The 72,089-nt window shown below is 33.6% G+C and overlaps 1 protein-coding gene and 2 long non-coding RNA genes across 3 annotated transcripts; 1 reads left to right on the forward strand and 2 right to left on the reverse strand.

The window, feature by feature from the left end:
- Positions 1–13,977: 13,977 nt before the first annotated feature.
- On the reverse strand, positions 13,978–14,615 carry LOC141679225 (uncharacterized). The gene is made up of 2 exons (XR_012558078.1): positions 14,489–14,615; positions 13,978–14,374 (listed from the first exon to the last, which is right to left on the reverse strand). It is a non-coding gene; the product is annotated as an uncharacterized LOC141679225 (long non-coding RNA).
- On the reverse strand, positions 14,612–22,006 carry LOC141679220 (uncharacterized). Its single transcript, XR_012558077.1, has 4 exons — positions 21,890–22,006; positions 20,700–20,769; positions 20,514–20,595; positions 14,612–14,683 (listed from the first exon to the last, which is right to left on the reverse strand). It is a non-coding gene; the product is annotated as an uncharacterized LOC141679220 (long non-coding RNA).
- A 3,648-nt stretch (positions 22,007–25,654) lies between these two features.
- On the forward strand, positions 25,655–26,635 carry LOC141717962 (cytosolic sulfotransferase 5-like). The gene has a single exon (XM_074520273.1). It carries the CDS (start codon positions 25,655–25,657, stop codon positions 26,633–26,635), a length of 981 nt encoding a protein of 326 aa, XP_074376374.1.
- The last annotated feature ends 45,454 nt before the right edge of the window (positions 26,636–72,089 follow it).

A 72,089-nucleotide genomic window follows, 5' to 3' on the forward strand; every position in this document is an offset into this window, starting at 1 on the left:
TCATTTTACTCATTCCAAATCAGAAAATCACATGAACATATTAAAATAATTATAATAATAATAATAATAATAATTCTGAAAATACGGAATATCACATAAAACCTGGTCAGAAAGCCAAAGAAGTCTAGGAAGGTTGAGTTGTCCACTCAAATAGCCACTTATGCATCTTCTAAAAAAGATGCAGTTGTAACAAAGGGGCATGAACATACTCTAGGGCACCTTCTCAACAAGGTGTCACTATTGAACATAGCAGTCTCCCCACTACATCATGTACAAGGTCCGTACCACCTCTTGAGCACTCTTAAGAGATTGAAAGAAGTAATTTGGTTGACACATACCATGAGATCACATCTATTAAAACTCCCTCATCCCTTTTGGGGGAGTTGCCAAAAATCAATTCTAAAATTTCTACTCTTATTTCCCAAATTTCTTCTTCTTATAATGAAAGGCTTAAATCTACTTCTCAAGCATTTCCAAATTCAAGTGACATAGTTCAAGAAACTGTGATCACCACTCAGACACTACATTTAGATGGTGAGAGGCTACATGCTGAGGTAGACCTTGATGACACCATCACAAACATATGGGTATCATCAGTTTTTACTGAAGAACCTGTGCAGGTTACTTTAGCACCTTCGTGTGCACCACAGTTTTTACAGACTTCTAGGTTTTAGGGTATTCCTCTTGAGGGGGAGCTACTGAAATACTCTCCAATTTAATTGGAGGTTTCTTAATTAGGAACAACTCCACTCACAACCCTAGCTGAAATTACTTTGTCAAGTGAGACTAGGAGTCGAATTTCCAATGATCTAGTCATTGAGGAGCCAAGTATAGCACATTCAGGTGCTGATTCCTTGCAAGAGGAACAATGTTTTGAGGCCATGGTACATGATAGTAATCTGGTCAACTCCCCTTCATTTCAAATGGAGGTTCCGACTAGTAGTGAATAACACACTATCACAACCATAGCTCATACTGTCAAACTGTGACTCCTGTCGCAGGCACAGTCAACACCTTCAAACCAACCACCTCAAACACAATTGACCAACCATCCACCTTAACCATACAACATCATCCTGACCACCTAATCTCCCAATGGCTGCAAGATGTTCAAGCCCAACCTACAACAGTAAATGATCTTTTGGTTGATTAACGTGGAGGCGTAGCCAATGTAGCCCAATAATTCCTTACCATCGATATGTCCAACCAAGACTATCAAGCCATTATACTCTCATACAAGGAGGATATTGAGGAGCAACATGAGAAGATTGCTAATGAAGCAGATAGTAATGTGGATGCATGGCTCCCCAAATACTTCACAACAACAATGGAAAATGCCATAGAAAAACTTAGAGAGGAGTATGTGACCATTCTAGAAAGTGATGCTAAGGTCCCCACTCCTCAAGTTGTATATGATGTTGTGACAGAGGTGTATAAAGCTCAATTGAAGGCCTTTCATCGTATTGGAAGGGCCATGGAACACACCCTGGACAAAAATCAAGTTACAGTCTAGAAGCTGATAAATGACAAAATTGATGAATTGAGTCCTATATTCACAAATATTAAGTCAATGTTTTATAAGTTTCAGACAAGCATTAAGCTCTCTCTCTCTCTCACCAGTTGAGAAAAGTGTATCCAAGTTGAGATAATCTTTCATAGCCTTGCATGAAGTGATCCAGGAGCAGATAACTCAAAATAATGACTCCAAGGTCAAGATGGATCAATTGTACAAGGCTAATTTTGAACCTTTAGCTTTGGTCATGGAGAAGATCAAGAATGTTGTTCAGAATTCTTTTGGCACTTTAGCTGCTACAGTTCACAACCTATATCCACCTCAACCAGTCTTCAAATACAGAATCTTCAAGCTCAGGTCACAGATCTTCAAGCCTCCAACAACTCTCTCTCAGCTGAAGTATTTCAGTTAACCTCACTAGTACAAAGCCAACAATAGGACATCAAGTCTATAGTAGACCTCCGTAAATATCTATAGATGCAGAATTCAATGTCTTTTGGGAGTTTTGAAGATACCCTTTCCAGAATCACCATAATAAGGACCCAAATCCCCTACCTACAATCACTATGCCTGCTACCAAGACAAAGGGGGAGATGAAGTCTAAGCTAAAATCATCCATCCAAGCTATAATTCAAAAGAAAGATGTTGTTGATGTTGGGATGGAAAGACTTATGAAGGCAGTTGAGGGCCCTTGTTTTGACAAGGAATTTGATGAACTCTTCAAAGCTCTCAGAATCTCTCTAAACAACAATCACTTCACCTACAAGAAGGCTTTGAATAGGAACATAATTTTTTTGAGGGTGGTAATGGTGATCAATGGAAACTTCAGAGAGAAGAGGATTGTTACAAATATGAATGACTTAGGTATGGACAGGTGCATACAGGTGTCTCTCTCTTATCTCCAATCAAGAAGAGCATCTGAGCTGAACATCTTAATCAACAAATTTAACAGGGTGATTCTAGAGGACACTCTCTTTCTAAATGAACTCAAAAAGGGTCAAGTAGCTGCATTTTTAGAAGCATACCTTCAACCTAACAAGGGGGTGGCCTACCTCTATTCAACTATGAAAAGGTGCAAACAATTCATGATCCCTAAGCAATGTGTCATGGGAACTTTGAGATTAATTATGACTCTAGAGACTGATTTAAAGACCAAGAAGATCAAGACTGTTGAAGATGAAGAGATGGTCAAGATAAGATTGCAAGGCTTCTCGATTTGTAGATACGATTCATCTTCTCCAACTCCTTTAGATCATAAATGGTGTTGACACGATAGAACGCATCCAAGTGAGCATCAGAAAGATATTCATCTCCCCTAGTGTTTATCATGTCTAAAAAGGAGGAGTACCTTGAACGAATGGGGAATTGTTGGATTTCTTGGCCACGTTCATCTTTGTTAAGCGAAAAGCTTTTTTATCACCCATCTGAAAAATCTAAAAATGAAGAAGAATGAACACAAAATCCAAAAAAATATGAAGATTCTACAAATAAAACACGGAAATTATGGATGTTATACTAAAATTATGAACATGTTTAAAGATTAAACCTAGAGAATAATGTATACACTCAAAGAAATACATACATAAAGTGCACAAACTATTAGGGCATGCATGTAAAAATGCAGAAAATATGAAGATTTGAAGAAAATACTTGGAAAAATTTTAAAGGTTTGAAGGTCTTAAACTGGAAAATTGAAAATCTGGTGACCGTAAATTGCTTTTCCGTAGAACTCTAAGTGAAGAATCGCCGGAAATCTCCTAAGCTTTTCAAAAAGTTTGAGAGAAAACTTATGAAATGGGAAGTGTGAAAAAGGTTAGTCCCACTCACTCTAATATATAGGCACATTTGAGGAAGATAAATCATCAATAGCCCATTGGACCAAGGCCCAAAGCCAAAATCCCAGTTTCTAGAATGTTCTTGAAGCTTCCAAGAGGAGTGTTACAGACAATAGCAAAGTGCCCAATCCAATTAGGATTGGGAATTTAAGGCTTGTAATCCTAATTCAATTAGGATTTGAAATAAGAAACCCAATCCAATTAGGATTTTAAAATTAAGGCCCATAAGACCAACCCAATTAAAATTTGGAATCTAATACGCAATCCAACTAGGATTGAAAAGCAAGTCTAGCCCAATTAGAAAAAATAAGATATGACAATAACTTCGACCAGGATTGAGGTCGAAGTCCAGGTTATGGTTTCTAGTCAAAATTGTTCAACTAGAGGCCTAAAAAATGACCATTAATTTGACCAGGATTGAGGTCAAAGTCCATATCATGGTTTCTAGTCGAAATTATTCGACTAGAGGCCTAGAAAATGACAATTACTTCGAATAGGATTGAGGGCGGAGTCCATGTCGTGGTTTCTAGTCGAAATTATTCACCTAAAGGCCTAAAGAATGACCATTACTTCGAACAGGATTGAGGTCGAGGTCCGGGTCGTGGTTTCTAGTCAAAATTGTTCAACTAGAGGCCTAAAAAATGACCATTACTTCAACCAGGATTGAGGTCGAAGTCCAGGTCATGGTTTCTAGTCAAAATTGTTCGACTAGATGCTTAAAAATTGACCATTACTTCGACCACGATTGAGATCAAAGTTTAGGCCATTAAAAGGTATGAAGAATGAATAGATCTCGATCATGGTTGTAGTCAAAATCCATATCATGAATCCTAGTCGAAAATCTTCGACCTGAGTCCTGTAATTGGACTACGATCTCGACCAGAATTCTAGTCAAAATCCAGGTCGTGGATCTTGGTCCAAAATCTTCGACTAAGATGTAAAGACTGGACCGTTTTTCGACAAAGATCTTAGTCGAAATCCAAGTCGTGGATCCTGGTCAAAAAATAACTGAACAATTGAGAAAAGATTAGAAAAATTTTAAAAATATTCCTTGGGTCAGTAATAAATCAGGAAAATATTCTCTAGTTATCTGCGATGGTAACTGGAACGATAAGAATAACTATGTTTGGGGAGATGAATAGGTTGCGAAGCTCAAATCTGTTCCGCTAAAAGGGTCAAGGAACCCCCTCTCAAGAATCTTGACATTATTAGAAGAAAGTGTGATTCACTTTGGGAAAAATAAATATCCTTGCAAATGTCAAAATCGTTGTATATGTGTAGATCGCTCCACACTTTACGCTGAAAACGACCCTGTAAGGGCATATAGTAACTTAACTTCTACGATTTCCTAGAAGTTGGGGGGCAAATGATAGGAAATAAAAATAACCTTGATTACCTAATAAATAGCGCATTAATTGGGCTTGATTTGGTCCAAAAGTGAAATCGGGTTAATAAAGCAAGGTAATTAATATAACATTAATTGGGCTTTAAGGGCCCACAGATCAAGGATGTATCATTAAATTTGTTGGTAATAAATCTCCCAAATTGTAGCTGAGAAAATAAGTTCAAATCATACTCAAACTCTTAAAAGAGTAGTCCTCAAGCTACAAAATTCTATAAGGAATCAAATCCCTGCTTTTTAGGATTCCAAAGTACTTTCTAAATCTGAGACTTGCTCACCAAGTCTCCTAACCCTTATCTAACTCAAGGATGCCCACGCCTATAAAAGAGGTCTTACCCCACCATTCAGAACTATGTTTCTGACTTGATCGTTAGCATACAGTAATGTACGTAGACATCTTGTGAAGGCAGATTGAGTCACGAAATACGAGAGCGGTAAATAGATTCTTGAGCTCGCGAACCTATTATTAAATACACCTTAGTTTTTTTACCCAAAGTATTATTAAAAATTAAGATTCCAAAGTATTATAAAAAATTAAGATTCGAAAGCCAATAAAAAAAACTTCAACTCTAAACGTACCAAATAAAAAAAAATTAATTTATGTCAAAAGGATATTTATATATGATAAATAACATTTTGTGTATAACATTTATATCATTAGTTGCAAAAATTCAAATAAAGTTATTTAGCAAAAAAAAATTCAAATAAAGTTAAATTTTAAATAATACTAAATTAATAAATTTACAAAAAAGATCTAAAGCACGTGATAAAATCTTTTATGACTAATACAATGACTTTTTTCGCTCATTGATACCAAAAGCCTACAGGGCACCTCGTACCTAAAATATAGTTCGATATATAATGTCATGTTAAATGACAAGAGTATAAATGACAAGAGTTTAATGGAAATAATATGATTGCTTAAAAATTGAAACTTAGTTTGACTCGGTGAGCTAATAGTGTGTACATTTAGATATTATATAATAAGAAATGAATAGTGTTATAAATTACTTCGATTAAAAATTAAAAATATTTAAAGATAAATATTATGAATTAGGTTAATAGGGTGTACATGTAAATATTATATATTAAATCACATATTAACTAAAATAATAGAAGCAACACATATTACTTTGTTCAAATCAATTTTGTTATTCTAAATAACAAAAAATGTCATTAATATAATTCATCCCCGATGGTTGAAATTATATTATTGTGTTTGTTCGATTTTTTACCCATTTTTTCTAGTTTTTAGGTTATTTAATGCGAAATTCAAATTAGACCGAATTCAACATTAGATCTTGAAGTATATAGTCGACAATCAGTCTAATATTCAAAAGTTTATTAACAAGTGTATTTAGAGAAATTTTATTTGAATACTAATAAAAACGTGTATTTAATGATTAAAATAAGATATAAATACGATTTTATGGTGAATATAAATTTGAATATAAAATTCGTATCAGTCTTTTTTCCAATTTCAATATAATTTCTTCTGATATTAATTGTTAAATCATCACTAAATAAAATACTATTTAATAAGTGTTGAATGAACTATTGAAATTTGAAAAATCTATAAAGGTTGAGATTATTTTTCTTCATAAAATTCAAAAATTGTGAATTAACATATTCAAAATATTAAAAAAATTAATGTGCATTGGACCGATTATAAGCTAGCTAAGAATAATACCTTGTACATCAGTTTGAGAAAAATAACACATATGTTTCAAAGCGAGTATGTAAGAGACTCTGGGACGTGAGAGCGTATATAGACCAAGTAATTGCACTCTATAACTTAGGTCGAATATGAGTTCCTACGAGAGATTTATAAAAAATTGGACCTTCAAATAATTCACCTATGCCTGCAGACAGCTTAAATTGATTGGAAAAAGAGCTAGTCATAGCTTTGAATGATATATCAAGACTACTACAAAATTCCAGTAACTCCTTAATTAGTGAACTTTTCTATACTATTCCTTGTGGTTGATAAGTGATCTCAATTCCCGAAAAATAGTGTAACAATCCGAATTAATCCACATTTTCGTTTAATAGTTCTTGTAATTTGTTATTTGTACACCATATAATATGTCTATTGTGAGCTGTTAAAGTTAAGATCATGTAATGCTTCTTTTCTGATAGAAGATGAGAGGCAAGTGAATTACCACCTATTAAATAAATCAGTATTTGAGCACATACATGCATTTTATAGCTCAATCAAAAGACCAAAAAATATCACTCCATTAAGAGGGCTAAATCCCATCTATATCATTCAGATTTCTCATACGATTCATAATACACCCAATGTTTACTTTTATTATTACCCAGTCAAGGATAATTTTTAATAGAATCAAAGTATATTAATTATCTTATATGAATATAATGACTTCGGGTCTAAGGACCAATACATCATTATCACTGTGAGATTAACTTATGACACTATATATTAACATTTAGTATCTCACAACGGGTCAATCCGGCACTATGTATCTAATACATGTGCATGTGTTTTGAATTTTGTATCACCATACCTGTGATCGATGAGATGTGATCATCAGTCATCAAACACATTAGTCTCAATGTATTATTATCGTCCATTAACAATAATACTTGAATAGGTACCTTTAGGAATATCAATATTATTCTCATAATTTTATTTCTAAGTCACGTACGTAGAAATATAAATTTATATATCATATTTCAATGACATTTATTAATCTAATATTTTATCGCAGAAAATAAAGATATAATAAATTTTTAAAGAATAATCCGTATAATCACAATTAATAATCCAAATGTGTCATAACATAAACATAATAGTGTTGTCTCTAGGGTACACACACTAACAAAATCAGCCCAGATTGTAGCTGAAAAAATAAGTTCAAATCAGACTCAAATCTTAAAAGAGTAGTCCTCATACTACAAAATTTCATAAGGAAGCAAATCCATACTTTATAGGACTCAAAATCCATTCTAAATCTGAGACTTTCTAACCAAGTCTCCTAACCCTAATCTAACTCAAGGTTGCACACGCCTATAAAAGGGATCTTACCCCCATCATTCAGAACTACGTTTTTTACTTGATCATTAGCATAGAACAAGGTGCATAGGCATCTTGTAAAGACAGATTAAGTCACGAAATACGAGAACAAACAAAATAGAGTCTTGAGCTCGTGAATCCTAGTATTAAATACACTTTAATTTTACCCAAAATATTATCAAAAATTAAGATTCCAAATTATTATTAAAAACTAAGATTCACTACAAAAAAATGGCTAAATACAACCGTTTAAAAAAACGGTTGTATTTAGCTAAATACGACTGGAAACGGTTGTATTTAACTAAATACAACCGGTTTTTGGACCGGTTGAAAATGTTCGAGTCATACTTAGTAAATCGGTTGAATTTAGTACTAAATACAACCGACAAATATGACCGGCAAAATAAAACTGCATAAATACGACCGGATAAATACGACCGTTTCTGATCGAATTTGATTTTTCGCTACAAAATTAAAAATCCCGCCAAAACAATTAATTTTTTTGAAAAATTTTAAAAGGCCCGCCCAAAAATTAAATTCAGCCATTTATGATGGAAAATACATTTCTAAATTTGACCATATTCAGTTGAATTAACAAACACCGGTTTAGAAAAAAATATCACCGAAAACGGAAAATTTCCTGATTCTGATGCGTAGATTCCGATCAAAATTTTTGAAATAACAATTTAAAAAACAAAACCATCAAAATAAACAACAAATGCCATAATTACTATTAGTCTATAGAATTCTTATTCAAAAGTACTACACAGGCATAGAAGACCCACTAGTTAAACAACACCCAGTACATATACTAAGTCGCTTCATTCAAGTAAACAAATCGCTGCTCTGCTCCGCAGGAAAATACAAAAATAAAAACTATATACAACTCATCCCCTTCATACAAGAACTTACTTGGATGTAAAAAATACCCAAACAACCCCTAAAAACTAAGTCTGGACAACTAAGCCCAATATCCTAAAACAAACATAAATATCATCGCACCTTATACTTAAAAACTATTTCACAAATGAAAGAATCCATGGAATGCCAATTAAAAATTTCGTAACCATCGGCGATTTTGTTGCGGAGATGCTTGTATGGGATGATTCACACTTCTTCTATAATCTTCTTGTTGTTGTGGGAATCTTACTAAAAAATTAAAACAACAATTATCGTTTCAAATAGATATATAAAAATAGTTCGGGTGAGGAATGAGAAGTGGAGATTATGACTAACCGAACGGCGAGATGCAGTCGCTGGAGCCGGCGATTCTTCTTCCATGACCTAGAAACTAACCGGTGAATGTAAAGTGTTTGTTGTAAGTATGTATGTGTATAAAGTTGGGGGAATATAAAGAGGGTAGTCTAGTCGATAGAAAATAAAAAAGTGAAGAAGGAAGGGTTCAAGAGATGCAGATGCAGGCGGTGAGGCGGGTGTGTTTCTAATGATTTTATATAAGAGTACTAGGTTGTTACGGTTATCCCTTTGGGTTGGGCCTTGATTAAAGGCTAACCACTTATAAATTAATCAAGATTAAATTTAATTATACTTTTTTTATTAAAATAATTAAGATCTAATGATATAAAAAAATTCTTAAAAGCATTCATAATCACACCTACTCCCACGTAATCTCCGAAATAATCGCACCGGATAAAATCTCTCAAAATATTGTATTCAAAACCGAGATACACGTGGATCGGTCAAAACTCTGAATTCGTGGATTCTTGGACATCATTTAATTCTTAGCTGTTAATTATCCTTCGTTAACATAGAAAATTAAATATATTAATTTATTTCTAAAATTTTATTCATGTCACTAAAATATATAGATCTTAACATTTGTAAGATTGGATCTTTCATAAATATTTTTAAAAAATCGAAATAAACACTAGTAATAAGTATTGATCAAACTACTAGTAGACTATTAAAATAGCAAACCAAAGACATTTATTTTTTTAAAGAATTTTTATCACATCACTAAAATATATAGATCTCGACATCTGTAAGGTCGGATCATTCATAAATATTTTATAAAAAATGGAAACATCAGTATAGGAAACACAAGTACGAAGTACTGGTCAAACTACTAGCTGACTATTAAAATAGCAAACCAAAGATTTTTTTTTGATTTTTTTTCATATCACTAAAATATATCAATCTTGACATCTATAAGATTGGATAATTCATGACCATTTTTTAAAAGATCGAAACAGCGGTATGGGACTAAACATTTTTTTAATCCCATAATGATGTTTTGATTTTTTAAAAAATATTAATGAATGATCCCACCGTACGGATGTCAAGATCTACATATTTTAGTGATATGACAAAAAAATTAGAAAAAAATAAATATATTTTTTTTGAGAACTCACTGTTTTAAGAAAAAATTTAATTCATGATTTAGATCGATTTTATCATAAATACCACATTTATTTTTCCTAAATTTTTATCATATCACTGAAATATATAGCTATTGACATCTGTAAGGTTGGATAATTCATAAACATTTTTTAAGAAATCGAAACATCAGTATGAGACTAAACACCAATAAGAATCATTGGTCAAACTACTAGTTGACTGTTAAAATAGCGAACCAAATCTATTTATTTTTTTTCTAACAAAAATTATCACATCACTAAAATATATAGATCTTGACATCTGTAAGGTCGAATCATCCATAAGCATTTTTTTAAAAATGAAAACATTAGTATGGGACTAAACAATAGTAAGAAATACTAGTCAAACTACTAGTTGACTGTTAAAATAGCAAACCAAATATATTTATTTTTTTCTAAATTTTTTATCATATTACTAAAATATATAGATCTTCAAATCTGTAATGTTGGATGATACATAATCATTTTTTTTAAAAAATCAAAACATCAGTATGGGACTAAGCAATTGTAAGAAGTAACTACTAGTTGACTATTAAAAAAGCAAACCAAATATATTTATTTTTTTCTAAAAAAAAATTCATATCACTAAAATATATAGATCTTTACATCCTACGGTTGGATCATTCATTAATATTTTTAAAAAATCGAAACATCAATATGGGATTAAACACTAGTTAGAAGTACCGGTCAAAATACTAGTTGACTATTAAAAAAACAAATCAAATATAATTTTTTTTCTAAATTTTTTATCACATCCCTAAAATATATAGATCTTGAAATCCGTACGGTTGGATCATTCATTAATATTTTTAAAAAAATTGAAACATCAATATGTGATTAAACACTAGTTAGAAGTACCGGTCAAACTACTAGTTGACTATTAAAAAAGCAAACCAAAAATATTTATTTTTTTCTACTTTTTTTGTCATATCACTAAAATATATAGATCTTGACATCTGTACGGTTGGATCTTGACATCTCTATGGTTGGATTATAATTTTAAAACAAATACAAAATAAATTAAAACTCAAACTATAATTATTAATCGAACCATAAATATCTAACTATCATAATAATCTTTTTTGCAAGAACTAAAATATAAATTTCATGTAAATTTTATTCTATATTTTTTCCAGAAATTTTCCGCATTTTTAAAAATAATTCGACCGAAATCGGTTGAATTTAGTACAAAATTCGTTGGCGGGAAAATTCTCTCCATTTTTTGGTTGGCTAAATTCGAATGAATGCGGTTGAATTTAGGAGCACGGCTAAACTCAACCGTATACGGTTGCATATAAATACGGTTGTATTTATTCGGTTGTAATTAGTAAGGCTAAATTCGACCAAATGTGGTTCAATTTAGGAGCACGACTAAACTCAACCGTATACGGTTGCATATAAATACAGTTGTATTTATTCGGTTGTATTTAGTAATGCTAAATTCGACCGAATGTGGCTAAATTCGACCGAATGCGGTTGAATTTAGGAGTACGGCTAAACTTAACCGTATACGATTGCATATAAATACGGTTATATTTATTCGTTTGTAATTAGTAAGGCTAAATTCGACCGAATGTGGTTCAATTTAGGAGCATAACTAAACTCAACCGTATACGGTTGCATATAAATACAGTTGTATTTATTCGGTTGTATTTAGTAAGGCTAAATTCGACCGAATGCGGTTGAATTTAGGAGCACGGCAAAACTGAACCGTATACGGTTGCATATAAATACAGTTGTATTTATTCGGTTGTATTTAGTAATGCTAAATTCGACCGAATACGGTTGAATTTAGGAGTATGGCTAAACTCAAACGTATACGGTTGTATATAAATACGGTTGTATTTATTCGGCTGTAATTAGTACTAAATTCGACCGCGTAAATACGACCGTATATAAATACGACCATATGTGGTTGAATTTAACCGCGCCCTTAAATTCAACCGAAAATGGTTAAATTTAATGTCGGTTGTATTTGTGTGGTTGTATTTAGCCTTATTTTCTTGTAGTGATTCTAAAGCCAATAACAAAAACTTCAACTCTAAACGTACAAATAACAAAAAAGTTAAATTTTAAATTATGTTAAAAGGATATTTATATATTTAAAATAAATTCAAAAGTTAAAGAATACAAAATTAATAAATTTACTCAAAAAAATAAAGCACGTGATAAAATCTTCTCTGACTAATACAATGACTTTTTCGGCTGATTGATACCAAAAGCCTAGAAGGCACGTGGTACATAAAATATAGTTCGATATTTAATGTCATGCTAAATATTGACAAGAGTTTAGGGGAAATAATAAATTTGCCAAAAAATTAAAACTTAATTTGACTCGGTGAGCTAATAGTGTGTATGCAGATATTATACAACAAAAATTGAATAGTGTTCTAAATTACTTGATATAAAAATTAAAAATATTAAATAATAAATTTTATGAATTAGGTTAATAGTGTGTACATATAGGTATTATATAATAAATCACATAACAGCTGAAATAACTCAAGCAACATATATTATTTTTTTTCAAATCAATGTTATTTTTCTAAATAATGAAAAATATCATTAATATAAATCATTGCCGATGGTTGAAATAATATTATTATGTTTGTTCAGTTTTTTACCCATTTTTTCTAGTTTTTAGGTTATTCAATGTCAAATTCAAATTAGACTGAAATTAATATTAGATCCTAAGGTATATAGTTGAGAATAAGTGGGTCTAATATTTGAAAGTATATTAAAAAGTGTATTTGGTTGTTAGAGAAACTTTATCTCAATACTAAAAAAGTGTATTTTAAAGATTAAAATTTGTTATATATATAGGATTTTATACTTAATATAAATTTGAATATAAATTCGTATCAGTTTTTTATATAATTTCAATATAATTTCATTTGAATATTAATTGTTAGAATATCATTACTAAATTAAATATTATTTAGTAAGTGTTGAGTGAAATATTAAAATTAGAAAAATCTATAAAGGTTGAGATTATTTTTCTTCATAAAATACAAAAATTGTGAATTAACATATTTAAAATATTAAAAAGAAATTGGACGGTTTATAAGCTAGCTAGGAATAATACATTGTGCATCAGTTTGAGAAACATAACACAGAATATGTTTCAAAGCGAATACGTATGAGACTCTAGTACTGACACAGGTATATATGAGGTGATGTCTATTAATCATTTTCTTGTAGCACTATAACAAATCTGGCCATTTACGACGGTTTTTTTGAACTGAAATCGTCGTAATTAAGCCATTTACGACGGAAAAAAATCGTCATTTTTGGTCGAGTAGTAAGTTCGTTTTTTCGTCACAAGATAAAATTACGTCGCAGTTTAGGAAGAAGGGGCTCACATACTCAATAAAATAATAAATCTACTTACGACGGAAAATATCGTCGTATGTTATAAACTTACGAAGAATAATATCGTCGTATATTAGTCACTTACGACGGAGGAATCGTCGGATATTTTCTTATGGGTCCCATAATTGATAAAATAAAATGTAAATTTACGACGCAACTTTACGTCGTAAATTAGTAACTTCCGACAGAAAAAACTGTCGTATTTTAGGTATTCGGGCCAACTTATGACATAATATGTGATGAACAACCGTCGTAAATTTGTATTTCCAGAATTGCCAAATTTTGATTTTTCAGTTTCCAGCCATTTTTGGCTTCCATTTTAAATTCTAAACCTGCAAAGTCTAATGCAATCACAAACTCAACACAACCTCTAAGCCTTCCAAAGTCTAATTTAATTTCCGGCTACCAATCACAAACTCACAAAATCAAAATATAAAACTAATGATATAAGTCAAAATACAATAATTTACATTAGTTATATCATAAATCCGTACAAATTCACATCCAAAAGAAGAAAGAAAACTATGTGGAAGTACAAACACCGACCAAACCAAATTCAATTTACACTTAAATAAGTTAGAAATTTGTAATCAAATCATTTATTTTGGCATAATAATTTGTATACAGAGAAGTAGATATTTCGTATCCTCTCTTGCTTTCTATTCCACCACACTTCTGGCACACACTTCTGGCATATGCACGCAAGTTCTGCACCATTTCGTCAAACGCTGACTGGTCCAACTCAAAACCAATAACAGCAGCACGAAGACCTTCCACGGTAGCACCAGTTTCATGCTTTAAAAGATTCCTTATTGACTCCTATGTTTTTATTGCACCAGATTCAAGAAGCAGCTGTACTGGCTTAGACGGAGCTAATTCAAGCTTTTTATGCAAAGTGAAAAAGTTTGATAAACTTTGACAAGACACTGATACCTTTCAAGAGCAACATAAGAGAAGAAGAAGCCAAATAACTGTGGCTTCGATAGAATCCCAGGTAAGTTACCTCATACTTAGCTATTAGTTTCGATAACTTTTCATTACTAATAGAACCTGCTTGCACCTTGATATCACGACAACGTTTATCCCCAAGTTTCGAAACATCCCAATCAGCCTGCTTAATGCTTGCATCTACATTTGAGGGAAAAATATTAATGTGTGTACGTAGACATTAAACACTTATTTAGATAATGTCAAACATGCGCCTACGGACCAATAGACTTTGAGGCGGGGTATAAGATATTTAAAATTTCCACCCATCATAACATTAATCAGGTTTCTTTACCTTATTTAAAAAAGCAGCATACACCCTTAAAGCAATCCTAACTATAAGGATAGGTCTATACGCTAGAACATGGCTACAATAAACATGAACCAAAAGGCTGTATTGATTCAGCTAGAGTCTGCCTAGCAGAGGCCTGTTTGGCCTAGCCGAATCCTACCCCCATCCTACTGCTAGATAAAGTTTTCCCTAGGCGATAAGCATGACGAATTAGCTAATTAAACTTGAAGACATTTACAGGGTATACACTTTCTTATTGTATTCTCATCACCTACACAAAATATATATGTATGTGTAAATAAACCGTATTGGTAAGAGTTTTTAAAACCTACTTGGACTATTTTATAAATTTTCCAAAAGTATTACGCTGATTAACACTTTGACGTAAGCGAAATAAAACAAGAGATCTTCCACACTGAATTGATCTTATTAACCATACCACAAAAATGACTTAAGCTTATATCATTCAAAGTACAGTCATATCTCAAGGGTGATTTCTTTAACTGAAATATTCAGGTTCGTTTCATATTTCTGCTTTAATCTGTTAATATCCTTCAATCTAAATACACATCTTAAAAAGCAGCTTGAAGTTGAGGGAAATAGACGTGTACCATGAAATTCGATGGCTCGATAGATAAAATAATATTCTAACTGTCAAGGCAAATGGGACAGTCTCTTATGCAAATGGGACAGTCCCTTTACAAATGAGACAGGGTATGAGACAGTCTCAATTACACTGCAGAAAATAAATAACAGAAATAAAATGCAGAATGCTGAAAACTGAAAAGTAAAAACACCAGAAGTTTTCACTTGGTTCGGCCCCTACACCTAGTCTATGGCCTACATCCAAGTCCCCATGCCAACTAGCATAGAGAATGTATTATATCAACTTTAATAAAAGAACTTACAATCTTTTCCTTGATTACAAATATAGCACCTGAAAGAACCCCTTTCCCTAGCTACCTTGCTACCTAGCCCACTGCTATTCCTTAGCCTTCTAGCTACTTTGCTATACTTTGAAATCAAGCTTGCCACAACCCGGCACAAAGTTGATATGAATACACTATTCAGTTATAAGAATAAACAAATTGATTACAACTCAAGCTAAGCTTCTTGTTTTTCTGGATATGAATATCTCGGGTATGAAACAAGAAAATGATTTCAGATGATGAAGGATTCTCGAGAAAAATGTTAGCTACAAATCTGAAATGAAGAGTTGTATTTATAAGCAAAGTTCTAACAGAATTATTTTCAAACACAAGATAAGATTGGAAGATAAGTTTGTTTTAAAATATTTGAATGAAACTTTGAAACTAATCTGTTGATGATATAGTATTTGGATCTTCTAACGAATCTTTGTGTAAATGGTTTTCTGATTGCATGCATAAGGAATTCGATATGAGTTTGATGGGTGAATTGCAGTACTTTCTAGGTTTGCAAATTAATCAGTCTAATGCAGGAATATTTATTCACCAAGGCAAGTACATAAAGGATCTACTCAAAAGATTTGCACTTGATCATGTCACACCTAAATCAACTCCGATGAGTACTTCAGTTAAGCTTACTAAGGATGAACAAGGTACACCTGTAGATGTCACTAAATTTCGAGGTATGATTGGTTCATTGTTATATTTAACTGCCTCACGACCTGACATTATGTATAGTGTATGCTTGTGTGCTCGTTTTCAATCTCAACCTAAAGAATCTCATTTGAATGCCGTTAAACGTATTTTTAAATATTTGAAAGGTACGAGTGACTTGGGATTATTTTATCCAAGCTCCTCTTCCTTTGACTTAATCGGTTTTTCAGATGCTGACTATGCAGGGTCATAGGTTGATAGAAAAAGCACAAGTGGTGCTTGTGAATTTTTAGGAGATTGTTTAGTTGCATGGCATAGTAAAAAGCAAACTTCAGTAGCTCTTTCTACCGCTGAAGGAGAGTACATTGCAGCTGGAAGTTGCTGTGCTCAAATTTTGTGGATGCAACAAACATTGCAGGATTTTGGTATTTCTTACTCAAATATTCCTATATATTATGATAATACCTCTGCAATTAATATCTCTAAAAATCCTGTTATGCATTCTCGTACTAAGCATATTGATGTTCGTCATCATTTTCTACGAGATAATGTTTCTAAAGGTAATATTGAGCTTATTTATATTTCTACTGAGAAACAGCGTGCAGATATCTTCACTAAGCCTTTAGCTGAAGATAGATTTTATAAAATGCGTCGAGAATTAGGTATGTGTTCTCTGTAATTTATTACGTGATTTTATGTAATTTATGTGTTTAAATATGAATTATGTCATAATACTTAAATATATGTTGTGTATTTATTATTTGAGTTATTAGGTTCCTGTTTATAAATTTGTGGTTTTTTATTTTATTTGTCCGTGTGTTTATGCGTGTATATAGCATTAGATTTTGTAAATCTTTTGATTAGACTTTTCATTTCCTTGAAACTCGTGCATGTATTATTCATTCAATACATCACTTCTGTTTTGCACCTCTTCATCTCCTCTTCCATCTCTAACTCTTCAGTTTCTACTTCTTTTTAAACTCTCTTTCTTAATCTTTTCATTTTTCTTTTCTCATTCTACTCTCTCATTCTCTCAAAATTCTATCCTTTCTCTCTTAACCCTAAAATCTTCTTTCTTCCATGGCTCGCCGTTCAAGATCCACCGCTAACCAAACCCCGACCCCTGGTCCGTCTGGTTCGAAGCGTCGTCGTATGGCCGCAGTTGTTTCCGAAGCATCTAGTGAAGCATCTCCTAATTCTTCCGAGTGTCATGCAAAGGAAAGCACTACTAAGGCGTGGAACAAGTCCATTCTGAAAGAAAGGTTGTGTGATACTGATCTTCTCTCCAAGATTGGCGTATCATCATTGTTTGAAGCTGTTGGGTGTGTTGGGTTGTTATCGCCGTCGGATGTGATCTATCCAGATTTGGTAAAGGAGTTCTATGCAAATTTTTCGATTTTGGCCGACAATATTGTGTTCTCTTCGGTGAAAGGAAGTCCAGTTTGCTTTAAGGCGGATTTACTGGCCAGACTCACAGCCGTATCCGATCAAGGTCCCTGCCCGTTTACCACTCATCAGGCGTTTGACGAGATTCCTGGATTGCAATATGAGGAACAACTCAAAGCTATTCTCGGTGACAACTTTGTTTCTGTGTCTGTCAAACCATTGGTAACTGATTTAACTCCTATGTGCTTATTATTGTTTAAACTGTTTCATTCGAATGTTTTGCCTCGTAAATCTGGTCGTGATAGAGTCACATTTCAGGATTCTATTCTTCTGTCTGTGTTTGTTAAGAAAACCCCTTGTAATTTGGCTTCATTAATTATTTCCAACATGAATCATTGTGCTAAACATGAATCCATGCATCTTCCATACCCTGCTTTGTTAACAAAGATTTTTCAGTATTTTCGTGTTCCTTTTGAGTCTGCTAAATCAGAAAAATTGAATGTTGTTTTTGACTTGTCTGTTTTAACTGCGAATGGTCTCGTAGTTTCTGAATCAAATGAGTTAGTTTTTGATGATGCTTCTAGGAATGTTGGTGGTATTCCTAAGTCTCCTAATTATGCATCAGACCCCTTTGATCAGCCTACCAATACTCTTCTTAATTCTCTGTTGATCAAATTAAATGAAAATTCTGCTGCTTTGGCTAATCTAAATCAGCATTTTGCTTCTGTCAAAACTCTTGGATCACTCACTTCTGAAGTTAGTATTCTAAATGCTTCCTTTGAGTTGTTTAGGAAGTATGTCTGTTCATCTTTGGATGATATCAATGCTAAACTCTCTGTATTGCATACTTCTGATGTCAAGTTGTCTAAGACCATAGATTTTGAGTTTGGGACTCTGCAGGAAGGGATGGTTTCCTCTGCTAAGGCATGGGAAAAGGAATTTGTTAAGTTGTTTTTTAAGCTTGGGTCAGAGACTAAGTTTTTATCTCAGCAGTTGTCAGCCATGCAAGACAAGAGCAAGATGTATTGGCACAAGAAAAGAGACTGGATTGGAGATTGTACTTTAGAAGAAATCACTGCTCCTCTGCCACTCCCTGCCATTCCTCCACCTTCAGTTTTTGGTATGACCAGAGAAGAATACAAGGCTAAGATATTTGAATGGCTTCGTGAACGGGACGGGAAGGCACCAGCTAAGGAAGCTTTTGACAAGCTATTTTCAGAGTATGGCTCAGCTCCGGTGTTTCCTTCATCCCAGAACAAGGCTTCTGGTTCAGGCAAAGGCAAAGGCAAGGCTCCAGTTTTTGTTGATGACGATTCTGATTGAAGGACCCTTTTATGATGAAGGGGGAGAAATGTTTGTTATTTTTTAAGACTTTTTGATGGATGTTTATGTTTTTGACGTTTTTGTTTTTGGGTTTTCAGACTATGTTTCTTTGATGGGTGTTTTGTTGGGTGATTAACTGATATTCTGGATTTGTTTATGTGATTAGATAACAATTGCAACTGGACATCCTGGTTTTTGGATGGGTTGTTATGTTTTAAGTGTTTAATGTTTGAGACTGTTTCTTTTATGCATATTGTTCTGTTGTCTCATTCATTCTTTAGTTGTCTCATTCTCATATAATTGCACATATCATAAACTGCAATATATTCTGTTGGTTCTAACTTTGTTTTACAGGCCTTTAGTGTTTTTGATAGGGGGAGCATTTATGCTTTCTTTGTCATCATCATAAAAGGGGGAGAATGTTAGATGCTCAGGTTTATGATGATTGCAGATAAACAGAAGATAAACAGAATGCAAGTAACTGAGATTCAAGCTTTGCAGTTTGTTCAGATTTTCCAGGAGGCTATTTCTCAGGATTAGGTTTGTTAGGGTTTTGTGTAAATCTTGTTTATCTGGATAAACCTTATCTCAAACAAACTCACCACCTTATCTTATAAATCAAGTTTAAATCTCTCAAGCCTTATCTCTTTACTTGATTTATCTTTTTCAAACGTACTAACAGATTAGTTTCAAAGTTTCATTCAAATATTTTCAAACAAACTTATCTTCCAATCTTATCTTGTGTTTGAAAATAATTCTGTTAGAACTTTGCTTATAAATACAACTCTTCATTTCAGATTTGTAGCTAACATTTTTCTCGAGAATCCTTCATCATCTGAAATCATTTTCTTGTTTCATACCCGAGATATTCATATCCAGAAAAACAAGAAACTTAGCTTGAGTTGTAATCAATTTGTTTATTCTTGTAACTGAATAGTGTATTCATATCAACTTTGTGCCGGGTTGTGGCAAGCTTGATTTCAAAGTATAGCAAAGTAGCTAGAAGGCTAAGGAATAGCAGTGGGCTAGATAGCAAGGTAGCTTGGGAAAGGGGTTCTTTCAGGTGCTATATTTGTAATCAAGGAAAAGATTGTAAGTTCTTTTATTAAAGTTGATATAATACATTCTCTATGCTAGTTGGCATGGGGACTTGGATGTAGGCCATAGACTAGGTGTAGGGGCCGAACCAAGTGAAAACTTCTGGTGTTTTTACTTTTCAGTTTTCAGCATTCTGCATTTTATTTCTGTTATTTATTTTCTGCAGTGTAATTGAGACTGTCTCATACCCTGTCTCATTTGTAAAGGGACTGTCCCATTTGCATAAGAGACTGTCCCATTTGCCTTGACAGTTAGAATATTATTTTATCTATCGAGCCATCGAATTTCATACCATTTACTGTTGATATGTGGCCTTCTAGATCAAGGGATGATGAAGGGATCGAATCAGTACGGAAAATATCCCGCTTAAAGTCCTTGAAAACAATTGCCATGCCAAAGTTTTTATGACTTAAAGATACTATGACAAAAGGCATCTCTATAAGCTCAAATACTTTGAATGCAAATACAATTATCATACCTTATCTACACTGTGGCCCAACCGCTTCAGCTGGTCAATCCTGCTTCTAGCTTGCACGTATGGATTAAATCTGGTGACATATGGACGTAGAAACCAAATTATTATTCTTAAAACTAGCAACGACATCCAGTAGGAACAATAAATATATAAGATTGTGATTTTGTATTGCATTATATTTTAAATTATTGTAGTAATCAAGGATCTGTCAAATTCAGATATCCATGTCACTAGACCACATGTAATGAGTAGCTCTGTTATTCTGAATTCGGCAATTGTACAATCACCGTAGGTGTATATTCTCTTGGCACTCACAGGGACTGTGAGCTCAAATATCGAGAATAGATCATTCGTCCCTTAACCTGTTCTTTTCATATATATTGTTTTTTAGATACACTGCAGAGTGCAAATGTACGTAAAATAGAAAGTTAACAACTTCACTTTCAACTTATTGAACAGAGACGATATTGTTCTGTCTAAACAGAACAACCATCACAAACAAAATGAAATGAAAGTCTCTATCCAACATTTATTAACTAAATTTATATATTACAATTAAGAACTCTTTCTTTTGTTATCTACATTTTTCAAATATTATTTTACGCTGCCATCAAAGCACATCTAATGTTTTATTTTTGATAAGTATCCAATGTTTTTGGTTGCATTTTGCAAATATTTATCGGTCCAGCTTGGTTCTTTGTCATCTTATTCCACCTAGCCACCATTACTGACTCTCACATTTTGGTCCATAAGTCATCCTAAATGCTAGTTTCCAAATATGCCAAAAGAATTGAGAAGGATAATAACAACTCTAGATCCATATTTAGCAAGGCAACAACTACATGATTTAGACTCCAGAAGCACATACTCCTTTACAAATAAACATAAATAACCCCAACAAACATAGAATTTTACCCTTGTAATTAAGACGAGGATAAGTTATCGGCAAATCTTGTCAGAAAAGAAAAGCCTAATCTCAAACACACCTCTCCCTATGTTAGTTGGGGAAAAAGAACTATTACCAAACACACTTCTAACAACTACAAGATCAAAAAACAAGTTCTTTTTTCCTATGTTAATCCTAACAATTTCTTACCCTTCACAGACAAAGGAAGCAATACTAAGAACTAACATAAACATGTAAAATTCTAAACGAAATCAAGAACGAAAAACAGAAATTTCGGAGAACTCACCAAGCAATCGAATAAGATATTTGTGTCGTAGAAGATTAATAATCGTAAGCTGAGCCAAGAAATCATCCTCACCCTTCAGACTTTCCCTTGAAAACCACTTGACAGCCACCTCCAAGTAAAAATATATATTATGACACAAATATCTTAGTGATATAACCAAAATTTCATATCAAAATAATTTTATTTGGTTTGACATTTTAACAGTGAAGCATCAGTTTGACTAGTACAGTTAACTAGTGTTGAATTAGTATATCAATTATTTTAAAAATATTTTTCAACGGTCCAACCGTATGGATGTCAATAAATATATATATTACTGATATAACCAAAATTTAATATCAAAATAATTTTATTTGATTTGACATTTTAACAGTCAAGCATCAGTTTGACTAGTACAGCTAACTAGTGTTAAATCTTGAATTAGTGTTTCGATTATTTTAAAAATATTTCTCAACGATCCAACCATATGGATGTCAATAGATATATATATATATATATATATTAGTGATATAACCAAAATTTCATATCAAAATAATTTTATTTGGTTTGACATTATTACAGTCAAGCATCAATTTGACTAGTACACTTGAATCTTGAATTAGTGTTTCGATTATTTTAAAAATATTTTTCAACGATCCAACTGTATAGATGTCAATAGATATATATTAGTGATATAACCAAAATTTCATATCAAAATAATTTTATTTGGTTAGACATTTTAACAGTCAAGTAACAATTTGACTAGTACAACTAACTAGTGTTGAATCTTGAATTAGTGTTTCAATTATTTTAAAAATATTTTTCAACGATCCATCCGTATGGATGTAAATATATATATATATATATATATATATATATATATATATATATATATATATATATATATTAGTGATATAACCAAAATTTCATAACAAAATAATTTTATTTGGTTTGACATTTTAACAGTCAATCATGAGTTTGACTAGTACAGTTAACTAGTATTGAATCTTGAATTAGTGTTTCAATTATTTTTAAAATAGTTTTCAATGATCCAACCGTACGGATGTCAATAGATATATATTAGTGATATAACCAAAATTTCATATCAAAATAATTATATTTGGTTTGACATTTTAACAGTCAAGTATCGGTTTGACTAGTACAACTAACTAGTGTCGAATCTTGAATTAGTGTTACGATTATTTTAAAAATATTTTTCAACGATCCAACCGTATGGATGACAATATATATATATATATATATATCAGTGATATAATAAATGTTTCATATTAAATTATTTTATCAAAATATTTAATTTTTTCTGAAATTCTTGAAATGTCACCCAAACAAATAAATGTTGACATTAATATTGTTGAATCATGAAATGATATTTTTTAAAAATTAAAATTATCAAAAATCATATGCTAATTTAGGACGGAATCCGTCATAAATTATTATTTGCAAAAAATTTGAGAAAAGTCAAATTTACCGCCAAAATTTTGGGGAAGAAGTTAAATTTCCCTCTTTGATAACTTATGACGACTTTGAATTTCCGTCGTAAATTAGATGTACCAATATTTTCCGTCACAAATATTTCGTCGTAAATTTAGATGAAATATTTTTGTATTTAATTTCAAGTTAAAATTTTAATAAAAATACTTAACTTACGACGAAATGTTCAAATCGTTGCAAATTCAAATGATTTTTATTTTCCCACCAAATTTTTTGGGATAAAGTTAAATTTCCCTTTTTGATAACTTACGACGAATTTCAATTTCCGTCGTAAATTTGATGATCCGATTTTTTTCGTCGCAAATATTTCGTTGTAAATTTAGATAAAAAAAATTTTATTCAATTTCAATTTCAAATTTTAATAAAAATAATTAACTTATGACGAAATGTTTAAATCGTCGCAACTTCGAATAATTTTCATTTTTGTTTAATCGTATCGTGCATAATTTTATTAATAAAATACTAAACTTACGACGATTTTGGGTTTCGTCGTAAATAATTACGACGTTTTACTTTTTTCCGTCATAAGTCGGGTGCGCATTTTTTCCGTCGTAATTGGCCTATTGTTTTGTAATCTAGTGATCTATATAAAGTTAGACCTTCAAATAATTCACCTATGCCTGTAGACAGCTTAAAATTGATTGGAAAACGAGCTAGTCATAGGCCATAGCTTTGAATGATATATCAAAATTACTACAAAATTCCAGTAATTCCTTAGTGAACTTTTTCTATACTATTCCTTGCGGTAGATAAGTGATCTCAATTGCCGGAAAATAGTGTAACAATAGTGTGGTAGAAAGTGTCATCCAAATGTTTCTTTAGCGAAAGACCTTTCATGATTGCTTTTGCACAACAAAAAAATTTGGACCCTAAGTAAAAATTACTGAATGAGACCACTTCCTATATATTTGAGAGCTGTGAAGTTCTTGTAATTTGATATTTGTACACAATGTAATACTCCCTCTGTCCCAACCATTTCTTTACATTTTTCTTTTTGGATTGTCCCATCCAATTCTTTACATTTCAAAACTTACCAAAAATAGTCGATGAGTCTCACCGCTTTCCCACTTTTTCTTCCTTTTCACACTACTTTTACTTCACTATCTCTCTTTTATATATTAAAAATCAACGGGTCCCACCACTTCGCCCACTTTTCTTTCTCTTCTTCACTACTTTATACATATTTCTTAACCTCCGTGCCCAAACCAAATGTAAAGAATTGACCGAAACGGAGGGAGTATGTCGATTGTGAGCTGCTGAAGTTAAGATCATCTAATGCTTCTTTTCTGATAGGAGATGAGAGGCAAGTGAATTGCCACCTAGTGTTGGTACAATCATTACTAGTGGCTAGACCTGACAAAAATGGGTCTTGATCCGAAGAATCGAACCGAAATTCATGAAACCGAGATTCGATCCGAAATCCGAATCATACAATCCGATAATTATCCGAAAACCGATTTAAATCGATCCGAAAAATATCCGAACCAAAAATTTAACCAAAAATGATCCGAAATACAAGATCCGATTATAACTTGGAACCGATTAAAACCGAATAATATATTACCCGAACCGAATATGATCCAAAATAAGCAAAATTTATACTTTAACCAATTTTATGTTTATGATATCATACTTATTTAATTGTATTCTTTTGTAAAAGCACATTATATTACATTAAAAATACTAAACTAAATAAAAAGAATATTTTTTGAATCTCGAAAATTGAAAAAATAAATAAGTTTTGATCCGAAAATATCCAAACCGAATTTGATCCGAACAGAATTTTGTTCGATCTTAATCCGAATTTTATCCGAATTAGACCCGAACCGAATTACATCCAATCCGATTCGAATGGTCTTCAAATATATCATAATCCGAAAGTAGATCCGATCCGAAATTGTTCCGATCCGAAACCGAACCGGTTATCCGAATTGTCAGGTGTACTAGTTGCACAGAAGGAAGATAGGAAACGAGAGGTTTCAAATTACGAAGAATGTTGTACGAGAGAAAATGAATTGCGGTCCCATTTTCAACCAACTCTGATGACACTTTTATTGTGAAATTCAGAAAACTGGTGTAAGTTTGTTATTTTTCATTATATTGTGAAAACCTCTTCCATCAAGGAACATTTTTAACGCAACTTATTACAAATTAATATCACAGCCACCCCACTGCCATCAAAAACCAAAAATGTTTGTCTATATATATTAATTATGATATTATTATAACATCTTCACATCAACAAGCAAGATAGGCCAGTAGGTAAAAATACTCATGGAGCCGAAATCATCACCACCTCTTCCTCACAACGACGAAGTTGAGGACATGCTTTCATCTTTTCCAAAAGAGAGGGGTATAATTGCACCCTATGCGTATCAATATCAAGGATTCTGGTATTACTCAAAGCATTTGGAGGGTATTATTAATTTTCAAAACCATTTTAAACCCCGCAAAAATGATATATTTCTCGCAACTGCCCCTAAATCTGGAACTACGTGGTTGAAAGCCATCCTCTACGCCCTAATCAACCGTGAAGTCCACCCTCCTAAAAGTCCTCAGCATCCTTTGCTTACCAAAACTCCCCATAATCTCGTTCCTTTCATCGAATTCGTTAATCCTTCTGAATATGACTCCATCTCCAACTCCCCAGACAGCTGCACTAGGATTTTTGCAACACATTCTGCATTAGTTAGCCTTCCGAAATACATAACAGACGATGCTAGTTCATCAAACTGCAAAATAGTTTACCTGTGCAGGGACATCAAAGACAACTTTGTTTCATACTTCCACTATGCCAACAAGGCCAACGTGCGATCCTCTCCCATTTCTTTGGAAGACGCGTTTAACTTGTACTGCAAAGGAATCACTACAGGTGGACCGGTTTGGGATCAAATCTTGGAATATTGGAATGGGAGTTTGGAAAAGCCACATAAGGTGTTGTTTATGAGGTACGAGGATGTGAAAAATGAACCTCAGGTTCAGCTAAGGCGTCTTGCACAGTTTCTGGGGAAACCCTTCTCTCAAGATGAAGAAAATCGTTACTTAGCTGATCAAATCATAACTCTGTGTAGTTTTGATAATCTGAGCAATTTAGAGGTTAACAACACCGGAAAAAATAGGCAGCAGGTAAGTAATGGTGCATATTTCAGGAACGGTGTGGTTGGAGATTGGAAAAATTATTTAAGTGAAGATATGGTTTCTAGGTTGGATCAGATTACGGAAGAAAAATTTCGTGGTTCGGGGTTATCTGTCTGATATATCATCAGTGTTTCCGCCAATAAATTTTTTCGTAATTTTAGTGTTATCGTTTCCATCACTGTATTTTGTTTTCCAGAACTGCTATATGCATATGCGTTCCTTGTGTTTATTTATCTAATAAATATGTAAACTTTCTTTTGATGCTAATAAAGAGTACTTCATAATATTTTTTTAGGAAATGTTAAGGGCAGCCCTCAAGGCTGTGTTTAAGCATTAAAACACTTTGAGTTTTTAACAGGTTAGAGGATTACAGCTGGACGAATGAACTTATCAATGGAATGAATGGCTCCTAAATGCATTTACTGCCCTATTAAAACGCATGTACTGATTATTTGAATCATCCATAATCAATTGTTTTTATTAATTAAATTTATATATCAAAATTTGGAAAATGTTAGATGTATAAATTGGTTTCCAATCTATTTACAAATTGCCATTGTCAAACTCTAATTTGTTATATACATTCATTATTAATTATTTTATACTGTCACGTTAACCATGCAATGTGATTTGCAAATAATTTTTTATATCTCATTTTTGTAACTCTACCACTACTCATCAAATTTTATGATTTTTTTATATCGGAATTATGTTCAAAAAGTAAGAAAATTTCAAATTATATTTTGGCTATTTATAAATATTGCTCAAAGTTAAGATATATAAAATTATTTTTTTGATAAAATATGTTAAAAACATTCTGAAGGCGGGTCATTAGGTGTGAACTCGTTACATATGTTTATACAAGAGAGAACGCATACATTTATTTTGTACCTACAGTTGAAAAGATTCTGATAACAAGGAAATTATTAGGTCTTTCTAATGTCTAATGTGTGCCAAATACACATAATAAGTATTAAATTTTATGAGTTTGAAGTATTTTTATTGGTAGAGTTATTGTAAATACAGGGATCCATTAATATTTATAATTAAAGTACCAATTAAAATTGCACCAAATTAACGGGAGTTGTTCCTTACCATGATCCTATAATTACCCCCAAGTCCTGCCGACATTATAGTTATGTGTAGGCTGCAGGTAATTAAATGAATTGTAACCCCACCAACTCTCCACCAGAAAGAGTAGTTGATGTCGTACAAGGAAACATGAATTGCATGTGCAGTCCCATTTTCAACCTTCTGACGAGAGTTTTATTGTCAAAATCAGAATCAGATAGTGATATGCACATGTTATAATTCTATACAGTAGCTATTTCTTCGTTGTATACTCCTTTTTTCTCATTTTTTTTCTTCCGGAGGGTGATGTTTTTTGCTCCATAACTGATAATTAAATTCGAAATTGCTAAAAACAAAACCGTATAAAACTTGCGCACTGGCCGAAAAGGTTTGTTCGTGTATTACTATCAAAATGAGATAAATTTATAAAAATTAGTGTTCAGAACATCTCGAAAAAACTAAATCCAAATGATTGCTTAAATTTAAAATATAAACAATTTGACATCAAATGTTACTCGAAAAAACTCTTGTCCCTTACTTGGTCGAGGAAAAAATAATCAAAATATTTGAAAGAATGACATTAGTTGTCAAGAATATTGGTTGAAGGGAGAAGAAATCTATAAAAGTACCAAAGTACCACAGTACCAAATTTTGGTACTTACTTATGCATAAGTTGACTTCTATTCCGTGTAAACTTTGTTTTTAACACAAATCGACTTCTATTCTTTGTAAATTTTATTTTTTTTAGTTAGTATTCATCCAATCGTCTATTTACTTCATAAAATAAAAAATATTTTTTAAATGATGTATAAATTATATTAAAAATTTATTAAGTTACGTTATATTAAGTAAAATAACTCATATTTATTTTTAATTTTAGAAAAACTACAAACTAGTAGGTAAATTACTAACACGAATTGACTTATACTCTTTGTAAACTTTATTTATTTATAAATTATATTAAAAATCTATTAAGTTACGTTAAATTAAGTAAAATAACATATATATACTTTTATTTTGAAAAACTACTAACTACAAAGTAAACTATTAACAAGAAATGACTTCTATTTTCTGTAAACTTTACTTTCTACAGCATTATTTTAAAAATAATTAAGTAATAGCAAATGACTTAGTAACATTTATTAACTTTTAAATTGAAAATTATTGATTTAACGATCGTATTTGTTACTGTCCACCACAACATTTATTTACTTTAAATTAAAAATCATATTTTAACAGTAACAGGGTTGTATTTATATAATATAAGTAATATTAAATTAATTTTAATAACATCTATTTACTTTTAATTTGTAAATTAATTTTTATCGATAATAAATAATATTAAATAAACATAATTGAAAAAGCATTATAAGATAATTATCAAATTATACTAATTATATTAAATTATCTAAAGAACATATATTTGGTAAATAAGATAGAGATACAATTCGTTTCAAAAAATAAAAATAATATGTTAGATTTCTATATCAAGTAAAATAATGCAAAACTAGAATTATAGTAAAAAAAATTGATAACTGATTGGATTCTTTTTAACCATATACTTATCTTTTGCAAGTAACAATTTAATATTTGATATTAATATATTTATTTTAATTCCTGTTTCGCACAGATTATAAATAATTCTCTACAAATGTTAATACGATATTTTTAGTCTCGGGCCCGTATTTCGCACGGGTTATCAACTATCTATATTAATAAGTGTCTCAAATCTTGGTACTCACTAGATAATTATACAACTATTTTTAAAATTTTATGTACTAAAATCTCAACCAACTAAAATTAACTTCTACTCTCTGTAAATTTTATTTTCCTTTAATTTTTATTTGTTGCTCAACATCCAAACGTCGATTTACTTTAAAATAATCGTATTAGTAAGTTAACATGTCAGATTTATATAAGTAACTAATTATGTGCATGCATAACTGGAACTATACGGTGAAATTTTAGAGTTACGCTTAACTTCGAATTTTTAACTACATATTCTAATAGCATTTTATATATTATATTTAAATATGTATTTTGCACGGATTATGTGTTTCAGTTTTGTGCAAATAATATATATAAATAATAATTTGATACTATTATTTTTAATTTAGGGTCCGTGCTCGGCACGGGTTACCAACTATTAATTTTAAAACGTGATATAGTGCCGACAAAAGACTATGTGCATGTAAAAAGGAAGATAGCTATAGCCTATAGAAGATGAGAGAGAGGCAAGGGAATTGCCACCTTGTGTTGGTGCAATCATTTAATTAGATGTGGGCCGGAATTAAATGAATTCTACTAGACAACAATGAATCCCGGTCCCATTTTCTACCAATTCTCACGAGACTCTTATTTTGAATGCGTTACATAAAAAATCAAAAATATTTATATATTGTTTAGGATCCGGTAAGAACTAATTTTCCAGATAACTAGTATCTTCTCTATATTATATTTAAAACTTTTTAATTTTTTCACTATATTTTTTTAATTACATTGAATATTCTCTATCATAAAGGATTTATTTATGTAACACTTAAGAAATTTATTTAACATGTCATAATTTTTACTCGAAACAAAAAATACAACTATAGTAGTTTTTGTATATATATTTTTTCATTTAAAATTTACATAACACCTGCATTTGGGATGAAAGAACCAATAAAATTTTGTAAAATAAGAAGTGTTCTCTAAAATTCTCTAATCAACAAGTATTTTGGATGAAAGAACCAATAAAATTTGGTAAAAAAGAAGTATAGTAGAACATCTATATAGGAATACTCTATATAGTAATAACGTCCCTATTATAATAAAAATTACGGTCCGAACTCGGGCTAATTATAATTAAGAATAACCTCTATATTGTAATATTCTACACTTTTTTCAAGTCAATCCTTTATTAATTTTCCTCTATATAAGTATAAAAATGCATAAATTATATATATATATATAGGTATGTATATATTTATATACACACATATATCTCTATATACGATAAATATATATCCAATAATATATGATGTCCTTACTTTATTTAGTTTGTGCGTCAATGATCATTAATCAGCTTGATCACCTTTTTATTAATTTGTTTAAAACTCATGTATTTGATATTATGTTACATAATTTAGTTTAAAAAGTTATGATCTTTTAAATTCATATACTCAAGATATATAAAAACTATCTTTTAATTAATTTTTAAATTCAAAATTTATATGTCAAACTCTACTAAAAAATAACCCCCGTATAATAATATTTTTTTTGGGTTCCAACAATATTACTGTATAGAGGTTTTACTTATTCTCTAAGGATCTATTTGGATTAGAGGTTGGTGAGGGGTAAATTGAGTTGATAGGGTTTTACGGGTTAAAAGACGGGCTTAGATCATCTTATTCAAATTGGTCATATGGTCTCGTGGAACAGTGCGTCTCATACTTGCTTTGTTGTGTGTTATTTCTCAAGTGATAGTAGCGCTCTTTTTCTTGTTTCATTTTCTTAAATTGTTTTATACAAATTGACGTCTTACACTCACATTATATTACATAATTATTAATTAATCACACTTACATATTTAATTTAAGCACACTTACATACGTAATAAAATATTATTTTTGTAATCGTGTATTTGGCTTTATTGGCAAGATGAATGAATTTATAGTTTCAACTTTATATATTTTAAAATTAATAATATAATTTTAAAATTTGATTTCTAATTTACTTTTACCAAAAAAATTTATTGTGACAAATGTTACCTCGTAAACCCTCATCCATGAAACCTTTCTTTTCAACCCACACATCCAAACATCCAAACTGGGAAGGGGTTCAACCCTACCCATCCCTTACCAACCCAACCTTTCTCTTACACTCCCCAGCCTCCGATCCAAACATACCCTAAATATTCTCCATATAACCCAATATAACGTCAACAAGCAAGATAGGCCAAGTAAATACTCATGGAGTCAAAATCATTACCACTTCTTCATCACAACGAGGCAGCCAACAAGGAAGAAGTTGAGGACATGTTTTCATCCTTTCCAAAAGAGAGATGTATACTTGCACCCTATGCCTGCAAATTCTTAACATACTTGAATTAAAATGAGAAATATATAAAATTGTACCAAAACACAAAGAAGAAGAACTAGAGCAAAAGAACTTTCATTTCACTAGAATATTGAATCAAGAAGTACATTTCTCAGCTTGGATCCAGTCTTATATAAGTATAAACCAATCTCAACAGAATAACAAACTTTAGGCGGGAATACTCAAAATAACACTAAGTAATAAGACTAATTTGACCTTTTAATCTGAAAAGACAATTATATCCCTATTGTAACTCATATATGTTCAATATTCCCCCTTCAGATTGAATGAGGATCCTTAACATTCAATCTGGAGAGAATAGTCCAGTGAGCATCACTGGGCAAGCCTTTGGTGAAGATGTCTGCTAGTTGAGATTTGCTGGGAACATAGAAAGGAGTGACAACTTGTGCTTGAACCTTTTCTCTGACAAAATGACAGTCTATGGCAAAGTATTTTGTCTTAGGATGAAAAACAGGATCAACAGCTATATCAAGAGCTGCTTGATTGTCACAATGGAGAATAGTTGATTCAGATTGAGGAGCCTGCAATTTAGAGAGTAAAAGGTGCATCCAAGACAGTTCACAAATAGTTTCAGCTATATCCCTTAACTCAGCTTCAACTGTGAATTTAGAAACCGCCTTTTGCTTTCGAGAAAACCAAGTTACTAAGCAATCACCAAGCATGAGACATACTCTAGTCACACTTCTAGATGTTTTTAAGCAGGCACCCCAGTCACTATCACAATATGTAACAAGGTTAAGAGAGGAGTCAGCTGGGTAGAAAAGGCCCTGAAAAGGAGTGCTTTTAAGATATCTTAACACTCTCTGAACATCAACCAGATGAGGAATTCTTGGAGAGTGTAGAAACTGACTAAGATGATTAACAATATAGGCTATATCAGGCCTGAAAGTAGTGAGATATAGTAGTTGGCCAATGAACTTTCTATACATAGTAGCATCAACATCAGTTAGCAAGACTCCGTCTTCATCAAACAATTTGATAGTGTAGTCAACAGGTAATGACAAAGGTTTAGCATCTAATAATCCAGCTTCTGATAACAAGTCATGAACAAACTTGTGTTGGTGCAAATAGATACCTTTATCATTTCTATGAACCTCCAATCCTAGGTAATACTTGATCAAGCCCAAGTCTTTAATGGTAAAGGTAGAATAAAGAGTTAATTTGATAGTAGAAATTAGTGTGAAATATGTCCCTGTAAGAGGAATATTATCTACATAGACTAAAGCAATGACAAAGCTTGTTTGATTCTTCAATACAAAAAGAGAATAATCAGCAATGGTTTGTTGAAAACCCATCTGTACTAACAAAGCACCAAGTTTCTCAAACCACTGTCTTGAAGCTTGTTTGAGACCATAAATGGACTTATTCAGTTTACAAACCAATCCAGAACCAAAAGCAGGATGACCATTGGGTAAGTCCATATATACTTCTTCTGGTAAATCCCGATGTAGAAAAGCATTGTTGATATCAAGTTGGTATATAAGCCATTGTTCAACAGAAACAATAGCTAGAAGAGTCCTGACTATGGTCATTTTAGCCACAAGAGCAAAAGTATTATGGTAGTCCTCACCTTCCACCCGAGTAAACCCATTTGCTACCAATTTAGCCTTGAACTTGTCAAGTGTACCATCACCCAGATACTTGAGTTTGTAAACCCATTTGCATCCTACAATTTTCTTTCCTGCAGGTGGATAAACTAAAGTCCAAGTATCGTTGGATTCTAAGGCTGTCAACTACTTTGACATAACTTCTACCCACCTAGGATCTTTACGTTTGGTTTGGGCACGGAGGTTATGAAATATGTATTAAATAGTGAAAAAGAGAAAGAAAAGTGGATGAAATGGTGGGACCCATTAATTTTTAATGTATAAAAGGGAGATAGTGGAGTAAAAGTAGTGTGAAAAGGGAGGAAAAGTGGGAAAGTTTTGGGACCCATTGACTTTTTTTGGTAAGTTTTAAAATATAAAGAATTGGATGAGACATCCCAAAAAGGAAAATGTAAAGAAATGGTTGGGACAGAGGGAGTATTATCAATAGGGCATTGGAGAAGGACATAATTGACTTGAGAAGGATCTTGTTGAGATTCATGATGAGAAGTAGAAGAAACTAAAAAATCTTTCATCCAATTTGGTTTGATCTTATTATTAAGAGAAATTCTAGCTGGTACATCAATGTCAACTGAAGTATCGGGAATAGAATGTACTAAAGGAGATGAATCATTGTCTGATGAAAAACTAGTTGTTGGAGTTTGAATAGGATTTATAACAAAAGGAGAATCATTTTCAGGAAATCCAACTTGTAATGGTGTATCATCATAAGTATCAAGAACAGGAGGTGTGTAAATAAAAGAAGTGGAAGGAACATGTGTTTTATAGGGAAAAATGACTTCATGAAAAATAACATGTCTGGAAATATGTGTTTGTTTTATGACTGGATCAAACAATTTAAAACCCTTTTGCAGTAAAGGATAACCAATAAAAATAGTTGGAATTGCTCTAGCAACCAATTTATCAGAAGCATGAACTGTCATATAAGCAAGACAACCAAAAACTCTGATTGTGTCATAACAAGGTGGCTGGCCATACAATTTCTCATAAGGGCAAGAAAAACCTAAAACAGAAGTAGGGATCCTATTGATGATATATGCAGAAGCCAATAAGCATTCTCCCCAGAGATGAGATGGGAGATGAGACTGAAATAAGAGAGCTCTACTCATTTCAAGAAGGTTCCTATGTTTTATTTCTACCCTGCCATTCTGCTGGGGGGTATAATGACATGTTGTTTGATGAGATATACCATGAGAAGTAAAAAAAGAAGATAAATCATGATTAAGGAACTCTCCCCCATTATCAGTCCTAATACATTTAATAAAAGTCTGAATTGGTTATGAACATAAGCATGAAAATCTTTAAAGGACTGAATAGCATGTTGCTTTGTTGGAAGAAAAATAGTTTAAAGGGCTCTAGTGTAATCATCAACAATGGTTAAAAAGTATTTGCAACCATTACAAGTAGCTATTTTGTAAGGTCCCCAAATGTCACAATGAATAAGAGCAAAAGCAGAATCTGCTTGAGAAACATTGTTATGAAAAGGCAAATGACATTGTTTGGCCTTTGGACAAATATCACAGTGTTCTAAACAAGTAGTACTAGGAGTACCTAAAATGGAAATTTTAGAAATTACAGAAAAGGGGACATGACCTAATCTTTTGTGCCATAAAGAAACTGAAGCAGTCTTGGAAACAACCATAATAGTTGGATGAAAGGATTGTTGATGGTTATGAAGTTGGTATAAACCTCTAATAAGACTACCAAGAACCAATTCCTTCTTCTGGATTTGGTCCTACAATATACAATCATTTGAGGTAAAAAAAATTCTGGAATGAGTTTGAGTAGATAAGCTGCTAATGGAGAGAAGATTGAAATGGAAAACAGGAACTAATAGCACATGTTCAATAGTCAAGGATAATGGAGTGAGAAATACTGAACTAGAATGAGTAACTATGGCAGTGTTGCCATCAGGAAATTTGACTGATAAATGACTATCTAAAATCCTAACATTGTGCATCAAATCCTTATTACAGCACATATGACTGGTAGCCCCAGTATCAAGAATCCAAACATTATCTGAAATGATAACATTAGACATTAGATAAGGAATAATACATTAGATAAAAAGTAATACATGTTATGTTCTGATTAGTCATAAGAGGATGGGAAACAGATGTAGAAGGAGTAGAAAGTTGAGATGATCCCTTCTGGATACTCTGCATCAAAGTGTTCATTTGATTCTGTAAGAATTCCATTTGGCTAGCAAAATTTGCAGAAGACAAATTCTGATCAGAAGAAGAAGACACATCTGATAACTGTGCATTGTTGAAAATAAAGGGGTACTTGTGACTTGTATAGCTTGATGTGGCTTGTTGACAGCATGATGGAAATTCTATCGAAATCTGCTAGGATTAGCCAATCTTGGTTTGCCCTTATTATTTGGATGGAAAGGATGGTCAACTGGATATCCAACCAGCTAATAACACTTCTCTCTTGTATGTCCTTTGCCATGACAGTAAGAACATTCCACAGATGAATTCATAGAATTCCTATTCCCAAATCTTGAATAAGAAGGAGACTGCTGATGTTGCTGAAACTTTGGAAGATTAGCCATCAATGATGTAGGTGAGACTGTTGAACCATGTATCTGCCTTTGCTTTTCTTCTTGTTTCAATAGCATGAAAGCTTGATTAACACTGGGCCAAGGATTCATCATTAGAAGCTGGCCTCTAGCTGCAGTAAAACTAGAATATAATCCCATGAGAAACTGAATGAGTCTTGTTTTCTTTAACTGTGCATCCCATTCCCTGGAAGCTCCACAAGTGCATTGAATAGAAGGTTCTAAAGCCTTCAGTTCATCCCAGAAACCCTTGATCTTGTGAAAATAAAACTCTACAGAATCATTGCCTTATTCAAGTTTGAACAAATTCCGCTGTATTTCATATACTTTGTGACCATTAACAGCAGCAAAACTTTCATTTAACTTATTCCAAACCATTTATGCACTATCTAAGTAGTTCATACTATTGCTAATTTCATCAGATACCGTATTAAAAATCCAGGTAATCACCATATCATTTACACGTTTCCATTGAACATTAAGACCAGAAGCAGCATTAGGAGCAGTAAAATCACCATTAACAATAACTAGCTTATTTTTAGTAGATAAGGCGATTTGCATAGATCGTTTCCAAGAAGCAAAATTTTCAAATCCAATAATTTCTTAGAAATGAGGATCATTCCAGGCTGATCATTGTTATGTAAGTATAAAGGATGAGCATTATTATCAACAGATTGATGATAACCTGATGTTGATTGAGAGGTTTCACCACCAGTTTGAGAAGAATTGTGATTAGTATTAGTATTCACCATTAAAGCATGTCTATAAGTGTGAAAACGTGTATTCATAGACAGAAGAAAGGCATTAATCGAAGATGAAAGCCTAAATTAAGAAGCAGCGGAATAATCAGAACGAAATTTGTAGAAACAACTTACAAACTGGAAGAAATAAGATATCAAACACTTGGTGTGCGAACGAAAAATCACGAACATAAGAATATCAATGGTATAAACATCACGCAATCCACGCATAAAACACTACACCGTAGATTGGATTCTGCAACCCCAAGAAACCATTACTAAAGGCCAAAAAAGCGTTGCTAAAGGCCAAAAAAAGGCTATTGCGACTCTTTTTCGGGGTTGCAATTTTAGGCGTTGCAATAGAGTTTTTTGCAACCCCGAGGACACCCTATTGCAACCCTTGGTTATTTGTTACAAAAACATGCTATTGCAACACCAATGGGGTTGCAATAGGACTTGAAAAGTGTTACAATATATTTTGGGCTATCAGAACAATATTTGTGGGCCCCACATGTGGGCCCCACATGTGAGCCCCACTAGTGGGCCCACTGGTGGGGCCCACAAGTGGGGTATTGATGTAACCCTTTTGCAACATTTTTTAATGTTTTTTGCAACGTTTTTAGTGTTTTTTGCAACATTTTACACTGATTATTAGCAACACTATAAAGACCTATTGCAACGCCTTTACAAAAAAATGCAAGGAACTGTTTGTAAATTGGCATGCCCATAAATAAGACCATAGTCTTAAAACCAACACAATCAACCAATCTACCAACCATAACATCAGTTATCACAAATAAACACAACTACCTTCACCATCAACATACTACCATCCCACATTAGATGTCCATCTCATAAATTCTAAACAATATGATACAAACTGAATTTACAAAAATAAATAATCTTGAACTATCAATTCTAGTAGCAGGGTCATGCGCCATATTTTATAGCTTCTTGTGGACAATAACATCTTTTGCTCTCTCAACATTCACATTTAGCGCATACCTGCAATCAAAATTCATCACATTCTACTCAATACTATTACAACATAAGCTAATTAAAGAAATGCTAAGTTTATAAAAGATTAAGAAAAAGGTTTTACATAAGGGGTCAGTGCTTTGCATAATCTTTCACTATGGAAGATCCACTTGCCTGATGAAAAGAATCAAACACATAAAAAATTATAACAGAGAGAACAAATTAAATAACACTAAACTGTTGTTTTATCAATTTAGTAGTGCCTGATAACACCAAAATGTTGTTATGCATGCCCGACATGAAAAAGTACATACCCATACTCTGTACAAACAGACAAGTTGCGCTTACTGTTTGATTGATTTGATTTCCTTTCAAATTTCAGTGGCATAGTGCTACCATACAAGTTAGACCTTGTGAACAAAGAATCACGTGACTTCAGAGGAAGTGTGCCTACGGCACAAAGATGTTATCCAGCGTTCACAAGAGTAATACCATCACTGAGAAAGTAGAAAAATCTTGTAATGCAATTCAACACTGTTATAGAAACCACAGTCTGATATAGCAAGAAAGCCATGGAACATAAAGCTATAACTATGTATAGTAATAGCCACTTGGGGTGCAGATTTTTCCAACATATGGTAGCCTACCATAAATCACAAGACTTGAGATGTTGATCAACTTTTGAACCTCTTTTTATGGTAATTCTAAGTGATATACTTAATGAGATTATGATAATCAAAGCACAAACAAAAATTTCGATTGTTGAATAATTGTGTCCAACAGAAATTCACGAGGCAATAAATAAGGCCTCTAATGGTGAATAAGTATAACAGAAACTTGGTTTATAATATAATTTAAACTTAATTGATCAAATGCATGTCAAATATCACAGCACAAATGGCAAATACAGATACTGGTATATCAGAATATAATACTATTGGCAAGTGGCAAGTAGAGAACTCAAAACCATCATTTTCATTTATGGAGTAGCAGATCTCCCTTACCAAAAAGAAAGAAAAATAATCTCATAAGCGATTAGAATCTCGTGTAATCATTTTGAATTCCTGTCACCTTTTGTATAGTTTTCTTTCTAATATTTTTTCCATTACATACAAAACAGAAACATATATACATATAGCTAATCTAAAATCATAAGTTAATGCAGTCAAAAGTAAGTGAAGAAAACCATAATAGTATCATTCAGTGAGTAGTGTCTTATACCTCATTTAACCGCGGGACAATTCACATGACCTCTACTATCAATTCAAATATTAGAACCAACTGCATCTGTAACATCAATGCTTTCCGTACCCTTCAACTCCCAGTTACGAGCCTTGAAAGCAAAAGGTTTTGAGGTGAGAGCTCCAACAGGGCAAATATCTATCACATTTCCAGAAATCTCACTAGTCATCAACTTTTCAACATAGGTCCCAATCTCTTCTCCACTGCCACGACCTAACATGCCAAGATCCTGAACTCCAGCTACCTCAGTTGCAAATCTAACACATCTATTGGGAAATAGACACGCATACATTAAAATCAGAGCATCACAAACAGTCTTGAGATCGAAGTTGATATGAAGGAGAAAAATAACCTATTTCATGTGTTGTGGGATCATTCTATACTTTAACAAATGTGCTGCATTTTTTTATTGACATACGGTAATATATGACAGATATGATGATAATTTAATAGCTTCTTACATTACAATTTGATAAGAAACACTAATCTTTCAATGACACAAAACCATAGCCTTGATACACTTTGGCAGTTTTTTATAATTCAGGTGACACATAGTTAATGCTGATTCAATTTTCAACAATTTATATCTTCAAATACAGAACATGTATTTTATGGAACTATTATCGATATTAACATTTTAACATTAGCATGACAATGGTTTCCAGATGAATTATATAAAATCAAAGACATGACACTTAAAATGATATATATAGATACATACATACATACACATATACATATACATACATATATATATATAAACACACGAAACTGAACAATCACTAAAAAGAAGCAGAAAATCATTAAACGAACATAAACAGCACAAGTAATGATATAAAAATATAAATATAAGATAATAGAATCCGAAAGCTGGAAGTGCAGGCATAGCGCAAGAGGCAACAGGCTTAGGAGACTTCTCGACCTCAACGAGACACATTCGACAATTACCATCAATAGAAAGGTGGTTGTGATAACAAAACCTAGGAATGTCAACGCCAGCGACCTCACAGGCCTAAAGCACAGTCATTCCCTTGGGTACCTTAACAGGAAATCCATCAACAAAGACTTCAATTGCATCATCGGGACTGGAGAAATGAACCCAAGCGTCGCCGACAGGAGACCGATCCGAGGGAGATTCAACGGCGGCCTCTGGATTGTTGAGCTCCGGAGTGGAGACGATAGTGCGAATGAAGGAGGAGTGAGATTTGAGAGGGCGTGAAGATCGGAGAGCTTTGGAAGCTTACACGAGAGAATGAGAGGGGGCTATATCTTAAAATCGAAACAAATCAAGGTTAACCCATTGATTCTGAACCAAAACCAAGCTTGAACCCTAAAGTCTTGAAGAACACTCTTCAATTGAAACCCCGAATAGAAACCCAAATTAATGAAAGCCTAACCCCAAAATTTTGAACCTATTTTTTGGAGAGTGGAAATTGAAACCTTACTTAGCCCCAATCGAAACCCTAAGTAACCCCAAACAAAATCTCCAAATTTTGAAGCCCAAAATCTTCTGATGAAAACCCTAATTTTGATACAAGATAGAGAGAGGCGGTTTCTTGAGTGCGAGGGTGTGTGTTTAAGTGTGAGTATCCAAGCCCCTTTCTGGTTTTTGTCTAAAATTTAAAAGCACGCGGTTTTACCGCTTCCCAATTTTCAACCCCCGCCTCAACATTTCTTTATTTTAATTAATTATTTCTTTTTTCTGTTTTTAAATAATGTTTTAACATTTAATTATGAATAGTAAATAAATTCAACTATATATATTGTAAATCAATCCACTAATGACTTGATAAGTTTTTAAACTTTCAATTACACTAATATTATTATTTTTGAAAAATAAATAAAATATGTATTTCAAATATAACTACACTAATTAATATTGTTTTCAATATTTCTTTATAAAAAATGAAGAAATTCAAAAATATAAAAATATTATAAATAAATCCACTAGTGACTTGTTAAATTTTATAAAGCGTTCAATTTATCATTATAATATTTTAAATCACTACACTAATATTATTAACTTCTAAAAATAAAATATATATATATAAATCAATTATTATTTCATTTCTAAGTAAAAAATTACTAATTAGTTAAATTCAAAAAAATCATCTTTAATTATATATGTCATTTTGTTAACATATTTTGACTCTACCGCAACATCAAAAAAGAGGGGTTGCAGTAGACATTGGTTTTGAACGCTACTATTACACTTTTCTTTTCAACGCCACTGTGAAGGGTTGCAGAATCCAATCTATGGCGTACTGAAAGCATCAATCATTGACTGATAACTTGAATCAATCAAGAAAAATAAAGAAAAACGGATCAGAAACGAAAAATTACGTTTATTCGCTCTGATACCATCTTAGAATGAGAAATATGTAAAATTGTACCAAAACACAAAGAAGAAGAACTAGAGCAAAAGAACTTTTATTTCACTAGAATATTGAATCAAGAAGTACATTTCTCAGCTTAGATCCAGTCTTATATAAGTACAAACCAATCTCAACAGAATAACAAACTTTAGGCGGAATAATCAAAATAACACTAAGTAAAAAGACTACTTTGACCTTTTAATCTGAAAAGACAATTATATCCCTATTATAACTCATATATGTTCAATACCAATATCATGGATTCTGGTATTAATCAAAGAAAGTTCCGGGTATTTTTAATTTTTAAAAGTATTTTCAACCCCGCAAAAATGACATTTTCCTAGCTACTAGCCCTAAATCAGGAACCACCTGGATGAAAGCCATCATCTACGCTCTAATCAACCATGAAGTCCACCATCCTATGTTAGTCCCTTAATAATATAACAAGAATTACAGAAGGGGGGGTTGAATGGAATTCTTGAAACTTTTTTTTCAATAAAAATGTTCTAATTCAAATATATATATAGTGTGAATTGATTAGCAGAATGCGGAATAAAAACTTAAATGAATCAAAACACAAGTAATTAAAAACAAGAGTCTTTAAAAACTTTCTGGTGGATTTGAATGATTCCACCAGAGATATATATTATATATCGAGAGAACCCTGTGTGCAAAATGCTCACAGCTGCTTACAACAATTGAACAACTAAGACTACAGAGAAATGCTAAGAATTCTGCCTACAAATATTTCTCTGCTATGTTGCTTAGATCGATAGTTTCTTAGTTGTTACTTCTTGGTTTATATATCACCAAGATTACAAAGTAATGAGACAGGATAATGAAATAAAACTATCTAGTCTATTACAATGCTACTTCATTACTCTATTCCAGCATCTTTGAATATCTTCATAATAGCATGGAAATGGCAATGCTTCTTTGTTCTCGAAAACCCAGTTGAATAGGCTACCACATTCCATTTGAATCCACTCGACGCATGTGACTGTGTTGTCACTGTCAACAGATATTTGAATTCTTTATTCGTCGGGTTCATGATCATCCGTCAAGTTATTGATCATCCGTTGGGTTGTCTAGTTGATCATCCGTCGACTTCAATGTAGTTTATCCGTCGGGTAAAAATCTGGCACTTGACTTCATTTTATTTACGCAGAATTACAAGACATCATTTATGTACAACTAATCAACCTATTCTGCATATCTAGTTGAAGTCAACATGACTTGAATACTACTTACAGATTCTATACAATGGTGTATGCAGAATTGTGCTACAGTCTTATTGTTACATAAGCTACTCACTCGATGGATAATGAGTTATCATCCGTCGGGACTATAATTAGTCATCCGTCGGGACTATAGATCTTATCCGTCGAGTGCTACATAATTTCACTAAGTAAAATCTACCAAGGTGTTTTGTTCATGAAATCATCGAGTACACAACATATAGACAACAATCTCCCCCAATTTATGTCTACTGGAATTGTAGCCATAAATTAAGAGATACTTGATGATAACAAAACACCTTAAAAATATAACTTTAAAAGAAAGTAGATATTACTGAAAAGTACTTCAATTAATAAAAAATTGTACAAAGTTTTGCTCACAGTCATTTCAAGATGCTCCTCTAGCCTGAGCAGATTTATCTAGTTCCTTGAAGGTCTGGAATTCTTTCCAAGCTTTCTGTTGTTTTCTTCAATCTAATTTTGGAGCTGCCTGTGGAATTCCAGTTCATCAGATTCTGAGAGATTTAGCTTTCCTTGCATTTCCAAAAGAGTCTCATTACTAGAGATGCTCAATTGGTCTTCTAATCTGAAAAATCTTCTCACACCTTTGTCATCCATGAACTCCATCAGCCAGTAGGGCCTTAGATGCACTCTTCTCCCTGTGTAAGGGATGATTAGAGTATTTGGGAGTGCATCTTTGGCTCTAACACTCCTTAGTTCTTCAATCTTCTTCAGTACCAATCTTCTTGCAATAATGTTGAACCCAAAATTCTTCTTGAAGGATGAATAAACTTTAATAAGTACAGCTTGGCTTTCTTGAAGGATCCTATGAAGTGGCCACTGAATCTCCTTTCCTCCTTTATACTTGAACACTAACCTTTCAGGTAGGTTTCTGTATGCATCAATTCCTCTCACTTCATCTAGTTCATCTAGATAGAGGTTTAGATCAGAAAATTCTTTGATGTCACACAAGTACATGTAATCTCCCCTATTGACTTTGGGCTGAGCTTTGACTACAGATTTGGATTTGAGAGGTGACAGCATCACTTTCTTGACTGCACTTGACTTTGTTCTCCTTGGCTTGCTGAGGATTGGTAGATTGAAGTCAGGAATTGGTATGTTCTCCCATTCTATTGGCTCATCCTTGGGCACAATAGGTTCACCATGAATATTCCTGTAGGGATCCACCACCCTGATATCTTCAAATACCACAAAGGGCTTTGATGCTTGAGTTGTAGATAGTATGGATTCCTTAGGAAATTGATCTTCCAATTCCTTGTCAACAATATCCAGTTTCCTTTTAGTTCTTTTAGCCAATTCCTTGATTCTTGGAGATTTTTTTTGTTGTTCAACTTGCTTCTTTGATTCAGTATTTTTAGATGGCTGAACATGAATTTGTTGTGATGAATTTATAGCATGTAGCTTGGCTAAGATAGCAATTTGCCCTTTCTTCTGTTTAGTCTTTTTAGCATCCAGAGTAGCTTGCTTCTTTTCCTGCTTCAATCTAGCCTTTTCTTCTCTCTTTGCTTGAGCAAATTGAGGATGTCCAGCCACCACACAAATTTCTTTCCCATTCCTGAAAATTTTGGCACTTTTTGAGGCTGAATCAGCTGGATCTTTGTAGAAAACAATTGATCTTGACAGAAGCTTCTTTTCATCAGGCTTGGGTGTCTCATACACAGTATCCAAAGGGTTCTTCAATGATGATTTTGAGTAATTTACCCTTGGTTTCAGAATTATTTCAGCCTTTGGAGATTTGATGCAAGAAGGTTGTCCTCTTTCCAGATAGTTCATGCTCATCTCATTAACACTAATTTGCTGGACTTGAGAGTGATAGATGGCTGACTTAACGGGCTCCTTGACAAGTTCAAACTTCTTCTGTATTTCCTCATCGATCTTCTCCCAGTTGACTAAACTCAACTTTTCCTTCTCAACTGCTCTTATGTTGGCTACTGTTGCATTGATCAGATCTATACTATCTGTAACTGATGGCTTTGCGATAGTAATTGAAGGCACAATTACTATACTGATTTGAATTTGAAGCCTCTTCCCCTCACTTGATCCTTTCTCCCCCTTTTTGTTATCATCAAGTTGAGTAGAGGAGGGGGTTTGAGTATCCACCAGTTTTTGAAGTAGATCTGTCTGTTGGGCTTGATGAAGATGAATGGCAGTTAAAGATGCTTCCATGGCTGACATTCTTGTGTCCAAGGCATCTATCTTGGTTGACAGATCAAAATATTTCCTTAATTGCCTCTTGATGTCAAGCATTGTAGCCTCTGGAAGTTTAGAATCTATCTTATCTGAAAGGGCCTTCTTCATCTCCTCAATATCACCCTCCATGGTGTTTACATCCCTGGCATGCTGAAAGCCCTTGATTTGTTGAAGTTGTAGGGAGGCTAGATGTGCCTGAAGGAGCTTCTTGGTGCTTGCATTGGTAGTGGTTTGAAGAGCAGTATTTGTCTGATTGATTAACTGGATCAAGGTTGTCTTGAAGTAATGCTCATCACAGTGCTTGGAGAAAGACCATGATGGCATACCTGATCTTGAACTTGAGCCTACTTCTCCCCCTATGTCCATTGCTTCATCTTCACTATCTCCACTCCCATCACTAAAGAAATCAGCTGAACCACCAGTCTCATAGTCCATATCACCAGCTGTAGAAGGTAAAGCTGTGATGGCATCCTTAGCTCTCATCATGGACTGTGTGGTATGCACCAAATTCAGCATCCTTTCTACATTATCATTGCCCTGTTCAGCTAGAAGTTGATAAGCTGGAACAGGGTGAGTAAATGCCTCAGCATAAAGGGAAGTAGAATCTATAACAGCTTTAGGATGCTGAGATAGTCCTTCCCTGTCTGCATGTTGGACATTCATTAACTCACTAGAAATGACATTCATCCTTATAGCTCCAATACTTGCATTTCTCTCATTTTCTCTCTTTTATTGTATCAGGGTCTCACCCTGGCTCCCCACCCTCACACCCTCACCTTCACCTACTAAGGTGGGACTCCTCTCACTCTCTTTTGCCAATCCTGAAGAAATGGATTGCAGAGTTTCACTCATTTCCTCTCCTTTTTCCTGGGAGCAACCCAGACTTTCACTCAAAACACTCTTCTCTCTCAATCCTAAGAGTGACTGTACAACCACTAAATCTTCTGCACTTGAGATAAATGAAGTTTGAAGCTGTGCAGAGATACTCGACGGATGAATGATATCCATCGAGTGAGTGGTTTTGCTATCCGACGGATAACTGCTGTCAAGCTTACCCGTCGGGATACAATCACTACTCGACGGATGAGCAATATCCGTTGAGAGAGTAAAAATGAATGAGATGGGAATAGAAACTACTGTTGACTCTGTGCTGATTGAGCATATTTGGGGCACAGATGATACAATAGTTCCTGAAAGAATTGGCAAGTGAGCCAACAAATCATTTAGAAGATGATGCTCACTTGTACTAGATTTTGACTTCCCCAACAGAGTTAAAGAGGGGGAATCAGGAATTGATGTGTTTATCATGTCCACATTTAGAGAATTTTTTGGTGAGTTTGGTGTTTGTGGTGCTTCTATAACTAGAGATTTTGGCTGTGACTCCACATTTATTGGAGCCACATCACACTAAATTTGTGAAGGTGCAGTGACTGTGTCTTTAGCACCAGTTTGCATAGTGTGTGTACCCTGTGCATCCACAATGATTTTTGATTTCTTCTTTCTGGCATAAGTTTGGGGTGAGCTTGTGTCCATAACCCTCTCGGCCGGTGCTCTTGGTTAAGAGCTTTGTTCAATAGCTACATCCTTTTGGGAGGATGCAGCTAGAAATGAGCTTTTGTCCTTTTTAAGCACTGCAGTTTGTTGGAAAACTGCAGTGTGGCTAGGCTGGGATTCACTCAACTCTCCAACCTTATTCTTGGGGTTTTTTTATGTTCACCCCTTCCCTCACCTAACTTACCCTCCTTCATACTCCCCTCTTTAGTTTTAGTAGATTTTTCAACTAGCATCTTTTGGGAGATACCAGAGGGGGCTTTCTTTGATTTGGATTTTAAAATAATTGTAGGTTTGGTAGCTTGGGTAGGCAACTGTTTGGTCATTGACACAGATGCCACAACCATAATTGAACTCAAAGATATTGTAGAGGTTGGAATAGTTGTAGGGATGGGTAAACTTACCTCACTTACCTGAGGTGGTTGTATTACAGGAAAGTAGAACATTAGCATATCCTTGTGATGATTGGCCCTGTTCAAATCTGCAATGAGCCTTCTCTCCTGAACCCAACAATCTAGTTTGTTGTTAGGGTTCTCAAGCACAATCTCTTCACAAAGGTGGTTAGCTAACATCATAAGAAATCTAGCATAATACACATTCTTACCTCTTCTATTTAACTCTCCAAGTTTAGAGCCTAACTCAAACAAGACAAGGTCACTAAAATTAAAATAATTATCTGTAACTAGCAGGTAGAGCATGTTAAGCATGGAAATATTCACTGAATCAAAATTACTGATCTTTCGTGAGAAAACCTTTGTAACTACATCACACATGAAACTCCATTCTTTCCTAAGACCCATTCTCCTAATGCCACTCAATTTAGAAGTAGGAAGTGCATAGTTCATGGAATTAAGCATATTGATTATATCAGTATCAGTGTGTGGTGAGGTCACATTATCATCAGGAATTTTGAAACATGCTTTTATCATATCACTATTGATACAGAATTCTTTACCTTTAATGGTCAGTGTGATGGTCTTATCTGTAGAGTTGTAGGTAGCAGTGGTCCACATCTCCTCAACAACTTCACAGAAGATTGTGGGTGATTCCAGCATGGCATAGTTGAGCTTGCAATTTTTCACAAAGTCCATCATCTTGTGATAGTCACCAGATTGCTGAATACCCTTGTTAACCAGTGTAGTGAAATTGTTCTTCTCATAAATAAACCCAGTTTGAGACATAATCTTTACAACATGTGCCATTGTTAGAGAATAAGAGCTTGAAGAGAAAGAGAGTAAGTGCTTTGAGAGAGAATGAAATTAGAGCAGTTGAATTGAGAATGTTAAAAGAAAAATAATTGAAATTAAATAAGCTTTTATACTATCTCAAAAATAACTGTTAAAAATAATAAAATAAAATAAAGTAGCCAATAGAAATTGCCTAAAATAGTCGTTTAAAATAAACTGTAAAAATTCCAACCATTATCCGTCGTGTTATGCTTAAAAACTGTAAGTATACTCGATGTATAATGTACAGGGAAGTAACGGCTGAGATTAAGACAATTCGACGGATGAGGATAAACTGTTATCCGTCAAGACATAAAATATTCCAGAAAAATAATTGATTTTTATTAGGAAATAATATACCGACGGATGATCAAATTTGATGGATAAAGATCATCCGTCGAGATGTAAATTTTGACTTAGCCAATATTTCATCCACGCTTGAAAAATAAATTAAATTTCTGGCTGCATTTCAACTTGCAAATTAACTCAGATAGATTTAAGAGTAATTAAATATACCTAACTCACTTACCAACCTTGAAAAGGTGGATTCATCTAGTGGCTTGGTAAAGATATCTGCAAGCTGCTTCTCACTTGGAACAAAATGTAGCTCTACAGTACCATTCATTACATGTTCCCTTATGAAGTGGTACTTGATATCTATGTGCTTTGTCCTTGAATGTTGTACTGGATTTTCAGTGATGGTAATTGCACTTGTGTTATCACTGGAAAATAGGAATCCTCTCAACTTGCAAACCATAGTCTAGCAATTGATTTTTTATCCATAATATCTGTGCACAGCAACTACCAGCAGCAATATATTCACCTTCAGTTGTAGAAGTAGAAACTGAATTTTGCTTTTTACTGAACCAGGACACAAGCTTGTTTTCTAGAAATTGACAGGTTCCTGTTGTACTTTTTTTATCAATTCTACAACCTGCATAATCTGCATCTGAATAACCAGTTAGATCAAAACCAAAATCTCTAGGGTACCAAATGCCAAGTTTTGGTGTTCCCTTGAGATATCTGAAAATTCTCTTAATAGCTATTAAGTGAGATTCTCTAGGATCAGCCTGAAATCTAGCACATAAACATGTAGCAAACATTATATCTGGCCTACTACCTGTTAAGTACAAAAGTGAGCCAACCATGACTCTATAACTTGAAATATCCACAGACTTTTCAGTAGTATTTAATTCAATCTTAGTTGCAGTGGCCATGGGAGTTTTTGCAGATGTGCAATCCACTAGATCAAACTTCTTTAAGAGATCAAAAATGTATTTAGTTTGAAAAATGAATATTCCATCACTAACTTGCTTAACTTGTAAACCAAGAAAGTAAGTTAGTTCTCCCGTCATACTCATTACATACTTGCTTTGCATCAGTTTGATAAACTTTTTGCAAAGTTTCTCATCTGTAGAGCCAAAAATAATATCATCTACATAAATTTGAACAAGTATACTAGAGCCATTAACATTTCTGAAAAATAAAGTTTTATCTATAGTACCTCTTGTGAAGTGATTTTCCAAAAGGAACTTTGATAAAGTGTCATACCAGGCTCTAGGTGCTTGCTTCAGTCCATAAAGTGCTTTCAAAAGATAATAGACATGATCGGGAAAATTTGGATCTTTAAAACCCGGAGGTTGACTGACATAGACTTCTTCCTCCAAATCTCCATTTAGAAAGGCACTTTTGACATCCATTTGATAGACTTTGAAATTGGCATGGGCTACATATGCTAAGAAGATTCTGATGGCTTCAAGTCTTGCAACAGGAGAAAATGTTTCATCAAAATCTATGCCTTCTTGTTGACAATAACCCTTAGCAACCAATCTAGCTTTGTTCCTGACTACTATGCCATTTTCATCCATTTTGTTTTTGAATACCCATTTGGTGTCTATTGGATTCTTTCATCTAGGCTTGAGCACCAGCTTCCATACATTATTCCTTTCAAATTGGTTTACCTCCTCCTGCATAGCTAAAATCCAATCAGGATCCAATAAAGCTTCTTCTACCTTCTTTAGCTCTTCCTTGGAAAGAAAGCTACTGTATAGACATTCTTCTTGAGTTGCTCTCCTTGTTTGAACTCTAGAAGAAACATCACAAATAATAAGCTCAAAGGGGTGATCTTTTTTCCATTTTCTTTGTTGAGGTAGATTAGCTCTAGATGAAGAAATCTCATTGTTGTCTTGATGTGTGATTGAGTTTTGATTGTTAGAAACTCCCCCCGAGTTTGTGGATCTTTGATTTGAGAAAGGGGAACTTTCTGTAGGTGATCTATCTTGACTTTCTGCTCCTTTTGATAACCCGACGGATGGTGAATTTTGAGTACCGACGGATGAAGCTGGTTGTCTCCCAATGGATAACGCAGATTGCCTCTCGATGGATGAAGCATTATGCAACTCGACAGATGTTGAGTTTTGTGCTTCATTGCTAGTAGATTTATTAGCATTATCCATAGACACTGTTTCTTGACCACTTTCATCATCACTGTCATCACTAACCATCTCCACATTGTCGAATTTGAGGCTCTCATGGTAATCTCCATCTTTCAGTCCTTCAATCTTTTTATCATCAAACACAACATGTATTGATTCCACAACAATGTTGGTTCTTAGACTGTAGACTCTGTATGCTTTACCAACAGCATACCCAACAAAAATTCCTTCATCTACTTTAGCATCAAACTTCCCATTTTGATCAGTTTGATTTCTCAGAATATAGCATTTGCAGCCAAAGACATGAAGAAAATTTAGAGTTGGCTTCTTGTTCTTGAACAATTGATAGGGAGTCATGCATCTTGCTTGATTAACCAGAGAGATATTCTGAGTGTAGCATGCAGTATTTACAGCTTCAGCCCAGAAATAGGTTGGCAGTTTAGATTCTTCAAGCATTGTCCTTGCAGCTTCAATAAGTGATCTCTTCTTCCTTTCAACTACTCCATTCTGTTGTGGAGTTCTTGCTGCTAAAAATTCATGCAGAATCCCATTTTCCTCACAGAATGCTCTCATGACAGAATTCTTGAACTCAGTTCCATTGTCACTCCTAATTCTTCTAACCTTGAAATCAGGATGATTATTGACTTGCCTTATGTGATTGATGATGATTTCACTAGCCTCATCTTTAGACTTTAGGAAATATGTCCAAGAGAACTTTGAGAAATCATCTACAATTACTAGGCAAAATCTTTTCCTTGAGATGGACAACACATTGACTGGTCCAAACAAATCCATGAGAAGCAGTTGCAAAGGCTCTTCAATTGTTGAATCAAGTTTCTTCCTGAATGATGCTTTAATCTGCTTCCCTTTTAGGCAGGCATCACGCAGTCCATCCTTAGAAAACTCCACTAGAGGAATGCCTCTAACCAGTTCTTTCTTTACTAGCTCATTCATTGTCTTGAAGTTTAAATACGATAGCTTCTTGTGCCATAGCCAACTTTCATCTTGACTTACTTTACTGAGAAGACAAGTAACAGATTCTGCATTAGATGAGTTGAAATCAGCTAGGTACATATTTCCTTTTCTCACACCAGTGAGAACCACTTTGTTGCTTCTTTTGTTAGTCACAACACAGGCTTCTGAGTTGAAGGTTACTAAGTTGCCTTTATCACAAAGCTGGCTGATACTCAACAAGTTGTGTTTGAGACCATCTACTAAGGCAACCTCCACAATGATGACATTATCCTTTGAAATCAAGCCATATCCCACAGTATAACCCTTGCTGTCATCTCCAAAAGTAATACTTGGGCCAGCTCTCTCCTTGAACTCTGTGAGCAGGGTAGAATCACCAGTCATGTGTCTTGAACAACCACTATCCAAGTACCAAAGATTCTTTCTGTTTCCCTGCACCCATCAAAATCAAATCAAGTTGATTTTGGTACCCAAATTTCCTTGGGTCCTGCCTTATTAGCTTTCTTTTTCTGTTTCTTAGGCTTTATCTCATTTGACTTAGGGATATCAGATTCATCCTTGGTCATTTGAGTTTGGCCTTTGAAATCATTCATTGCAACAGAATTATCATGCATATTGTTATTAACAGGGAATGGCATGCTATTAGTAAACATGTTATTCCAGTATGGCATGCTAAATGGCATTTGTGGCATACTAAATGCAGCATAATAAGGATTAGGTGCAAATGGCATGTTAGCAAACTGTGCATTCATATTCTGTGTAGACATAAAATTCATAGGCATGGGAGGCACGACATTCATGTTAGAAAATTGAGGTGGCACAAATATGGAAGTAGGCATGGCAGATTTGCAATTAACAGACAAATGATTTACACTACCACACTTGACACAGATTTTCCTAGGAGCATATTTATCAGGTGTGTAGTTATTGTGTTTGTTAATCCCTACTTTACCATTCCTATTGTTTTTCTTTTTAGTCTCTATTTTTACCTCAATCTTTTCAAGTCTTTCACTTAACTGTTTGACAGTCATGTGACCAACATTAGCCTTTTTCCCTTTCTTAACCTGACTCGATTCTCCTGAAACAAAGTTCTTGGAAACAGTCCCATACTTCTCATTTAGCTTAACAAGTTTGGCTTTACTGATAGGCTTGCTCACAGCCGACGAATGAGGATTTTCATCATTCGACGGATAACCCTTTTTGTTATCCGACGGATGATCCTCATCATTTGTCGAGTCTACATCTGTCAGCACTCCATCTACCAAATTTGGTTCTAGTTTCTCTTTATTCTTTTTTCAGGATGCATCACAGAAAGACTCAATTCCTTGAACTTTGGTGATTTGAGCATGGACATCCCTGGATGTTTTCCATGCCTTAATCACCTCTTGTTCACGCTCGAGCTGCTTTTTTAAAATTTCTTCTTTCTTCAAGGACTCAGTTAATTACCTGATTACTTGAAGAGCTTGTCTCTGTTTCATCAGACTTGGCCATTAGGGCTAGATTGACATAGCTGACATCTTCATCTTCATCCAGTCCATCTGCTGCCCGGTCATTTTCTTGTGTTATGAAAGCTCTCTCCTTTTGTTTGAGCAGTTCAAAGTATTTTTGCTTATAATCCACAGGTTCAAACTTTTTTTTGCTGGAATCTGACTTCCTACACTCACTGGAAAAATGCCCTGCCAAGCCACATTTGAAACATTTGAATTTTGATTTATCCACCATGTTTCTATTTGGTTTGGCTGCTCCAAAGTTCTTCTTGAACTTGAGCTTGGCAAATCTCCTGGAAAGAAATGCTAGTTGTTCATCAATGTCCTCCATGTCATCTTGGCTCAAAGAATCTTCACTTTCTACTGCAAGCCCTTTGCCCTTATTCTCACAGACCCTTGAAGTTGATTCAACAGCTTCCATCTTCACTTCCTTCTCTTTTTCCAACTCAGCAACTAGTGCAATGGATCTTCCTTTCTTCTTTCTTCTCTCCATCCTCTCATCTTGCTCTATTTCAAGCTTATAAGTTTTCAGGATGCCATACAGTCTTTCCAAAGTAAACTCCTTATAATCTTGTGAGTTTCTTAATGAGACTGTCATAGGTTTCCATTCCTTTGGAAGAGATCTAAGGAATTTCATATTGTAGTCTTTTGTTTGATAGGCCCTTCCATGCAACTTTAGAGCATTTAGTAGCTTTTGAAACCTACTAAAAATGTCAGTGAGAGACTCACTTTCTTCATTATGAAAATGCTCATATTGCTGAATCAAGAGCTGCATCTTATTTTCTCTGACTTGTTCAGTGCCATCATAGATGATCTTTATTGTATCCCAAACATCCTTGGCAGTTTTGCAGTTGACAATGTTGTCAAACATATCTCCATTAAAAAGGATGTTCATGGCCTTTTTATCCTTCCTGACTTGTTCAATGTCAGGATCAGACCATTCATGCCTTAGTTTAGGGACTGATGGCTCGTTTCCTGTTGCTGCTCTTATTGGAACATGAGGGCCTCTTTCTATGCAGTCAACATAGGCCTCATCTTGAGAAAGCAAATGAAGATGCATCTTTACCTCCCAATGATGGTAATTATCTTTATCCAGAAAAGGGATCTTGACTCCAACATCCTTCTTGTTCATCTTGCTGTATTGTTTTGATCTTTAAACTCTTTGTAAGTTAAGAGATTACTCTGATACCAATTGTTAGTCCCTTAATAATATAACAAGAATTACAGAAGGGGGGTTGAATGGAATTCTTGAAACTTTTTCTTCAATGAAAAGGTTCCAACTCAAATATATATATAGTGTGAATTGATTAGCAGAATGTGGAATAAAAACTTAAATGAATCAAAACACAAGTAATTAAAAACAAGAGTCTTTAAAAACTTTCTGGTGGATTTGAATGACTCCACTAGAGATATATATTATATATCGAGAGAACCCTGTGTGCAAAATGCTCACAGCTGCTTACAATAATTGAACAACTAAGACTACAGAGAAATGCTAAGAATTTTGCTTATAAATGTTTCTCTGCTATGTTGCTTAGATCGATAGTTTCTTAGTTGCTATTTCTTGGTTTATATATCACCAAGATTACAAAGTAATGAGAAAGGATAATAAAAAAAAACTATCTAGTCTATTACGATGCTACTTCATTACTCTATTCCAGCATCTTTGAATATCTTCACAATAGCATAGAAATGGCAATGCTTCTTTGTTCTCGAAAACCCAGTTGAATAGGCTACCACATTCCATTTGCATCCACTCGACGCATGTGACTGTGTTGTCACTGTCAACAGATATTTGAATTCTTTATCCGTCGGGTTCATGATCATCCGTCAAGTTATTGATCATCCGTCGGGTGGTCTAGTTGATCATCCATCGACTTCAATGTAGTTTATCCGTCGGGTAGCAATCTGGCACTTGACTTCATTTCATTTGTGCAGAATTACAAGACATAATCTATGTACAATTAATCAACCTATTATGCATATCTAGTTGAAGTCAATATGACTTGAATACTACTTACAGATTGTATACAATGGTGTATGCAGAAATGTGCTACAATCTTATTATTACATAAGATAATCACTCGATGGATAATGAGTTATCATCCGTCGGGACTATAATTAGTCATCCGTCGAGACTATAGATCTTATCCGTCGAGTGCTACATAATTTCACTAAGTAAAATCTACCAAGATGTTTTGTTCATGTAATCATCAAGTACACAACATATACACGTGGCACACGTGTTGCCACCTCACTTAGTCATAACCGACCGTTGGTGGTTGGTTATGTCTATTTTTAAAAAGTTGACTGGAACTCATAACCGATCGTGGTCAAAGTGTGCACATCGGTCGGTTTTATTTCAGAAGTTAACTTAAATGTCATAACCGACCGTCCTAAAACCGACCACCCTCTAAAGGAGATGGTCAGTTTTATGAAGAAGGTGGTCGGTTATGTCCCTTTATGGTCGGTTTTATGGGTTTCGTAATGGTCAAAAGTGGTCGGTTATGCCTATTTTCGGTCAGTTTTAAGTTCTGATTTTAAAAAAAATTGCTGGTTTTTCTGCAGTCCCTATACAAAACCAAATCAAACTACCAAAACATATTCACAACCAAACAATATTCACAACCAAATCTCCAATCCAATCAATAACCTATACTACTCAAAATTATTCCACCAAACTAGTAAATTTAATTATTAAACAATAGTAATTAAATCTAACGAAATCATTTACAGACTTCGATAACCGGAGGATCAAACCATATCATTACATAATTAATAAGCAATCTTAAATAACCGACAAAGTATCAAACCATAACAACGTCTTAAATTTACATCCCATAACCATCAAAGTAGCAAATTACAATAGTTTTAAAACCGATCAATGTAAACTAATCCGACAAATTAACATTGGACGATCCACCGCCATCACCGCCATCACCGCCATCATCAAAGTCCTCATCATCGGAGGCCTTATCCTCGGACGTGTAATCCTTATCGACTTCCATAGCACGCCGATTGTTTTCCTAGATACACAAGTTTAATTAAACTAGTTAAAAAGAAGAAACAAAATTTACATGTGAATAAAAACAAATAAATAAACAAGAAGGTCAAAAATTATACCTCCGCAACACGATCTTCCGTCTTTTGGACGATATCTTCAATCAAGGAGCCCATGATATGCACGATCTCGCCACCGATAAGGTTATTCCATTGCAACCTTTGGCTAGGATCGGAGGATGGATCCGAGGCCTCGAGAGCGGTACGTGCGAATGTAGCTATCTCCGCATCGGAAAGTTGGCAAGCAAACCGATTTGGATTAATACGGATCTCCGTAAGCACATTCCTCACGATGGCAAGATATACATTGTCGGGGATGGCTTCATGTTGTCTCGGAGCGGATGAGGATGAGCCGGCTTTATTTCGTGTGGAATCTCAGTACCGGGTAGCAAGTGTAGGCAAGAGATCGGCGGCCCGAGCATTAGGGAACCCCACCACATAATTCTTTTTCGGCCTTGTACCTTGGGGGACCTCCAAGGCTTCCATCCACCAATCCCACGGCTCATCCCGATCACCTGTTTGTGTAACCTCCACAGGCATGCACTCGAGAATGGCGGCATATCGTTCCTACAAATTTATTTAAAACAATTAACGATGCATTTAAAATCACATAAAAATGCATATAAAATCACATATAAAAATGCATTTAAAATTACATAAATACATATAAAATCACATATTAACGATGCATTTAAAATCACATAAAAATGCATATAAAATCACATAAAAATGCATTTAAAATCACATTAAAATATATATAAAATCACATATTAAAGATGTATTTAAAATCACATAGAAATGCATATAAAATCACATAAAAATGCATTTAAAATCACATGAAAATACATATAAATTCACTTATTAAAGATGCATTTATAATCACATAAAATGGTCATAAAATCACATAAAAATTTATTTAAAATCACATGAAAATAGATATAAATTCACTTATTAAAGATGCACTTAAAATCACATAAAATGGTCATAAAATCACATAAAAATTACCGCAATACGCATGGCGGCTGGTGTAGTGTAGACGTGATTTTCCCGATCGGATCCAACTTTCCTATGACATTTATCCCACACCTCGAGTCTCGTCGACTTTTTCTTGTTTTTGTTCGTCATTAACTTTCAAAATAATAAACAACTTATATTAGCATGTCCTAATAATTAGTTGATTATATTAAATCTGATGAACGTGTATGTATGTGTGTGTGATGGAATATAAGAATATTACCTCCCGAACTTTATTGAATGACCTTGCACCAGCACTATGCAATCTTTCAACTTGTTGTCGGTTGGCGGATCCAACTGACACTACGCCATAAGTGCACATAGGCAACCCCTACTATATAGTTGCATAAAGCCCAAATGGTGTTGCATAAGGTAATAGGCAACACCAATGGGGGGTTTCCAATGTGGAAGTGGCCGTAGACACCTAATGCAACATTTTGTGCAACACTTGAAAGTATTGCATCAGGTGGATTTTGCAACAGTAAATCACCTATTGGCAAGAACAGAAAGTGTGGCATTAGACTTGACAGGATAACACACTTGGTCCTACGTAGCAACTGATACATCATATGCCAGATCAACAACAGGGGGTCCAAGAGCCACATCAGCATGCCATGTCAGCATGCCACGTCAGCTGGGTCCCATCCTGCCACGTCAGCTTTGGGGACCATAATGCCATGTCAGTATGGGGGCCCACAATGCCACGTCAGCAGTGGGACCCTTTTTGCCACGTCATATGTGGTGCCCACATTGTTTATGCAACACCATTTTGATGCATATGCAACACTATTTTCATTTAATTGTAACAGTATATACCACATTATGCAACACCATTTTTTAAGTTACAACTGTATTATAATGAAATGCAACACAATATAATACAATATGCAACATCATATTCTGGAAAATGCAACACTTGCAAACATAAAATTTGGACATAACAGGTCTGTTTTTATATGATACCTGCCATAAGTGGCATACAACAATACAGCCTTATCAGGCATCCAACAAAAATAGCCCTATCGGGCATCCAACATAAACAGCACTATCAGGCATCCAACAAGTTCTAAATATACGGAAGTACCAAACTACACACACCCAATTATAAATTTAAAATACCAAAAGTACATCAAATCTTTCTTCAAATGAACAGAAATACCAAAGAACAAAGTCACTAAGAAGTTGCGCCTTGAGTGCCTTGAGTGGCTTGAGTGACTGGAGTACCATTTTCCTCTTGATCACTGGAAACCGTGGCACATACGTCTTCGAGATTGAATGTCATACCAGGATTTGCTTCTCCCAATTTTTTCACCATCCAAGCCATGTTCTCCTACAATATCCTGTTGAACTTGGCCTCCAATTCGCTCTCAAGGACGCTTATCTTTTCAGTTAACTCTTGCACTTATTGTGCAGTTGAGGCCTTAGTTGATGTCGAGACCGACTTAGTACCGGTCCTTCCAAGTAGCCAGTTAGGTGCATGGGCCTTTCCACCAGAAGCAACTGCATATGCTTCAGCCTCCTTTCCCTCTTCCATCAACTTCTGAATTTTTGCCTGCAAAAATTGGTTAGTGGAGTAGCTAAATATGCCACTAATATAAACTGCCTCTATACAATAAAATATACTTACAAGTTTCTCCTTCATTTGTTCAGTATTTGACTTGTATTCCCGCCCTTCTTCTCGTTTACGAGTGATTGAATATATTTGAGCAACGCTTGGATGCTCAAGATTCAGATCAACCTTTTTCTGTCAAAAATGTACAAAATTAGTCCTTTAAATGCCTGAAAAACAGGGGTATTTAAATAATCAAATATACTAAGCTGATCAGCGCAAAATTATGGTTTTTAAAGAATGATCGATCTCGATCAATACAGAGGGAGTAATATTCAGCATTACAGAATTTAGACTAGAAAAAGAAATAAAATTACGACTGTATAATCAAGACATAATCGTTTATCGAAAAAGACATAAAGCTGTAACCATACTGCAAAAACAGATTCAAAACCTAAGATACACAGGCACTTAGAGCAAAATGTGAAATAGAATGCCTGAAGAAATGTAATTGCACAGCTTATTCAAATACAAATGTTACAAACAAAAGTGGATGCCTGTTATGGTTTTGTGGTCTGATTGATAAAAGAGGCTACTCAGAAAATGCATATAATCTATGTCAGTCTTGCTGCCTCTGAGTTAAGTGACTCATCTTTTTCCAAGCTATTATTCTTATAATATCTTCAAATTTTCATACACTTGAGCAAGTTTACTTTCACCATGATTTTGATTTGTTATGCATCAGGAAATAAAGGTTCCACACAAAAGAAGCGAGTTCAGCTCATATTAATATAGGTTTTTGCAGTAATAACTTGTTATGTCAAATTCTGAATGCTTGTTCCGTTCTTTTAGAACTAAGTTAAAAGAGATGTATACATGAGTAAATATCCTTCAGAGGACAGCATGCGGAAAACCTAATATCGGTAAAAATAGAAAGGAAACAAGATTTTTAAGTGTGGATGCAGGAGAAATTTAACCTGGAAATATGTTTGTATTAACTATTTAGTACTCCTACTGTCATATAGATAAAAAAAACTTAACTTTAGACTAATCTTTGTTTCCCTAAACAAACAAAAATATATTTAACAACCACACTTGAATAAAACCATCACAGTTAAATAAAACACCCATCATATTATAAATAATATATAAAACTTCTTACATAACACAAGCATACATAAAAGGACACGATAAAATATATGACCTATTTATGATAACAAACAACCATAATGTAAATAATTGTGTTAAAAATAAACTTGCAAAATGAAAAAGAATTACCAATTTTTCAACAACTAGGGCAACAGGTTTACGACCCAACATATGCGTCTCAACCAATGACTTACGATGCTCAGCATTTTCCCTATCCAATTTCTGTAAAATTACAACAAAATACCCAGATCAGACCAGTTTTCATAAAATAAAAACAAGTACACAGATCATGCCAGTTTCTGTTAAGCAACTATTTAAGTAATTGAGGTTTTTCTATTTACTACCTGAACCGCCTCATCCCCCCAGTACTTTAACAGCCTTTTAAAAATCCTCCAATGGGACCCGATTTGGTCTATTATCCAGTCTGTCCTCATCGGTGTTGTATTTAGTGTAATGAGCTTTTTTTACATGAGCTTTGTGTAGTTTCAAAGCATTACTAAGGGTAGTATAAACCCATTTCCTTCCTTCATCGGGAATAACATACTTTCCCTGTAATATATTAAGCATAAAAAGAATGACTATAATTTATTAATATAATGTAAAAATTTGGAAAGTGATATAATCTATGTTATAGAGCATAGAAATCACCAGAGTATACTCCCACAATTTCTGTTTCAACTGATCGGGAACAATGTGCCAATTAGGATAAGTCAGCGACACATTATCCCTTGCCAATGTCCCCAAGAAATTACTTAGCTCTACTACATCTCCTTCTATATCCGAAATTGCTTGACCCTTTGCATTCAAAGAGATGACCACTTTCTCATTAGGGTTCCTTCCATGAACCCTAGTCATTTTTGTCGGTCCTCTACGTTTTCTAGGAGCACGTACTTAATATACCAGGTACAAAAAAATAAGATACGATCAGTGAAACTGTATTACTAAACATAAAATGACAATTAACCAAAAAGACAAATACATGTTACCTTCTTGGACTTCCTCATCTGCATTCTGTTCCATTTCAATTTCAACAACATTCTCATCATCAGAGCTTCATCATTATTCATTTGACGGTCTCGTAATGCGAAGTAAGCAGCAACCGTACCAGGAGCTGGTCCATCATTGCTTGACTGTCTAAAAATCTTGGTGGATGTCGGTTTAACAGGTTGTGGACAATAAGCCCTTGTAGCTGCCCTCTCAGTTGCAGTGCCAGATTTTCCAGGGGCTGCATTGGCTCGTGAATGAGTCCTTGACCCAACATCAATTTTCTTTTGCTTACCAGATTCAATGTTCTGCCATTTGTGTTTTAAATTAATTAACCATACTTGGTATTAAAGTGAATTAAGCCAACAATAACCAAAAAAAATCAAATAACGTATACCTCAGACGAATCATCGCTTTCAACGTCCCCTTCATTTGCCGGAACATATTGTGAGTCGTCTTCCTCAATAGCTGTCTCTTTCCCTTTTTTACCTTTTGATTTACTACTCGACTCCACTGCATCTTTAAAAGTAGAAACTATCTGAGGCAACGCGAGTGATTTATAAACTTCATTATTTGCCCTCATTTTATCCAGTTTCAACTTTTCATACTCGCATAGTGGTGGAGGTGGTGGCAACTACAAGATATTAGTATACAATTAAATAGATTAAAAATTTAAATAGGTGAAAATCAGAAAAGGTGACTAATCGATCAAAAGCAATGGTAATAATATACCATTTTATCAGCATCCCCTCTACATCGAGCCTTTTTCACCTTTTCCATGTTTCTTTTGAGAAACATGGGGAACGGTGATGGTGGTGGTAACTGCAAGTGTAGATAAATAAATCAGTAAAATGCATGATTAATCGACTACTTTATTTGGATGGTAACAATGAGAAATTAGAAAGTATATGATTATTATTGAAAGTTACTGAATATTAGAAAATAAAACGCATCATTCGCGATCATCTGAAAAATGATTGATTGAGCATCTAGCCGAATTAATATTTAAATTTCATTTGGATTTAATCAGAAACAATAAACATTTAAATTAGAACATGCATGATTAACAAAAGAGGTTGTTTGGACTTAATCAGAAACAATATATATATAAATTAGAAAATGCATGATTAACAGATGAGGTCGTTTGGACTTAATCAGAAACAATATACATTTAAATTAGAAAATGCATGATTAACTTCTTTCTCTCAATATATACAAATTGGATGCACATTACTCACTGCTATACACATAAAGCACCACCTTAATGAAAAAATAGCATCTTTGATCTTTAAAAATAAAAGCTAGCGCAAAATTAAAGCAACCCAACTAAAGATTAGCTTCAAGATTCTTGATTATCATATCAAACACTTTAAATAATAATAAAAACACAATCTTTATCAATTAGGGCTAAAATTTGTATTTAACATAATTTGTAACACAAAAGCTATGTTTGGGTGAAAAAATGGCTAAAATTTATATTTAACAGTTAATACAAAAAAAGAGGTGTAAATAATACCTTGTCAGCAACAATAATATGAGTATCTTCACTATCCTCTCTGCAACCAGCTTTTTTGAATTTTAAATACTCGGAGAGCGGTGGTGGTGGTGGTGGTAACTACAAGTGTACAAAATAAATCAGAAAAGCATATATATACATTTAAATTGTTTTTTTTCAAAAGTAATCATTTAAATACCTTTTCAACAACATCCTTATTTCCAGTATCTTCAACATCCCCTGCACATGGTTCAAAGGCTAACTTCCTTCTCGCAGTTACTTTCTCATTTTCCCTGACACGTACATCTTGTCCACTTTCTTTTGTTAAAATATCCTGCCAACCACCCACCTCGGGCAACTTTTTATCCATTTTCTTTTTTTTGCTGCCGGAGTTGATGTGTGGTAACAAACTTACGCTTCAGCGATTTCTCAGGGGAAGCTGTAACAATTATCAATAAAGTACTTTAGAATTCAGTGTACATACCATTATATGTGATTTAAACATTACATATATAAATACCTTGGATGAAGTTTTTCCTAGGCCGAGTGATCACATGAGGTTGCATTTGAGGAGCCGGCTCAATTTGTTTGTCAACAATGTTGTCGATGTAGAGTTCACTAAATAACCAGGAGCACAATCTTCCACAAGAGCCATGACTTGCTTATCATTTGACAACAGCTGCCAACCACCTTTTCTTCCTCTGTTTGCGTAGATTCCTCCAATTTCATTAAAATGGAGGTTATCTTTGACCAATTCCATAAGCACAGAATAAGAAAAGGATTCAACGTCTAAGCCCATCATAATGCAATGTTTTCCACCAACATATGATATCTTCTTAAACTTCCCTTCATAGTGCAACCTCACATTAATTGTTGTGTTATAACACCCTCCAAATCCGGGGTATAGATTTGGGGCATTATTAACAACAATTACCAACTATACCTGCACAAGCGGAATATTAATATAATAATTACCCCGAACTATCACTACTCAGGATCTTTTAAGGGTTGAGTTTGGAAACAAGAATCATGCACTACACTTTATTACAAACCCAACTAAATAAAACCTGTCTCAAGAATTCTCTTTATTACAAAACTTTATTCTATCTACAGTTTCACTACGCAATCTTTTATTCAAACTACACAAAACCTTTATTTAACCCAACATTACTACTTATCCTGCTACACCTGATCTGGCAATTCAAAGCTCTCTTCGGGAATAGGAAGGAACACTCTTGGTATAAGAGGGTCCCGCTGCTTGACTCGCTTCTTGACTATGCGGGTCCTGATGGGTTTCATTCTCTACCTTAACTGTAAAACAATAGGAGTGACAATAAAAGAAATGAGCCAAAATTGCTCAACAAGCCTGCAACAATTTATATATTTATATTATAAAGAGAGAAAAATAAATGAACCAATAAGCTGCTGGTTTAAACAACCATCTGTATCTGTATATGATAATAATTTGCCAATGATGGCGAGTGCCAAATGAACAAGACTGGAAACAAGAACCAACATATGCACTATAATCTGCTGATCAGTCAGAATATAGTGCGGATCTATGCCCAACTGCATAGACCCAACCAACATAAGGAGTACTCAGGCAACTATGGCCTATTAATTAATGGTCTGGGAAAAACCCAGCCTTTATAGTAACCATCCAGTCCAAGGCTGAGCATCCGGAACAATCGGTATGCTATTGATATATCCCAACACCAGGATATACCAGAATATATGTAACAAGGGTAAAGGAATTGAAATATGAACAAGGAATTCAATAAATTGGGTAAATCAAGAATTGAAATGAAATGGAACAAGTGATAATAAATGGGTAACAGTGTATATGAACAATAATTATCAAAGAGAATTGATACGATAGAAAGGAAATATAAATCACTATTCTGAATTTAGAATAGAGGAAAAACTTGCCTTGCGCGTACTTAACCTGGTTTAACTTACTGCCTTCTGACCCTAGCTTGCTCTGCCTTGCTAACACTGAACAAATCATAGAAAGATAGGTGTTTAGATAATTTACTACATACGTGTATCTTGAATTGATATCACGCAACCTTATCAGTCTACCCATGCGTTTCTATCTGACTCGCATATATATACATATATTTACACAACACATTTATGCACATAATCACATATAACACGTAACACGTAAAGCACACAATTAATTTCTAGATTTATAATTATTTTTAGAATCAATTCCGGGCTTATACCTGCATTACTAGTCGTATCTGATTTTATTATAATTTTTCGGGATTTATTCGGCTCAATTATATCCCTACTAGGACCTACGAACTATCAATTATCACCAAACCACTCTTTTTCAGAAGAAATTATAACTTACAACCATTTTTATTGGATTCGTCTCATTTTTCTGAGTCTAGGGGTCTTCGTTTCACTCAAATCAGACTAACGGTTGAATTGTTATGAAGTAAATACGGATGATTTAATTTATTATTCATTATAAATAATTATTACAACCCTTTAAATCCTAAAATAATTTTTAAATAATTATTTAAGAAAAATCAAAGTCAAAAATAATTTTTTTATAATTTTTGGAGTTAAAACGAAGAAGTTACGATTTATTGAAAATTATGTGATTAATTATTGAAATAATTAATCACTTAATAAATAAATAACTAATAAATAATTAATAGATAATTATTTACTAATTTAAAATAATTAATCCCTAATTATTAGGATTAATCACAATTTATTACAAATATTTACAACTCATCGTTATTTATTTGATTAGATCGATTATTTACAAATAATCAATCAACTTAATTAACCGATACGCTATTTATCGAATAACTACGAATTACTCAAATTATAAACCAACTCAACGATTAATCACTCGTATAAATACGAGCTACACACTATTCTCGAATATTACCGAACTAATATATTATTATTGGAATTTAAACGATTCGTTAATCAATTAATTATCAGTATTTAATTATATGATACGAATAATTATTACGATATTCTTCGAATAACTATCGCTCGAATAATAATTTTAATTATCGAATCATTATTCGAATAAATACGAGTTACTCGTAATATTTAACTAATTATTGCATTATTAATCATATTATTTAATCCTTATTTATTAATTAATTACCTAATTATTAATTACCTAATTATTAATTAATTAGATAACTAATAAATAATTAAATAAATAATTAAATTCGAATTTCTAAATTACTAAAATAATTCTGAAATTATTAATTATATATTTTTTTTTCAGAATTTAAAACTGATTTTTAATTGATTTTACAATTTAGTAAAAGCTAATTCCTAAATTATAAAATAAAAATAATTAATTAAATTCTAAAAACATAATTCAGGGAAAAGGATTGGGGGTTTTTGGATCGAAACCGGGTCGAACACCGGGTTGGAACCGGGTCGCACCCGGGTCGTCCAAGAACAACCCCTCACCCACACAACACCGGCGCCGTCACCGGTGATTTTCCGGTGAACGAATCCGGCGAACCCAGTCGGCTGACACACGAGTTTTGGCCTGGTTTCTCCCACGAATTCAATCCGTAGCATCTCGTGTGTCTTTCCCATCTTTCCTTGTCTCCCTCTATCACAGCTTCGCCACCAACCGAGCCGGAAACGGAAAAACGCGGCGGCGGCGGCGTCAAAATCCGGCGAGCTCGCAAACGGAAGCCAAACACAACGATTCTGGTACCAATCGATTGTAAAAACGACACCCTACTCATTCGTAGTAACAGAAACAACAAACAATCATTCAAACTAAAAACCCGAATTCAAAAACGGGTTGAAAACTCAAAAACTCGAATCACAAATTCGGGAATAGAAAAATCAATTAAAAATACGTATAATCATCTACACAACCTGAGCAATCTATTCATATAACTCCCAGCAACCAAAACACAATGATTTACAAATACCCAATTTAGTTCAAGAACCCTAAAAAAATCGAATTTAAATTCGAAGCTATAACACATGAAATTGATTACATAAATAGAAAGTAGAGATCAAGAGGATCGTTTTGGTTACTCACATGATTGAATTGGACAACAGAATCACGATCAAAATCCGGTTTGATTCTCTGCCCTGTTCTTCACCCACAAACCCTAATTCTTAATTTTCTGAATTTTCTGATTTTTTTATGATTAATTAACTAATTAATTAACAGTAAATCAACTATTTATATTTATGAAAATAATACCCCTAAATAAAATTAAGGGTCTAATTACACTCCTAATAAAAATATTTGGCCCCAATTTTTATAATTTTTGGGTATTAATATTGAATTTTTAAATATCCAATAAATGCAAAATAAATACTAAAATTCCCAAAAATTGCGAATATTACAAAAATGCAAAGAAAAATGATATATGATAATTTCATGATCATATAAAAATAAAAATGTGATTTTTGTGGGGCTTTTGGTACCCGAAGGGGTCCGGAAAAAAATCATTTTTCGCGAAAAAGGTCAATTTGTAAAACGTCTAAGGGTTCAGAATAGCGATACGGTATAGGGCATTTTTGGCAAAATAGGACCAATGATTTTGTTTGAAATACGGGCTTTTAAAACATAGTTTTGAGCTGTACAGGTTTTGATATAATATATATAACTGACGATAGCACGCTCAATAAATATCCAAAACACGTTTGGATCAAAACAACCAACACATAACACATCGCAGTTAGGGTTCAATGACTTAACACATTTAATCACATAATAATACACATAATTTATTATTATTATAATATAATACAAGCGTAATTCCTCGGTCATTACATGTGTCGTCCATCCTGTTAAGAATAAATCATTAAAGTCAGTCAAGTTTATAAGTATGTAACAGAAATTAAAACAAGAAGTGCTGATATTTTAATACAAGAAGTGTTGATATTTTTATACAAGAAGTGCTGATATTTTAGTTAAATATGTATCAGAAATTAAAGCAAGAAGTGCTGATAGTTTTATACAATCAAAAGAGTTCAGAATAAAAATATGTATACTGCACAACAACAAGAAGTGCTAATATTTTTATACAAGAAGTGCTGATATTTTTATACAAGTGCTAATATTTTTATACAAGAAGTGCTGATATTTTTATACAAGAAGTGCTGATATTTTAGTTAAATATATCGGAAATTAAAAAAAGAAGTGTTGATATTTTTATACAATCAAAAGAGTTCAATATTAGTCGTTGTGTTTCACTGATTAATATTTTTATTCAGGCATTAACAGCAACAATGTGCCATATGTCAAGAAATAAAAACACAATAAATTGAACAGGCTAACAACAAAAAATACAAATATAGACCAAATCTACAAAAAACATATAATCTCCTGAAACTAACAGTCAAAATTGAACGTAAATATCATAAATGCACAGAATGTGTAAGAACAATTTTAGGATGATTCAAATCTGACATAACAATTAACCATTAAATCTGAAACATCAAACAGTTTCACGACATTTGATCAAATTACAAATAGATAGTGGACAATGCATTTTAATCTGGAAAATAAAACATGACTAAAATCGAGCAAAGTAATTCTCTATAAGAAACAAGTTCTGTGATCTAGGGAAAATCACTAATGGTCCATATCACGCGTGCACGCAACTTAAAATTCTGGTTAGTCAAGGCATCGTAAGTTTCAACGCTGACATCCCATAATTCTTTTAACTCCGTAATCAAAGGTTGCATATACACGTCGATATTATTGCCTGGAGAATCTGGACCCGATATTAGTGTTGAGAGTATCAAATTTTCTTGCTTCATGCACAACCAAGGTGGAAGGTTATAATTTACCAACATAATTGGCCATGTGCTATGAGTTAAATTCATTGTACGATACGGGCAGAATCTGTCTGCTGCTACACCTAAGTTCACATTTTGATGTTCCAAGGAAAAATCAGGATATTGAGCATCCATCATTTTCCAAGCCTCGTCATCAGCCTGGTGTCTTAGTTTCCCATCCTTTTTACGTCCCACTGCATGCCATGTCATAATCTTGGAAAACTATGTGCACACGAACTTTCTTTGCAACCTTGGCTTTAGTGGAAAATACCTCATTACATTTGTTGGCACTTTGTGAATCAACTTCTCCAGCTCATTATTAACACCACTGCCTTTTTTCTCTTGTACAACCCACCTTGAAACTCCACAAGTATGACATTCATCTTTATCTTTATTTTCTGCCCAATATAACATGCAGCTATTTGGGCATGCGTGTATTTTCTCATAATGAAGACCTAAATCCTTAATGACATTCTTTGCAGCATTGAAGGACAAAGGCATGTGGGCTTCAGGAAATGCTTCTTTCATTAGCTTAGTACATCCCGGGAATAATGGTTGTTTTCCTTCCTCAACCCTTCTATAAAACTTTTGTGCCTTTGTATTTGGCCTTCCTTCATAATTTTCCCACTTTTTACCCATACACTTGAACATCTCTTCTAAGTTATTCCCAAAATCCATCCCTGTTTCGTAATCCATGAAGTTAGTACTAACCTTTGGCTTCATTTGTGAAGTTTCATAAATCCATTTGACATGTGCTAGGGAAGGACCACTACAAACAAGATGGTCATTGATGACCTCTCTTGTATGCCATTTACGATCAATACAGGTTTTGCAAGGGCATTTCATTTCGTTGCCCCTCGCTCAAACTGGGAAGGCATTATCTAAAAAATCTGTCACCCCTTGTCCATATTCTGCGCTATATCTTGGTAGTCCTATCCAAACGTTACTCTCAGAGTCCATTACAAATGTCTAAACTTAGTTTGAACCTACCTTCACCTAGAAAAAATAGAGTAGATGTGACAATGAACTTATGGTTTTATACTTGACTAACAGAGAGCCTGCGAATAACACAAGGTGTACAAGAAGTAATATGTGTCATGCAATAGTTAAGAAGTAGTTGAACAAGACATATGGCGATACAAGTAACAAGAGAGTGATGAAAGTAAATGGAGGTGCAACAGAGGCAATGAAGCCGTTATTGGGAAACTATTATCAGTATGATGGGACTCCAATTCTCAAGGCAATGTACAGAGAAATGAAGGAATGCATTTATGTCGAGAAAGATGAAGGTGAGACCAAAGGAGTCTACTAGTACATAAATGAATTTTAGGTTGATGAGCATTATTATCCTAATGGCGAGTATATTATTCTATAATTATCACTGCATTTACTTCAGTAATTTTAGATTACTTGCAAGTCAATGCGGTACAATAAGATAAGAGTTATACAGTAACTCAATGTAATGAAATAAATATAATACCATTCCGGTTATCCAAGAATGCTCACTAGTAATTTTTCCTGTTGCTTCAACTTTCGGATTCTAATCTTCAATGCTAGTGACATTAAATTTAAAACTAATGATGAACACAAGTGCATATAAATATAAACAGAGCTTATCAGGGGAACTAAAAGTGAAAAGAAAGATACTGCATCCATTAACATTAAAAATAAAAATACATCAGAAGAACATAAACTTCATAGATTAAAGTACAACAGAAGAACATAAACTTCAAAGTATTAACATTACAATCTAAAATCAGCACTACTGTTGTAAAACTGAATAACATATGATCATGACATCTTTCTTTATTTATACTCTTATAAAAAGAGAGAAGTGAGTGTAAATTAATACCAGAAGAAGCATAAGGCTAAAATTGTTCCTAAATAAAACATAAAATCAAATGAAAATAGTACATACATCACCAGCAATGCACAGTCCAAAACAGATTATGTTGATTACTAAAATAGATCCGCAAAATAACAACGCACACAAATACGCAAAGTTAGGATTCGAGTATAACCTGATGAGATTCTTCAAAATAATACCAAGCGCTTTAATCGCCGCACCAATCAAGCTACTTCCAGTTATATAAATCCCCATGTCAAACACACAATATAACATCAAATCAAACTAAATTACAGTTATACATATATTATTACACAAGCCTAAAACACAGAGAAAAGAAACCCTAAATTATAAGTTTAAAACAGAGGAAATTATAAACCCCAAATCAAAAGCCCTAAAAAATAAACCCTAAATCGAAATACTAAAGCCCCAAATCGAAATACTAAAGCCCCAAATCAAAAGCCCTAAAAAATAAACCATAAATCGAGAAAAAGTTCAAAATATCTGCAAAATTACCTGCAAAATCCACCAATGTAAAGCCCCCAAAGTATCTGCAAGTTGAAAACGAAGCTCAGATTTAGAAAATGTTGCCCAGATTTAGAAACCGAAGCTCAGATTTAGAAAAAACGTTGCAAAATCCACCAATTGAAAATGAAGGAGAGAAGGAGAGAGTGAATATCAGCCTTCGAAGCTCGGATTTAGAAAACGAAGCTCAGAATATTTGGCCGCCCAAAGATTTTAGAGAGAAAGAGTGAGAAGGAGAGAGTGAGAAAGAGTGAGAGGAGAGAATGAAAGTAAACTCTGAGAGTGAGAAGGAAAGGGATTGAATTTTTTTAAGGGGGGAAAACAGCCGCCCAATTTTTTGGCCTGGGAAAGTGTGCAGATCTGTGTCTCAACATCATTTAATTATTTTTCAGTATTTTATTAAATACTTACAATTTTAAATAATATGATAAAATTGTATAACTAGTGTAAAATATATGTCAAAATAACACGACAATGATAAAATTAATTGAAACAATTATATGTAAAATTGAATTGTCGAACAAGAATTTTTTTAAAAAAATAGAAATCATTCGGGACGAGAATCTACAAGGAACCCGTGTTGACCGTAATTTGACTATTATAAAAAACACAAGATATAAAATCTAATTTTTTTTAAAAAAATTACACATCTCTAAAATTAGTAGGTAATATCATCTGTACAGTTGGATCGTTGATAAAGAATTTTAAAAAAATAGAATCACCGCTTCGGACAAGACTTGGTTATAGGAACCCCTGTTCACGTAATTTGACTATTATAAAAAACACACGCTATAAATCTAAATTTTTTAAAAAAAATTACACATTTTTAAAATTAGTAGGTATCATCATCCGTACAGTTGGATCATTGAACAAGCAATTTTAAAAAAATAGAATAATCACTCGCGACAATACTAGGTAACATGAACCAGTGATGACCGTAATTTGACTATTAAAAAAACACGTAATAAAAAATCTTAATTTTTTAAAAAAAAATATAAAATTCTCTAAAATTAGTAAGTATCATCATCCGTACGGTTGGATCATTAAACAAATTTTTTTAAAAAATAGAATCATCACTCGGGAAAAGACTTGGTTATCGAAATCCGTGTTGACCGTAATTTGACTATTATAAAAACACATGATATGAAATCTAAATTTTTAAAAAAACATTTAGATATCTTAAAATTAGTAGGTATCATCATCCGTACGGTTCGATCGTTGAACAAAAATTTTAAAAAAATAGAATTATCAACCGGGACAAGACTTGGTTATAGGAACCCGTGTTGACCGTAATTTGACTATTATTTAAACACATGATATAAAATCTAAATTTTTTAAAAAAACATTTAGACATATCTAAAATTAGTAGGTATCATCATCCGTGCGGTTGGATTGTTGAATAAAAATTTTAAAAAAATAGCATCACCACCCGGAAGAAGACTACGTAATGTGAACCCGTGTGCACCACGGTTTGATATTAAAAATCACGTGATATAAAATTTATTTATTTTAAAAAAAAATTACACATCTCTAAAACTAGTAGGAAACAACATCCGTACAGTTGGGTTAATTAAAAATTATTTTAAAAAAATTAGAACATGAATATAACAAATAAATTTTAAGAATAGTACAATAACTAACGCAACACTAAATAACCTACTGCAACACTAGAAAGCAAATGCAACGCCTGAAGTGCCACGTCAGCTTCCACGTTAGCAAGTGGACCCATTTTATGCCATGTCAGCACCCGTGGGTCCCCAACATGCCACCTCAGATTTATTTTCCACGTCAGCATTTATTAAATAAAAAAAATTATGTAATGCAACGCTATGACCTCTACTGTTGCATGCTGCGCAACACTAACAGTTATTAGCAACGGTAGCTTCAATGTAATGCAACGCTTTCACCACTGTGTTGCAATAAACTGAAAATTTTGTAGATAATGCAACGCTTTTCGTGCTACGCTGGATAAAAACCGTTGCCTATGTGCACTTATGGTGTAGGCCTAAGTGGACAAAAAACGAACCTTCCAATAGATAACAAAAGTTACTATTGGGCCACCTTGTAGATAACAATACTGAATTATGTGGTAGGGTTCTTCTCCCAATACTCCAAAATGTCCTTCCAAAAAGGAACAGACCAATAAGGCGGCTTCAAAGACAACTTTGAATCGCCCTCCTCCCTTGCTTTTCATTCCACCCTTTTCTTAAACTCGTTCAAAGTCCTTTTTATCGTAAATTTAATGTGATCTTCCACAATTTTTCGGGCCTTTGAACGGCTTTGCCCCTTAAGATGCCTATAATATTTCTTAAATTGCAAAAAAAGAAAACGAGGATAATTGCATCATAAA

Source organism: Apium graveolens, chromosome 1 (assembly GCF_009905375.1).
Source record: "Apium graveolens cultivar Ventura chromosome 1, ASM990537v1, whole genome shotgun sequence".
NCBI lineage: Eukaryota > Viridiplantae > Streptophyta > Magnoliopsida > Apiales > Apiaceae > Apium > Apium graveolens.

Bases quoted from the DNA above. Each gene is read 5' to 3' on its own strand.
- LOC141717962 (XM_074520273.1), top strand. From the start codon at position 25,655: ATGGAGCCGAAATCATCACCACCTCTTCCTCACAACGACGAAGTTGAG.